Genomic DNA, 59,729 nt, shown 5'->3' on the forward strand with positions numbered 1-59,729 from the left:
AAAGATGGGGTCTTGCTCTTTCTCCCAGGCAGAAGTACAGTGGCACAATCATAGCTCACTGCAGCCTTGAACCCCTGGGCTCAGGCGATCCTCCTGCCTCAGCCTCCTGAGTAGCTGGGACTACAGGCATGTACCTCCACACTCAGCTAATTTGTTTATTTTTTGTAGAAATGGGGTCTTGCTATGTTGCCCAGGGTGGTCACAAACTCCTGGGCTCAAGCGATTCTCCCACCTTGGCCTCCCAAGGCATGAGCCACTGTGCCTAGCCTATTTATTATTCTTATACCTAAAACATATTGAGCACCTACTACACATCTACACTTGACATACACTTTAACACAGGAAACAATCTGGTGAGCTCATACTATTGCTAACATTTTGCAGATGAGGAAACTGAGCCTATGGAAGTACAATACATGCCCAAAGTCTCACAAGTAATACATGGCAGAGCTGGGGTTCAAAGCCGGATCTGTTTGCACTTTCTCCGCTGTATCGCACTGCCGACAAGGCATGCCACACTGGGCCTAGAGAGCTCTGGAGATGGGATAAGTCCACATGGGCGGGATGGTGTCCGTATGGCCCCAACACCAAGCCATCTTTAGACATGGCAATGTGCTGAATGCCTACTCGTAGTAGGTCCTGCAGTGGACGAGGAAGTCACGAAGACAGGCAAGAACCGGCGCCTGCCCTGAGCATCACCCTGTCTGTTGCAAGAGAAGGCTTGTGGACAAATCCCTGCAGTGCGCCCCACAGCAGCCCCTCACAGAGCTGTGTAAGAACCAAGTCTATGAGCACCATAATGAAGGAATGAGGGTCATGAAACTCAGATCTCAACGCTTCCCTCCCGAAAATCCTTCAATGGCTCCCCAGTGCCAATGAGCTAATGACAAACCACACAGGCAGGCTGACCTCTGAGCTTCGTCTCTCCAGCCTCCTGCCCCCTCACACCCATGCCACCCCCCAGAGGGCTCCGCAGCTCTAAGCCTCCAGGCCTTCACTCCTGCACCCTACAACATCCTCCACCCCTCTCCCCCTCTCCCTTCCCGTTTGTCCTGAGGATCACCTGCTCCCCTTTGAATCAGCTCTCCACTGTCCCCTCCTCTCTGAAGCCTTTCCTGCCTTCTCTGCCCCATGCAGTCTCATCCTTGGCAAGGTGGACCACTCCTTCTCACACCCTCCCCCCACAAACCTTTGCTTGTAGTTTAACTCTTACCACCCCAATTACCGGGATCTATTTACCTATTTATCTTTCTCACCCTCATGTCTCATTTAGTCCCTCATTTATCTTTGTATCCCTTGATACTGCCACACACGCCAGCACATTATAGGTTTCCAATAGAGGCTCGATGAATTAATGATAACAAACCGGCTAGGGACAGAGAGTGCAGAAAGGAAAAAAATACTGCATTTAGAACCAGTCCCAAACTGAATCTCAGGCAAGCATACTTAAGTTTTCTGGAGCTAAGTTGGTAATTTACTTCTCCAATCCTCAGTTTAAGTCGTCTATCAAATGGGAAGTCCACTGTGCACCTTGAATCACGATGTCCGACCCAAGACACCTGCAGGACTACCTGCCTCTTCCTTGAGGTGGTCGGGGATGACATTCAGGCCACATGTGAGGACCTCAACCCTGGCACTGCATCAGGAAGTCCCAGGCCTGATTGCCATGACTCCTTCTCAGCCATGAAGTCTGCACTCTGGACCATGCTACAGGAGGGAAGGGAGGACCCTTAAGTCTCTCCAGCTTCTTTAGCCCTCTAGTTCCAGCACTGAGTCTGTGAGATCCTGAACTCCCTCTAACATCTTCCTCCTCAATCCCCAAATCCTCTGGTTTCTGTCTCTCAGAGCATCTGAAGCCTCCCTGGGTTCTCTGGAGTCCCGTGAGCCACCAGGATCTTCTACATTTCTCTACTGGTCTCCCTTCCTGGCCACCTCCAAGCAATCCTGGAGCCCGACTCTCGGGTCACCAAGAACCCTCTCTGCCAGTCTCTCCAGACCCCCAGGATCCCTCTTTCCCTTCGCCATCCCTCTCCACCCCCTCCAGGCACTGCGGGCTCTGACCCTGGCACCATCTGGACACACAGCCGCCTGGCGCAGGGACTCCAGCTGCTGCAGGGCTCCTCCCCCTGCCCTCCTGTCGCTGCCTCAGCCAGTTCGTTGCAATCCACAATAACAGCAAATTCAGCCTCAGAAAACTTCTGACAGCAAATACCCATAGCAGGGGAGAGAAGGAGAGAGGCGGCAAGGGCAGGCTGATCTGACCCAGTGTGCTCATACAGAATGACCATCCTTCCTCCACGTCTTTGCCCGGGCTCTTCCCCATGCTCGCGATGCCCTCTCCACCCACGACTTCTCCTCGGGGTCCTGCTTAGCTTTCCAGGCCCAGACCAAAAGCCCCCAAACTGCACAATCCTGAGGCTCCTCCCCTCCTCGCTCTGTGGCCCTATCTGCTTTAGGACACGGCACCTTGAGGGGAGAGGATGACATCTGGGAGCCCTTCCCATGAATGGCCCAGCAGCAGGCAGGGCTGAGGGGAGACAAACTCAGCCAGAGGGGAGACCTGAGGTCTGGCCTTCAGCCGCAGTCAGCAAGGGTAAGAAAGGTGCTAAGCGCTCCCTTCCTGGTGCTGGGAGCTCGTCAGAAAGAGGAACAAAATACTGAGCTTCTCCTACACATCAGACCCTCTGATAGCTGGCATCCACTGACAATGGAATCCCACAACCACCCTTCCAGAAAGGTGTTCTTTCCTCATTTTCCAGACAGCAACTGAAGCTTTGAGAGATCAAGTAACGTGCCCAGGTTCCCCTAGGCACAGGGGTAGAGGGGAGATGAGGATGTAGATGAGGGTGACAGACAGTCTACAGCCCGAGAGGCTAGGGCTTGTCGAGCTGAATCCATCTGAGTCAACGTCAAGGCACACAGAGATTCCCGGCAGCCCTGTAACCTGGTCTGCATGGGGACAGCGCTGCAGGAGGAGGGCTCAGCCGTTCCTAGGAGACCTCTGCCTGCCAGGGCTGCTGGCCGGGGCCCAGGCTTCCAGACACAGTGAGTGATTCCATTTTAAAGGTGAAAAATGCTTCCACTGCAATTATCACAAAGTGTATCAAAGTGGCGGCATGGTTTCCAGAAGTGGGCTGTGCAAAGCTACGTTCCAGCCCCACAGAGCAGAGCGGAGCCCCAACATTTGGCTGGGTTGTGCTGAGACTGCCCCCCACCCCCCGGGGAGCTGTGCTTCCACGCCAGACCCTGGAGAAGATGGCAACCGGGTGTTTGAGTGCCAATAATCAGACTCGCTGCTCTGCTTGTTTGGCCCTTTTCAAATAGAAAAAGAGACAACCGATTTGAAGGGAGAGTGGGGGGTGGATACTTAAGACCGAGCTGTCCTAGTCCTTACAGTGTCCTACTCACAGCTGGGGGCAAGGAGACAGAGTCCATCCCCAGGGGCTTCCGTGTCCAAAATCCTGAGGTGGGGGTGACCTGGGTTCTGGAACTCTCTGCAGAACAGGGGCTGGGTGGGCAGACTTTGCAGCCCCTCCACACCCCTTCCCTCCGCCTTTTTATTTTTTCCCATCTTCAGCCCTGCTCTGCCCCACCTCAGGCCTGAAAGAGGGGACACAGAGACACAGGGAGCCTGGTCCCTGGACTGGGCTGCAGTGCCCTAGGTCATGGTACCCACTGTCCCCTATTTGGAACACTTTCTCCAGACCTTGAAAGGCTGGTTCCTTCTCACTCGGTCACTCCTCAGGAGAGGCCTTCCAAAAGCACCACGTCTCCAACTAACGCCCTGCACTGTCATCTTCATAACCCAGATGATGAGCTAAAATCACCTTCGTTATTTGTTCCTAAGTTTATTTCTCTCACCCCCACCAAAAAGCAAGGGCTGCGCACATCTTGTTTGCTGCTGCGTCCCGGTGCCTGGCACCGCCTGCCACATCGTGGGAAGGCTCGACTCCGTTGCATGAGCTACCAGGACGGCCCTCCGCTTCTTGTTGTTACTCTATGGATATAATAAATCCAATGATGACAATCCCCGACCTGAGTGCAGCAGCCTTTTACAGCTGACAGAGCATCGCCCTGAGTCCCTGCTCATTTTGTACATACCATGCCTGGGTCTGGGTTATTCCCATTTTACGTATGAGGAAACTGAGGCTTAGAGGGCCTACAGGACTTGCTGCAGTTCGCAGGTCCTTACTGGTGGTGAAGCAGAGGCTCAAACAGACCCCGAGTCCTAGCCTCCTTCCACAGCCGCACAGTCACCTATACCACGGAAGGGTGGACCACAGTCCCTTCTTCCCTCGCCATTCTCATCCATGCAGGCGCCTATGACAAACGCAGGTGCGTGTGTGAAGACAGCGGCTGCCGCAGCAGAGGCTGGCCTGTGACTGCGCATGAGGGGACACATGTAGAACTGCAGGAGAGTCGCCTGTGAAGAGCACCGGTGTGGGGAGTGGAGGAGGAGCCACCTCTGCCTGGAAGGGCTGTTGTCCTCCAAAACGTTCTTTTGTTCCTTTCTTTATTTTTTTTTTTCTCAAAATGTCAGTGCATACTTATTCAGCATCTCCTATCTACCAGCATTTTGCCAGGCACTGAGAATTCAGCATAAATAGGAGAAGGTTACCACCTTGGAGAGGAAAGGAATGAAGAAAATAAACTCAGAAATCTATCACTTCTGCCACTGATTCACTGTTTACTCAGTAAACCAGCTGATCCTGAGCCCACTGTAATATATTTAAAACCAAGCAAATGATCTAATTTATCAGTTTCAATACTAATATTACATTTGCAAATGGATGGCCTTATAATTTTCAAAGAATTGGATATATTATATGACACTACATATTATTTTACAGGAGAAGTTGTTTTCGTAATTTCATAAGAACAAGGAATAATTTTACTAGGCTTGGCTCATTATAAATTCATATACTAATTATATTAAAAAGCTGTGATTTAGAAACCCAACCAGACACATGCAGGCCCATGGAAAAAAGTAGCTGTTGAAATCAGAGCTAAGGGCTGACGATTTCGGGTTCATAATCTCTCACTTCTAGGTCACTTCTTTGTTACCTGCTAGTTTTCAATTAGAGGAAGAGGCACTAAAAGGTTAATATGCAATTGGTATTTCTTTTCACCCAGATGTGAACTCCAAAACAGGGAGCTGAGATTTCATTTACTTTTGCCTGCCCTAGTGCCTAACATGTTTGGGGTACTGCGGGCATAGAATCGATGTTGACTAAATAGATAAAGGAAGAGTAACTATAAATTAATCCTTTGGTTCTATAAATGCCTAGAGCTGTTCAGAGAAAAGACATCATGTGAAATCTAAAATATCACTGCTCCTTTCAGTAGTGTTGTGGGAGTGTGTCATGATCTCTCATGATGTCGGCAAAGCACATTCTGCTGGGTAGAAAACTACATGCGAAGATGACTATGATTCTGCAAATGAGTCCATGTTTGGGGCTAAAATTGTTACAAAGCATACATTACTGAAAGGGTAGAGTGTGGGCTGGTGGTTAGAAAAGTGTCTTGGATTCTGGTTTCTTAAAGCTTCAAACTGATCTAGTGTGGTGGTACGTGTCTATAGTCCCAGGTACTTGGGAGGCTGAGGCAGGAGGATTGCTTGAGCCCAGGAGTTTGAGGCCAACCTGGAAATATAGTGAAACTCTGTCTTTAAAAAAAAAAAAAAGTGGAAACTGATCTTCCAAGGGGAATTCCATAGAGGGCTCTTTTGCTGTAGTAATAGTTAAAGGCTTTGACAGTCCTGCTCCTTTTCCACTCCCCTCAGGTGTCTTTAACATGAATCACTCAGTGGGAAAGCAGTTAAACATCCCCCTCTGTGGGGGATGTGTCCTTAACCCTTTGGCAGCTGTATTGGCTAGTGTTTGAGAGCCCAAGATCTCAAGTCAAACCACCAGCTTCTAATCCCCATCTGTGTGACCCTGGGCAAGTTGCTTAACCTCCCTAAGTCCCACATTCCATATCTGTAAAGTGAGGAGAGCAATAATAACACCCACTTCCTGGGCCTGTTATAAGGGCATGTGAGTTCATACCTGTGAGGCACTTAGCACAGTGCTCGCTCATGGCAAACACTCAGGACATGGTGGCTACATCTCTCCCCCCGCCTCTACAGCCAAGAAGTCCCAAGTTGGAATCTCCAGGTTCAGATTAATGTTCTCATTGTATAACTGAAGCTAAGTCTCTTGACCTCGATCTCAGTTTTCTTGTCTGTAAAATGGTACCAGCTAATCCTCAAATCAGGCAAAGCCAGGCCTTGGCAGTTATTTGTCAAACAAGACCTGAATATACAAGGTAATGATGGGCTATTGTTAAAGTCTGGACACAAAGGACAGGATGGTAAAGGTTAAAACTCATCTATTTTGGCTGGGCGCAGTGGCTCACACCAGTAATCCTAGCACTCTGGGAGGCCAAGGTGGGAGGATCACTTGAGGTCAGGAGTTTAAGATCAGCCTGAGGAAGATCTGGCCTATTTCTATTTCTACTAAAAATAGAAGAAAATAAATCAACTGGGCATGGTGGCTCACACGCCTATAGTCCCAGCTACTCAGGAGGCTGAGGCAGGAGGATCACTTGAGCCCAGGAGTTTGAGGTTGCTGTGAGCTAGGCTGACGCCAGGGCACTCTACTCAGGGCAACTGAATGAGACTCTGTCTAAAAAAAAAAAAGAAAGAAAGAAAGAAAGAAAGAAAGACCTCATCTATTTAGTTCCCTGAAAGCAGATAGTAGGAACAAAAAAGTGCAGAAACATATCTGTATGATCCACTGTGTATTATTCTTGCTATATTGGACATAGGTCTCCTCAGATTCCCTTAATCACCAGCTTCTCTCCAAAAGGCCCAGCCTAGAGCTAGCTACAAAGAAAAAGATGTTGCCCCTTGCACCTCTTAACACTACGAAAGAGGCACAGCTTTCATTTGGCCTCTTTGGATTTCAGGGGCCAGGTATGCTGTGCTTGAGAATTTCGCTCAACCTAGTTACTGGGTGACCTAGAACGGGTCGGTTCAAATGAGTTCCAGAGTGAGAAAGGTCCCTGAAGCAGTCCAGGCTATGGGACAGCCGCTCTGCCTCTTGGGCTATGTGATCCAGCATGTCCAGTGGTGCTAGAAACACTGCCGGGGATAAGGGTGGGTGGAGTCTTTGGCAAGCTCCAGTGGAGAACTGCAGCACGTGCCCTCAGGTTCCGGAGCAAGGTCAGACCCTCTCTGACACAGAATTACACTCTGCAAAGCAGTTGCTGGTATGCTGTTGGGCCCTAACAGAGACTGAAGGCTTGACCAATGAGCACCAAGTGACCATTCAACCTGAGCTGCCCATCATAAGCTGAATGTTTTCTGATGCAATGAGTCATAAAGTTGGAGATGCAAAGCAGTAATGCATTATGTGATGGAAGTGATACATTTGGACCAGGCTTGAGCTGGTCCAGAACACATAAGTAAATTACATGAGCAGGTGGTGGCCCACACTCCCAAATCACTGCCCCTGTTGTACTATTTCTTCCTCAGCCCACATTTATGACCTCATGGCAGGGGTGGGGATGGTCCATATAACCCACTGACAGATGTGCTGGTACTAGTAGCAGTATGGCCCCACTCAGGGTGTCCCTGAAGGACAGCGGTAAAGGGCAATCCTACCAGGGATCACACATTCGGTCATCCACTCTGTAGATAGTCAGTGATGGTCCGAAGTAAGAACATACATGGACTACTGGGAAGCGGCAAATGCCCCGGCCAGTTGGTCAGGGCTCTGAAAGGAATCAAATAGAAAGATTGGAGAAAAGGAGGCCTGGAAAAGAGATAAGGGTATTGCAGGGACAGTATTAGGAGCATTTGCACGATCCTGAGAATGAGTGCCCAGTTTGTGCCCTCAGCACTCGCTGGCCTCACCCAATCCCAGCCCTAGGTGGACCTATGAAAGTGTGTGCTCAGCGTGTAGATCTTTGGGCCTCTTGAGAAAGAGAGAAAAACACTCTTGACTATCACCTTAGAGTGGGCCCTGTGACAACTGGACATGAAGCTCTCCTCTTGGGGAATAATTAAGGAATTAGGAACATCTTTGCACAGAGCAAGTTCAAGCCCAATGCTGTAGTATGGGAGCTGGATATGATGAGAGGACAGAGGGGTGGGCTGTGTTGGACACAAAACTTGTACACTCCTTAGATTTTTTTAATTGACTCCTTGTTTCCAAAGTGGCTAGATGCTTCCCAAACCTCTGCCACTTCTATCAGGGACCCTGTTTTGGTGGCCAGAGCTGACTGGAGTCCCAGGAATGCATCGTCTTCTCACCCCACATCTTGAGGCCACCTCTGAGTCACGCCTCCGTTTCTGATTAATATCAAACACCCCACATGGGCCGTGGGTCTGGTTTCCTGAGTGGGCACCAAGGTACAGGCGATCAGCCTCTACGTCAGTTCCCAAGGGATAAGCTTGACCAGTGGGAAGTGGGAAGCAAGAAGGAGCTGGGCAGATAGACACATTCCTTCTTTCTCCTTTCTTTCTCCTTTCTCCTTCTTTCTCCCTTCCATGGATGACTCCAAGGTGTGATTTCACCTCGCACCCTGTGTGAAGAAAGCCCGCTTTGCCAAGTGAGAATGCCTGTCAAGCATCTGGCTGTTGCTGTTTGCAGTGGGGTTTGCAGCGGTAGCCAATGCGTTAACATCGTTTTGCATCTTTTTTAGCTGCATTAACCCTTTCCTCACTCTCACCACTCTGAGCTTGGTTCCTCTTCTAGAAGCAACTTTCCCCAGCTCCTTCAACCTGACTCATTCTCTGCAACTCAGTTCAACCCCACGTCTTCTGACATCACAGCCCCCCAAACCCACCCCCCCACACACATACATACACCCCAAGCTAAACTGGGGGCCTCTGAGAGGAGCTCCCATAGCATCAGCCCACACCACCAACTCACTACAGCTTTAATAAGTATCTGTTAGCAAGTCCATGTCCCCCACCTGATATCTTGAGACAAGGTCCTTTTTCCTCTCTCAGTTCTCAGCAAAAAGAACAGTTCCCGGTACATAGTCACGAACCTTTGGCCTAAATCCCAGTGGAATTAGTGAAAGGAAATCTAGTTTCAAGTCCCAGCTCTGACACCAACTTCTGAGACACTGAAAGACCCTGGCCAAGGCACTTAATTCTATGAGCTTCAGTTTGTCTTTCTGGGAAATGAGGATAATGTTCCCTGTCCCCTTCTTAGTTTGTGAGGATCAAAGGAGAGAGAAATAGGATTGGTCCTCTGAAGTGGCAGTGGGAATAAGCACAACAGAGGTTTAAGACATCATCACTGATGTTATTAACAACTGCTAACTGTGTTGACAGTAATAACAACCTGCTTAGCTGGAGGAAATTCTTCTCTCTTCCCCCAGGATTGCCCCGTTTTGCCTTAGCCCACCTCCATTATCTGCTCAAGAATGGAAGCCATGGCCGGGAGCAGTGGCTCACGCTTGAAATTCTAGCACTCTGGGAGGCCGAGGTGGGTGGATTGTTTGAGCTCAGGAGTTTGAGATCAGCCTGAGCAAGAGCGAGACCCCATCTCTACTAAAAATAGAAAGAAATTATATGGACAACTAAAAATATATACAGAAAAAATTAGCCGGGCATGGTGGTGCATGCCTGTAGTCCCAGCTACTCGGGAGGCTGAGGCAGGAGAATCGCTTGAGCCCAGGAGTTTGAGGTTGCTGTGAGCTAGGCTGACACCACGGCACTCTAGCCCTGGGCAACAGAGCGGGACTCTGTCTCAAAAAAAAAAAAAAAAAGAATGGAAGCCAGGCCCCCTCCTCCCTAAGCCCTTATCTCACAGATTTCACATGACCTCAAAAAGTCCTTCCAGAAGTCTGACCCACATCCTTCCTGTTGCAGCCCCGCCCCCTCCCCTCCTCATGTCTCCTCAAAGTATAATCCTGAGTAATAATCTCCAAGAAGCCCCGAGCACCTAACAGGGCATACCCTTCTGAGGTTGACATTCCCATTCCCACCACTCAGAACAGGCCAAGAGACAAGGCACCTGTGGAAGATTTTTCAGGGAGAAAGCAGAAACCCAGAAAGAGAGAAAGGAAAATACTAGTCTAGGGTAAGGGAGCAGAGAAAGAATCAGAAGGGATGGAGGTCAGATAGCAGTAAGGACTTCCCAACACCTAAACACAGAGTGACACAAATATCCACCACTGCCATACCACCACTACCTTCAGCTGCACAGCTTCCGGGGGTGGGACAATTGCCTGACGGCTTTCCATGACGTAGGTCTTCTGCTGGGGCTAAGGCTGTGGGTAAGGTGACATTTCCTGCCTCCAGGGGCTGGGGCGAGAAGAGAGATGAGTTGCTGAGTGTGCACACCTTTCAAGAGCACACAGACACACCCTGCTCTGGGATCCCTTCATTGGCTGGCCCCATGGAGTTCCCCCTGACCCAGGTATGCCCCCAAGGTAAGTGTGAAACTTGAGAATGCTGGCGAGAGGGGACACCAAGACCCCCATGCCCCTGCTTGCTCTCCTGGATCTGAGCTCCCATTTCAGAGGTGAGGGCCCCACCCCAAGCCAGAGCAGGCAAGGCTGACTGGGAGGGTGCCCACAACCCCTGCTCCCTTTCTGGGGCTCCATGTCCACTCATCCCTGAGGACAGAAGTGACAGGGCTTGCTGAGTGTTTCTTAGAGAGGAGAGAGGAGGGAGCAAGAGGATGAAGGAGGCTGGGAGGCAGAGGCTCTTGGGCCAGAAGAGGGGCCTGCCCTGAAGAGACTGTGGGACTTCAGGGCCATGAAAAGGCCAGCCTAATTCCCAGGCTCTCCTTCCTGGCACCCGGTTTCCCTGACAACCCCCTCCGTGGGCATTAGCTCTCTGTGCCGCCTTGGCTCCTTACTCCTTATCCCTGAGAAATCCCCCTCTGCCGTCCCTCCTGCATTTCTCCTATTGTCAAGACCATCCCAGCCCTCCACGTCCATGGTCAGAGGCCTGTGGGACCCCTCTGAGCCTGCAGGGAGGGGTAGGAAGCAGAGAAGAGGCCGCCCCTCTCTGAGAAACCCCAGCTGCCCTCTCTGTGCTAACAGGGAGTCACAAAGCCCCTGCCCCGACCTTCAGCACCTTTCAGCCCATGGACTTGACCCGCAGGAGCTGCCAGGGCCTGGGCTTGCTCTCGGGGCCCAGACTGCAGACCCTGAGGGCCGAGGAGGCCCAGCCCAGCGGCACAGCGCCAGCGGGCCACTCTGCGGTGAGTCAGGGGCGGGGGAGGGGGGTATGCAGCTCCCTCATCTCTCCCACCCTCTCATGAGTGTGGACTTGTGGATGGATCGAGGTCACCAAGGGAGGAAGCAGGAATGCTGGGAGCTGCTCACAGGGCCCCGGCACAGAGGCAGGGAACAAAGATGGCGGGTGCCTTCTTCACACTCTGGGTTGCTCACTTGCCCTCTCTCGGCTCCTCTCCCGGGGAAGCTCAGGCTGAGCCCATAGGTGACCGGAAACAGGCAGAAACAGGCATCTGCCTCTGTGTGTCAGCGGGCTTCACTTGCCCAGTGCATTCCAGATCCCCGGCTCCGTCCCCCCCCACCTGCCCAGTCATCCGGGAACCTTCTACTGCAGGGTAAGGCCCCCTCATTCTGGCCTCTGGGGGGACTTCCTGCATCATCTCCCTTCATCCCCAGGCCAGGAAATGACTCTGTCCACCTGGAAGGCCTCGCTGCCTCTCTCAGCTCTATTCGAGCACAATTTAACAGCTCATCGCTACTGGGCTAAAGGTCCGCGGGACCCAGAGGGAAGAGGAAGGAGAGTCTTTGGAAACCAAAACAACTGGAACTAAGGAAGGGATTTAACTTAGACCTTAGGGAAAACTTTTTGGTTAGTTATACCCTAAAATAGGCAGGAGGAGCTTGGGTATGAGGATGAGAAAGTGGCAGCTGACTTGGAATCAGGAAAAGGGCCATTCATGGCTGCTTCCCGCTCCTGGAACTCTGCCCCTGGCCAGGTATCGCCCCAGGCGCCCGGGGCTGCCTGTCCCCCAGACGATGCTGAGGAGGATGCTGAGGAGGTGCCTGCGGAAGGAAGCCTGTCCCTACAGGCCGAGATCCGGGCTTGGTTCCAGAAGACCCAGGCCCACTCGCTCCTGCAGCACGGGGCAGCCCCTGCCTGGTTCCATGGCTTCATCACCCGGAGGTGAGTCACCCAGGAGGCCCAGAGGGGGGCAGGGGCAAGTGCTGGGTGCTGTGGCCAGTTAGAAGTAAACTAAGGCTATGACTCCAGGCTCCAGCTCCTGGAATTTCCCAGGCCTTTCGCTGAGGCAGCTCTCCTGGGGGAGATCATTGGAGAGACGCCAGCTCAAAATCCTCTGTGCCTCAGTTTACCCTCTCTTGGCTCCATTATCTTCCCTGTCTCTAAGGCCTCTCATCCTCATATTTTCCACCTCTCTCCTGCCATCGCTTACTCCATCTTTACCTCTGGCTATCTCCAGCCCTCTCCTCCTTCTTCCCGCCCTTGCAGATCCTCCCTCCGCCTCCATTTCTCAGCCTCACTTCTTGTTTCTCTTTGTTCACCTCCTCAGTTCAGCTCATGACTTCTGAAATCGAGAAGGCTAACTAACTACCATCCCTGTTGCTATGGTCGCAGCCCCTCCAGGCTGCCCTTGCAGGGTGAGGGCGGGGGGGGGGGGGGGGGGGGCGGGGGGGAATGCAGGGCTGGGGGTGGGTGCCCTGGCCCTGTCCACGCCCAGTCCGCGCAGCAGGGGAGAGCAGCACGCACATCTCTCTCCCCATCTTCACCCTATCCCTTCTCTGGCGGCTTCAGCATGCTGGCTTGGGGGTAGGTGTCCCTCATGAGAGCCAAGGAGACAGAAGCGAGGCGGGAAGAGTCAGAGCAGGGTTCCACCTCTTCTCTGTCACCCACAGGGAAGCCGAGAGGCTGCTGGAGCCCAAGCCTCAGGGATGCTACTTGGTGCGGTTCAGCGAGAGCGCGGTGACCTTCGTGCTGACGTACAGGTGAGGGGCCGCGCCCCACACCGAGCGACCTGGAGGCGGGGCTTCAGGCCAATTGGAGGGGTGGGACTTGGTGCTGGCCCCCAGGGGAGCGGGGCTCTTTGCTCAGGGGCTGCGGGTAGGGGTCACGTCCACGCTGGTGGCCCTGGCCCAGGAGAGGAAGAGGCTCTGACCCCAGTGGCGCCTTCCAGGAGCCGAACTTGCTGCCGCCACTTCCTGCTGGCCCAGCTCAGGGACGGGCGCCACGTGGTGCTGGGCGAGGACAGCGCCCACGCGCGGCTGCAGGACCTGCTGCTGCACTACACAGCACACCCGCTCATCCCCTATGGGGAGACGCTCACCGAGCCCCTCGCCCGCCAGGTACGCCCCCGACCCTGACCCAAGACCCCAGGGTCTCAGGCTAGTGCCCTTTTGCACCAGAGCCCAGGCGCAGGACTACACCACCAGGCACTTTCTCATCCCCACGGACAACCCAGCCACATCAACCTTGCCCACACATCTCTGTGGGAAGCCCTTGGAGAAACACAGGTCCTGGGGAGGAGTCCTTAAAAGACCAGCCCAGCTACACAGAGACAGAGGGCAGGGGGAGGCCAGCTGGGCACACAGTGGTTTGTTTTTTCAGTTGAGATATTTTACTGAGTACCTAGAGCGTGCCGGGTGCCGGCAGGCCCTGAGAATAGACCCATGGACAGGGGGGTCTCAAACTCACAAACTTAGCTTCCAGCTGCAAAGACAGATGAGGAATAGGAATCGAGTGTGGAGGGGGTGATGCAGGGGACATACAGGGTGCCATTTAGCCTGGCAGGGAGCAGCAGCATGGAAGGCCTTCCTGAACAAGTTCAAGCAGTTCTGAGGGACCGCTGTGTGCCAGGCATCTTTCGGGCGCTGGGAAAATGGCAGTGAACAAAACTGACCAAAATATTCCCGCCTTAATGGAGCTTACATTCTAGTAGGAGACAGACAATGGTTAAGTAGTACAAATAACAAGCAAACATTACATAGTACGTCCAGTAATGGAAAGTAAACGCAGAGAAGAAAAACAAAGCAGTGATAGGGACTGACAGGGTTGGGACAGTTTTACATAGGGATGTCAGGAAAGGCCACTCCAGTAAAGGGACATCTAAATAGAGGCCTGACTGGAGTAAGGGGGAGAGCCATGCAGATGACTGGAGGAAAAGCATCCTTGGCAGGAGCAGCAGGTGCAAAGGCCCTGAGGCAGGAGGCAGCGTGATGTGTTTGGAGAATAGTGAGAGCCACGAGGAAGCTAGCGTAGGCGGCCAGGACTGAGGGATGGAAGCAGGACATGAGATCAGCAAGGTGAGGGAAAGGGGTCCTGTAGACTCTCATGTGGATTTGGAATTTTATTCTGAGTGAGTTGAGGTGGCACTAGAGAGTTACATGCTGAGGAGTGACATGATCTGCCAAGTTGGGGAGGGGCAAGAGTGAGATTGTGACAGACGAAGGCTACTACAGTATTTCAGGTGAGATGACGGCAGCCTGGACCTGCCTAGCAGAGGTGGAGGTGTGGGGAGGGTGGAATGCTGGGGCTGGTTAGAAGGTGGAGTTGATAGCGTTTTCCCAAGATTGGATGAGGATGAAGAGATGGGGTTGTCACTGACTGAGATGAGGAAGGCTGTAGGAGGAACAAGTCTGGGCGGGGTAGGGAGATCAGGAGTTCAGTTTCTGACACGCACAGTTCAAGATGTCCATTTGACAGTCCGATGGAGATGTCAGGTAAGCAGTTGGAATACACAGGTCTGGGCTAGAGATAATATTTGAGAGTCATCAGCACGTAGATGGATGCTAAAGTCTTTAGAAGGGGTGAAATCTCACTCAGGGGTCAGTGTAGATGGAAAGGAAATGAAGCCCAAGTCTTCAGCATTTAGAGTTTGCAGAAATGAGGGGGAACCTACAAAGAAAATTGGAAAGAACAGTCAGAGAGGAGGAAAACCAGGAGAGGGTGATACTCTGGAAGCCAAGTGAAGTGAGTCAAGGAAGAGTGAATGGCAATCGGTCAGGAATCATCCATTGGACTTAACAGAAAAAGTCGTTGGTGGCCTAGACAAGAACAGCTTCACAGAGCTTTACTGGGGTCGAGTCAAAGAAGTGGGGGCAGTGCCTGTGGGGACCACCTCTTTTGTGAGGAACAGCCAAGGACCTGAAGATTCCCAGGCAGCAGGAGCAGCAGGTAAGGAAGTCTGGGGGCGAGGGGAGCCGGCTGGAACTAAGGAAGCTGAAGGCAGAGTTGTTGGAGTCCAAGATCTATGCCCAGGTCACACAGGGCCTTGTCAGTGAAGCTCCCGGGAGTTTGATTTATCCTGGGGCAACAGGGACCACTGAAGGATTGCTAGGGGAGTCTGTAAGATCACTGTGCCGAAGACTGGAGAATAGGTTGGAAGGGCAAGAGGATGCAGGCAGAGGAATTAGGAGTCCTGAACGAAGGTGCTGGCTATGCGCGCGGAGAAGCGTGCGCGGAAGTGAAAGATATTTAGGCAGTGGAAGGAGCAGGGCTTGTGTTCGATTTGATGTGGGGAGGAAGGTGGAGGTGTCAAGGCTGAGTCGGAAGGTGCCATTTGGCAGCAGGGTGGAGGTGCTACTTTTTATTCATGAAAGAAATGCCAAGGAGGGGGTTGGAACAGGGAAAAAGAATTCTGATGTGGATCCATGAAGCCTGCAATACACCTTCACTTGGAGACCTGCACTTGATGGACGGCAGGAGCATGAGAAAGCCCTACGGCCTTAGCCTACAGACTCAGCGGGCATGTGGAGGGCGTTCATGAGCCTAGGGCTAACGCTGGGCTGAAGGCGCACCTACTGTAGGACGGAACCTTCCCGCTGGGAGGCTCATCTCTCCCGAGGCAGTCTCTGCCCTTAAAAATTCTAGCTTGTATCTCCATATATTAACCTTCTACACCCATAGAAATAAACATGCACAGCTGTCATGGAGATTGGTCCCCAGGCCAAGAACTTTTAAACTAAAGATTCCTAAAGCCTTGTTGCATTTTTACAACCATAGGCACAAAGGGAGACTGGCCTGGCCTTGTGTTCCAGAAGAAATTAAGTTTAATGCTAGATATGCGTGTGACCAGAGCATACCCCACCTCCATCCATCCCCGGGTCTCCTTGCCATCTCCACCCCCTCTTCCTCACCCAGGGAACACAGTCCAGGCCAAATTCCTGTGCCTGTCCCCTCTCCCCCATCCTCCACTTGGACTAGATTATTCCATCCTCCTGGATCTCCTGCCTACCCCCCAACCCTCCCCTCCCCTGCACCAAATCCTTCAGACTTCCTCCTTTCCCAGCAGATTCCAGAGCCTACAGGACTTTCCTTGAGGGCTGAAGAACCAGATTCTGGAAGCAAAAACCAGGACCCAAACCCTCAGTACAGCCCAATCATCAGACAAGGGCGGGCCCCAGCCCCAGTGCAAAAAGAAGGGGCCTGGGAGCCAAAGGAGGTATCACTGGGCTGGAGAGGCTGAGGGAGGGGAAGGAGCCCAGGGACAAAAAGAGGGGAGAGGCCAGCAAGGGAGGTGAGGGGGCCAGAGGGAAGGTGGTGGGGCCCAGAGGGGAGGAGGCTCAGGCTGGTACTTAGGCTCGGGCTTTGGCCCTGCCTCAGTTGCTCTCACCTGACTCCTCCCTGGCTTTGCCTTCTCTCCTAGCCCTCCCAGCTGCCCAGGCCCAAGCCTCCCATCCCCGCCAAACCTCAGCTGCCCCCCGAAGTCTACACGAGCCCCTATCCGAGACCCCACCGGGCCCCACGCCCCAAGCCCACCAACCCTATCTACCATGAGCCTGATGAGCCCATAGCCTTCTACGCCATGGGCCGGGGCAGCCCTGGGGAACCCCCCAGCAACATCTATGCCGAGGTAGAAGGCGAAGACCCACCGTCCGTGCCGGTGCACCCTGTCCTATAGAAGTGCCGGTCCAGACCTGTCCCAGGAGGCCAGGTACGTGGGGGGGCAGGGAAAAGGTAGTCCAAGAAGATTTTCCTGCAAACTAGACTGGGGAGGGTGGAGAAGGTCAGGATGCCTGGGTCAGGATAGAGGTTGGAGGTCTGAGGTGGTTTGGGAAGGACCAGAATGGCCCAGGCTGCCAGCAACCCTTTTCCAGGCCCAGAGATTGCTCCCTTGCTTCTCCTAGGAGTCATTCAGACTTGCCTCACTTTTGTCAAGCCCCCACCCTCTCCTACTCCACAGAGAAAATAGAGGCCCCCAGGCAGGGTCCCCCTCAGCCTCTCCCCACCCGAGCCTGCATTCTCATCTGTGTCCATCTTGTCTGGCAGGCCCTCTTCAGACGCAGCTGGGGCCGGCCCCACCCCGTGCCTCCCTGCCTCTCTTCCTTGGCCTTCATGGCCCGGCCATCCTGGAGAAGAAGGGCACTTGGGGTCCTCTGTCATCTCAGATGAGCTCAGGGGAGGGGACATCTGCACTCCCGACCTCCCTCTACACACTCCTCCCCTGCCATCTCCCCACTCCCATCCCCTCACTGATTCCGTCCATCTCTCCTCCTATGATGTGTTAGATCCACTGGCCGCCCCTGCACTCTCCCTCAGCCTCCGCCCCCTCCTCAGGCCCTTCCCCAGCCTGCCGTCCGCTCCTTCCACTGCCCTGGCTCTCCCCCAGCCCTGGTGCCTGCTCACACCCACCCGCACCCCTGCCAGCTACGGCTGTCCTAGAGCCGATGTCACTGCTCATGTCTCCATCCAAGCTTCTTTCTGGGCTTCTGGTCAGCTCCCCGGTGTCCCACAGCCTCCAGAATTCAACACAGCCAACACCGGTCTCACCCTGGCCTCCCACACTGCTCCCTCGAGTGTTGCGTATCCTGACTGATCACTCTCCAGCCAGCCAGCTAGCCCAGCCAGAATCCCAGGGCTCCCTCAACATCTCCTCCCTCCTCACCCCACTCTCCTCAGAAGCCACTAATTCCTGCTCGGTCTCTCGTCCTAAATAGATTTTTCCTTTCCCCAGTTCCAGCCCCCATCATTTCTCATCAGGACTTTTCCAAGAGCTTCTCAACTGGTTTCCTAACCACCAGTCTTGCTACTTCTGATCCACTCTGCCCCAAGGAAGCCAGAATAGTCTCTCTGAAACAGCAGCCTGGCCCATGAGACCTTCCATACTCGGGTGGGGTGTCCCACCTCCTTAGCCTTAATACCACTGCTCCCACCCTCCTAGAATTATTCACATTTCTCCAAACTCACCAAGTGGTTTCAAGCCTCCTAGGGTTCGCACCCGCCAGTCCTTCTGCCTATAGCAACTTCCTGCAAGCTCATCCTCCCACTGCCCAGCAACCTTCTAATCATCAAGACCAGCTTGCCCTTCTCTGGAAAGTCTTCCCTGACCTGACCAGAGGCCACCCACCATGCTTTACATACACCTGCCACTGATCACCTGGGGCTACTCTTCTCTTCCCATCTTCCCATCTCCCTGATGCTCCCCCTTCCCCAGTAGAGTGTGAGTTCCCTGAAGGCAGGGCTGGGACTTATCCTCTGCTCCCAAAGCACCCAGCTTAGTGCCTGGCACAGAGCAGGTGCTCAGGAAATGTTTGTTGAATGAATGAATGAGAGGGCTTTAGACCCCCTACCTGGAGGCCAAAGTCTATGAAGACCAGATGTCTTGGTCTTGAGACTTCAGGTAGGCCTAAGAGGCAGAAGGTAGAAGGTGTGACCTAGGATTATCCTTCTCTCTGCAGAATCCAGGTGGGCCACAGCTGCATTCTGAGAACTCTGTGGCTGGACAAGGCCCTCCCCTGCCCCACAAGCCCCCATCGCCCTGGAGACACACCCTTCCCCACAATCTTTCTAGATAGATGCTTCTGGACAAAGGACAGGCGTGGCTCCCCCTTGGGCCTCCTCAGTAGGTGGTGAGTCTGAGCAGGGGGAGAATAACTTAGAACATCAGGTCCAAAGACCATCACACACACCTGGGCACCCTTCTCAGGAAATATGGGTGGAACAAACAATAGGTGATCAAAGCTGGAAAGGATCAGCCATCATCTATTGCAAGGATGGCAAAGTTGTCATCTTGGATGCCAACTCCAATCCATTGGTCGTGGCTGCCTAGATCACTGCATTGGAAAGGATGTTAAGGTCATATCTGAACTCAGCAGAAAAGAGCACTGTGATTGATTAGTGATGTCTGCCTTGGGTGAGGGAGGGAGAATGAGCAGCATTTCATTTGCCCTTACAGATCAAGTCCAAGTCCCTCACTGTGCAGATAAGGAAACAAAGCCAGAGAGCGATAGTGACTTGACCAAGGTCAAGGACTAGAACCTAGGCTTCCTGATTCCCATTTAGTGCTCTGTCCCTTACCCCACATCCACAAACTCTCCTCCACTGGAAATATCAAAGATTTCCCCAGACAGGAAATCTGGCTGCTTTCCAGAGTGCTGCCACACAGGGGCCTAGGTGCTGGATCCCAGCTTAACCCTGTCCCCCTGACAGGCCTGGCCCCAAAGAAGCCTGGAGGTCAGAGGAGCAAATGTGGAGTCCGTTTTTTCTTAAGGACATGCCCACTGGCTCCCTCCTGTGAGTCCCCAAGAACCCAGGGGCTCGGTGCTTGGCTATCCTCTAAGACGGCAAGCAAGCACGCTAGGAGGGCCCTGCTGGCTCCCACTGCCCTGGTTTCTCCTCCTGGAGTCTAATTTCCTTGGCCCTGTGAGCCTTTGAGTCTGGGCCCTGGTCCAAGGCTGCTGTTATCCGAGGAGTGGTTTGGTGAGAACAGATGTTAGAACTTGTTTGTTGATTCTTGTCTGGCTAATAAATCATCACCAACCGCCTCCCCCTACAGGGATCCAAGTCCTCTGGCTCCTTCTGTCTCTGTCTCTGACTTTCTCTCTCCCTCATATCGTGGAAGGCAAGTGGTTGAACTGCCATTGCAGTAGGGATAGAGGGGTCTGGGGCTTGAGAGACACCTGGGCAAGGGTCACAGATCTATTGGCTGAGGACTAGGACACGCCAAGGCAGGGGACACAGACCTCTCTCTGCAAAGTATTCCTTCTCCAGCTGGGGCGGAGGCAGCCAGGGGCAGAGGGGTGGCTGCATCACCTGAGGGGTGCCAGTAAGGAAAGAGGGACAGGGAGGGGTGCAGTCGAGGGGTATGCCCTTCACCTTCTCTGCAACCCCTCTGCCAAGCATGGCCCTGGGGGGAGGAAGGTGTGTTATAAGCCTGTGTGTGTGAGTCCTTGGACAGGGATCCCCCCTGAAATGGCTCCAGGATTCTCTCGTGTCTTCCTAGCCTCTTGGGTTTAGGCCCCTTGCCTCAATCAGGACCCCATTCCCTCTCCTGTCCCTCTTGTGATGCTTCCCCGCTTCTCTGCCCAGACCCGCTTCAGGGCCAGCCTCCTGCCCCTGTGCAAAGCTTCACATTCTGGGCCTCCGGCCACCTGGAGGAATACGTCCTGGGTCTTACTTCTGTCTCAGACTGGGGGCTTTCTGAGGCAGGGCTGTGTCTGCCCCTGGAGCATTCTCAGGGATCAGAGACTGCCCCCGACCCCCCAATCCAGAAGCCACCCAGGCCTGGGTACTCCTGCAGTCCCATCTGTGTAGCCTGTTCTTACGTACCCATTCCTACGAGAGCTTAGTTAAGGCAATTGGTGCCTATCAGGGTCCCTCTTCCTGCCAAGTGGCCCTGTACCAGGCTGAGGCACAGAGATCCTCCAGACCCTTCCTTCAAGCCATGGTCCCTACGCCTGGGTGCTGCCACCACACCACACCACCCCCAGCCTGGCACAGGCGCCAGCGCCAGTGACTAGCCAATTCCCCTCCTTTCCACTCCAGTGCTAATCAGCTTAAGGAGAAATATGGTTGCTGAGTCAACAGAGTTGGGGTTCCACTTCCTTTTGTTTAGACCTCAGGTCTAAATGCCCTCCTAGCAAGAGAAGAGGTGGGGAGGGAGGCAGAGGGGGAGGGAGAGAGGAGCAGATGGCTTTGCTGAAATCAGGGAGGAGGCTGAAAGTGCAAGAAAGGTCTCAGATTAGACTTGGGGAGTCACCTCGTGGCAGATTCCTTGCGGCAGAGGGAGGAGGCAGAAGAGTGGCTTACTATACAACAAGGGATGGAAATCAGAAAGTCAGAAAACAGGATTTCCTCGGATTTCGGGGTGTAACAGAATGGGCAGGTGTGGGGAGGGGGCCAGAAATGCCTAGGGACCCACTTGGTGTTTCTGGAGAAGCAAAGCCTACTAGGCAAGGGCAGAGCGGGACCCAGGGACCTCTCCCTCCTTTAGCTCCACACAGTTGGGGTGGTGGGAGAATCCAGATGATGCCCTGGGTTCCTGTCGTGGCACTGTGCTAACTAGCTGTGCAGCCTTTGGCAGGGAACCCTTTTTCTGTGCACTGCTCCCCACATTCCTTATGAAACGCAGACACTGCCCCCTTCATTTGCACACAAGGTCGCTGGCACAGGTGAGACCATGAAAGTGAAGGGCTTTGAAAACCAGGACTGTTGGGGCTAGAAGGCACTTCAGAGACCCTTGTGACTCAACTAAAGAGGAAACTGAGGTGAGAGGGAGCAGGAGGCAGTCAGGCCCAGGGTCTGAATCTTGTCATCCCAACTCAGTGTTCCTCCCAATACCATGGGCCCTCCCAGACCAAAGGATAAGGTCCCAGTCCTGCTGAGGGCAGGACCCAGGGGTGGAAGCTCCCTTCCCCTCACAACTGGGGGTCCCATGCCCCATCCTGAGCTGAGGCCTGGGGCTGCGGTGAGACCTCAGGAAGGAGTTGAGTAACTTGTACAGAAGGGGACTGGGCAATTATGCTGAGCAGGTCGTTCCTCCTCCCAGCCGGGGACGCCACTCACACAGGGAGGGGGGGCATTCTTCAGCTGACCCCGTCTGCCCATGGTCATTCCTTCTCTCCCCCTGCCTCCTCCAGCAGGGCCCCCTCCGGCTCAGCCCCAGCCCCAGGTCTCCGTCAGAGCACATGGAAGTTCTTGCCGTGAGCGGAGCAAATTGCTCCTACTGCAGCGTCCAGCTCTGTGCTGTGTCATCAAGGGCCCTGGGTTCCTGTTGTGACACTGTGCTAACTAGCTGTGCAACCTTTGGCAGGGAACCCTTTTTCTGTGCCACTGCTCCCCACATTCCTTATGAAACGGAGATACCGCCCCCCTCATTTGCACATAGGGTCTCTGGCACAGCCCCAGCCCCTTCTTCAGTGCAGCTGACCCTGATGGCTCCTTCCTGCTTCAGTGTCCCCTAAGCTGCCCCTTTCACCCTATCTGCTGGCTCAGCTAATGCAATAGACGGTCTCAGTAAGGTGACCTGTGACTCTGGCTCAGGGGCAGGGGGATTGAAACTACTAATAACTCCCAAACTTCAGCTGTCCTGATCCCACAGCACATCACACCTGATAAACCCACTCAGAGACGGTTGGGGGCCGGTCATCACTGAGGTCCCACCCTTACCTACCGCTACTAGTCCTCACCTGAAAGCTGAACCTAGAGGGAGAGAAGGTAAAAAAAAAGACAGGAGCACGCAGCCCAGAGCATCCCAGCATCCTTGCCACTTCCCCCAGGCCCCACAGGACTTACCACTGGGGTCTCTTGGACAGCAAGCTGAATACCTCAGCTGGGGTAGAGACCTGACTGGGCCCCTCCTAAGGGGTCTGTGGCACTGGTAGCACTGAAACACCCTCGTTACGACAACTTGTCATCTCCGTGCAAGTCTGGTGCTTATAGCCCTCAGCTCCACTGTCCTGGTCAGAGCAACACTGCACCCCAGAGCTTTCCCGTCCCGCCAACAGCTGCCCGGGATATCTGGATCCATTTCTGACCAAGGCCTTCACACCTTCCTCTTCCTGCCCATTGGCTGTTGCTGCCATGCCAGTGTTAACCAATATCATTCCTTCAATCTCCCTCATCCCTGTCTTCACCCTCCTATTTATTTATCAGAATTTGAGGCCACTGCCTCCAAGAAGCCCTCCCAAATGCAGCCTGTCCATTTCCTAACTTGTTAGTATTTCTCAGTGACCAGGAAATTCCAACCGCCAAATAAAATGCCATCTTTGGCAAGACTAAAAAGTGGCTTTAAAAAAAAAAAAGTGTGGCCTAGGCCGGGCGCAGTGGCTCTCGCCTGTAAACCTAGCACTCTGAGAGGCCGAGGCGGGAGGGAGGATAGCTCGAGGTCAGGAGTTCGAGACCAGCCTGAGCAAGAGCGAGACCCCTGTCTCTACTAAAAATAGAAAGAAATTATTTGGACAGCTAAAAATAAATATAGAAAAAAATTAGCCGGGCATGATGGCACATGCCTGTAGTCCCAGCCACTCAGGAGGCTGAGGCAGTAGGATTGCTTAAGCCCAGGAGTTTGAGGTTGCTGTGAGTTAGGCTGACGCCACAGCACTCTAGCCCGGGCAAAAGAGTGAGACTCTGTCTCAAAAAAAAAAAAACCAAACAAACAAAAAAGGGGGCCTAAAACTACTTGAGGAGAACTGAAAGGGGAGGCAGGAAGACCCTTAGGGATATCTAGTCCAGTTCTGTCCATTCCCAGAAGACACTGGGTCTCGCCCCACCACCTCCTGCCTCCTACCCCAGAGTTCTTCCGGCTACATCATGATGCTGCTCCTAAAACAAGAAAACTGAACTACTGAATCCAGGAGTGTGGCCATTCAGGTGGGCAGGGCTGCACTTATTGCACAGATGGATATAAGCATTTGACTCATGGGGATCTCAGACCTTTGGGCCCAGCTGAGCCTGCCTCACCACTTAAGACACCTAGAGGGGCGAATCACAGCACTGGCCCCCAGTGCCTCTGGACAGTGGGAGTGTGGCCAGGGATGCTCCTTGCTGAAGGACTGGCTGGATGCACAGATTTGGCCAACTACAGCCTTAGTGTCCCCGTGGGATACAGGAGCCCTGTCTGGCTCCAACCCGAAGTAGGTCAGATTTCAGATAAGCGGGTGGTTTTCCTGTAAGTGATGAAACCCTCCTCTGTACTTAATGAGAAACAGACTCCTCAACTTACCCCAGCACACAAAACCAGAAGCGTGGTGAGATTCCTCATTTCTGTCTCTTCCTTCTCATCCCCAAGACCCCATTACATACCTCTTCAAACTGCCCCTCTAGCCTTAGCCTTGTCTCCTGGTCACCATGACTGCTAAACACAAATTCTTCTCAGTGTTTCCCTGCAACAATGGACTCAAGCATCTATGTCTGGTCAACAGCTCCTCCACCTGGCATCCAAGGCTCTCTTGTAGGAGTTTCTGCAACACTACTTCCCTGAAGGAAACCACAGCATCCAAGCCCTACTGGAGTCCTCGTACCCTTCACAATATTTCTCAGTGGTAGTTTGCACTACGACTTACACACTATATTTATGACTATGCCTGCTTGAACTTTGCCCTGAGAGAAAGGAATCATGCCATCTGTCTTGTCACTTCTGGGCATCACAGTGCCCTATAGCTAACTGGAGTTTACAGACCCTGCCACCTCCTTTCCCAACAAAGGCTAGGGATCTGGAAGTCTCCAGGGATATCCATCTGGCCCCCAAGCTCTATGTGAAGTTTCTAAAACAAGCCAGGACAACAACCACCAGTGTCAATTTGAATCATCTTTAGGGACAGGCATTTCATCAGTTTACCTCCTGCTGGATGGAATTTTACATCTAACAACTCTTTCATGCCACAGAAAGAACCTCCTGACTTCCTCAGTCTCCAGAGATATCCGAGATTAGCAGTACTTTCCATATTTGCGATCACAGGCCCCTTTGAAAATCCTCCTGCCCCACACAAAATTGTGCATACAATTTCTAGGGTCTTCAGTGGCCATGAACTCAGCTAGATGGTGCGTGGAGGGGAAAAAAAGCAAAGCAATCATCAGCACAGCTCAAGAAAGTTTGGAAGGTGCTTCACATAGGTAAACACTGAGATCCAGGAAAGGGCAGGCAGTGTCTGTCGGACTGAATGTTTTATTTCAACAGACATCCCTGGTTTAAAAAAAAGGGGGAGGTGGGGGTCAACAATTCATCACATCCGACAGGGAGCAAAACTCCCATCCAAGAACTCAGAGCCTCTTCTGAGGCATCACTCGAGTCTTTGCTAGCTCCAAGACAGAAAGGAGCTGAATTTTCTAACTTTTGTTAAGAAAAATCTATCAAATGTGTTCATTCTCGCAGAGGCGAGGGCTGGGTCCTCAGGGAAAGAGATCCTGGGCTTAGAGCAGCTGGGGTCCCAGAGGTGAGGCTGGGGGCCAAGCCAGCTGGGCTGGCAGGAGATCCTGGGAGCAGTCGGTTCCAGAGCCCTAGAATCCATACTTGGCTTGGGTCTGCCGGCGGCTGAGCTTGTTTTCTGACCAGGTGTTCTTCAGTTCCAGCTCCCGCTCCTTAGCCTGTGGCAAGGAAGAAGGGGTTGGGCAAAGTCAAAATGGAATTCTGAGAGACATTTTCCTCTTGCTGGTGTGAGCATCCCAATTTAAAATCTTTCTCCCATCAAAACAATTATGAGGAAATAGCAAATCCCTTGAAAGACTGCTCCAAGTAGAAGGAGAAAGGAAGAAGCAAAGAAAGCAAAGAAAAGAAAGAAAGCAAAGAAAAGTCATCTCTTTCGGGAGCTATCGAGATTTAAGTAGAGGCTGGGCACAGTGGCTCACACATGTAATCCTAACACTCTGGAAGGCTGAGATGGGAGGATCGCTTGAGCTCAGGAGTTCAAGACCAGCCTGACCAAAAGCAAGACCCCATTTCTACTAAAAATAGAAAAATTAGCTGGGGTGTCATGGTGCAAGCCTGTAGTACCAGCTACTTGGGAGGCTAAGGCAATAGGATCGCTTGAGCCCAAGAAGTTTGAGGTTGCTGTGAGCTAGGCTGATGACATGGCACTCTAGCCCGGGCAACAGAGTGAGACTCTGTCTCAAAAAAAAAATTAAGTAGAATAAATAATCAAGAATCCTGGTGCTGCTTCTGGTAGAATTAATGCTGAAATGCTCAAGTGGGAAATAGACAAATGAGAACTAGAATTTGGCTTCTGAAAGGAAGGCAAATCAGCTGCCTTAGATACTCGACCAGCAGAGTTACAGGGGACAGCCTCGAAGACTTGGTCAGGTCAAAACAGAACATCAACCAATAACAACTTAGTCTGGAGATGCAGTTTTGCTGCTGTGTTAAATATAGTGTCTGTGGTACCCCGAAATTCATACCATGTTAAAGTAACAATTTAAGCTGTGAAAAACAGAGGTACTAGAATAATGACTTCTCTTTTCTGATCTCGACAACTGGATCGATATTAAATCCTGGGAATGTACAAACACCATCCTAGAAAGGGGACTCCCCAACCCCCCCCATCCCAAAGTTATCTGATGCCTGCTCATTTCCATTGGAATTGAGGGGAGAAAGTAAGAATCTGGGTTCGAAAAAGACCCTACCCTCAAATTCTTCCACTACAAATCACAAGATAGGGAAAGAATACAAAGGAGTACCTGAAAAGGAAGGTAAAAAGATGACAAACACGACGAAAGCAAGGTTTGCCACTGAAATCGCCAACCAGAATGTACACTCACTCCCTAGGAAAAGGGCCAGGAAGGGGTCTTATTCATGTCTGTATCTTTGACAGCACTTAGTATAGTAGGTCTCAAAAAGATGACTTACAGGCTGTACCTGGTGCTTTTTATAGTCAAAAGAAATGCAAACAAATGTAAAAATACAGTATTAAACCATAACTGTATAAAATTTACTACTGTAATAATTTCATAGCCACCTCCTGTTGCTATTACAGTGAGCTCAAGCATTGCAGGTATCAGCTTATAACGCCATGTCGCACTAAACATCTCTGCCTGAGCAGTTGTCTCTCCAGTAAATTGCATATTGTAGCAAAATGTGATTTCTCTCAGTTCTTGCATATTTTTCATCATGTTTACTGCAATACCATAAGCTTTGAATGACACCTCGGGATCCATACGAAGTGCCACCAGTGATGCTGGAAATGCTCCCAAGAAGCAGAGAAAAGTCATGACATTACAAGAAAAAGTCGAATTGCTTGATATGTACCACAGATTGAGGTAGGCAGCTGTGGCTGCCCACCATTTCAAGATAAATGAATCCAGTACAAGGACCATTGTAAAAAAAGAAAAGGAAATTCATAAAACTGTCACTGCAGCTATGCCAGCAGGCATGAAAACCTTGTACGTTTTGCAAAATACAAAACATGTGTTAATCAACTGTTTATGTTATCAGTAAGGCTTCCAGTCAACAGCAGCTAAGTTTTGGGGGAGTCAAAAGTTATGCACAGATTTTTGACTTTTCAGGGGGTTGGGACCCCCCCTAACCTCCCATGTTGTTCAAGGGTCAACTGTATTTGAAAGCTGCCCAGTCATATCAAATAAATACCAAGACGTATTCTAACAGACATTTTTGGATGATCTGTACTTCTGAATTATTTGTGTGCTCCCTGCCACAGAAGAGGAGAATATAAAACCAAGCTCCTCATCAGGTGGATGTTTTGCTAAGTTGGTGAATCAACTTCTTAAAAAATTTTTTTAATTACTAGGTAAATTTGCCATTTAAAAGAACTCTATGATAAACCATTTAATTATGTTTTGGATATCTGAATTTTCACTTACAGAATTTATTCCAAGCACCTGCACCTGAGTCTTATCTGCAGCCAGGCTGAAATAGAGCAGGATCATTCTGAAGGGGATATCCCCACCTAGTGGCCACATGGAGAACAGGGGTGGACACCTGCTGGAAGACCGTCCCTGGCACCTGGGCTTCCAGCCTACATCTCAGCCTTTAAATTCCCAGGCTTACAGGGATCTTGCCTGCAGCAGGGCCCTCTGCCCTCTCACCTGATGAATCAGATATGTGATCTGGTGTTTCCGCCGCTGCTGGCCTGTAGGCTGCTCACCTTTCTTCTGCAAGACAGAAAACACAGTCATTAACCCCAAGAAGAAAGCAGAAGTTTCTCAGTTGCCCAGACAGTACAAGGTTAGGATTGAGAAACCAACTACACAGCCCAAATCTTGGGGGAGAAAATTCAGCCTGGAGCTGTTTTTCGGTCTATTTACTTACAAAACAGTTATTCAAACCATTATATAAAAAAACCAGTTCAGAAATACTTTCCTAAAATAGCTTGCTAACATCCCCATTAGACTGGAAATATTTTGAGGTCAGGACTGTCGTCTGTTTCTTTGGTAATCTCACCCCACCCCCAGCACCCAGCATGGGGCTCTATCCATGATGGATACTCGAGACCAGTTTTACTTGCCTGCAGTCAGTCTGAAACAGCTTACACACCAGGGCACAAGTGATCTTCTGTCCTCCCTCCATGCCTCCCACAATCCCTGTGCCCATCTCCCCTTAAACCCTCTTCATCTCTGTCCCCTTCTCCCCAGTCAGGCCAGATGTCTAGCCTGTCTCCGACCTACTGCTTACCAAGCTCTCTCCCATCAATCATCTCTGGCTGAAACCCTGCCTCCCCATTCTAGTAAGTGCCAGCAGCTTCCCTGGAATCAGAAATTTCACAATTACTCCACCTCTCTCCAAGCTTCCAGCCTCTGCCCATAACTGCATCAAACCCCTAACCAAGCTTTGATGCAAATGATTTACTGTCAAAGTCTATATTGGTCTGGGCTTTCATTCTGTGGTTTTTCTGTCCTCTGCCAGAGTTGTCTCAGACTAGAAGCTTCCTAATCAGCTCCACCCAACTCCCAAAACTCCTCTCTAGAGTCTCCTCAGCACTTATGTAATCAATTTGCACCGTAATCATTTACACTCAAGTGTCCTTAAATCTCTTCTTCCCAACTATGATGCTGTCAACTACTCAAGGACAAGGACTGTATTTTTTTCTCCTTTTAAAAAAATCTAGCTCAATACAATGAGATGGTAGGAAGAAAACTTGGAGGGGAAAGTAACAAATTCTAACAGCTTGCTGCTATTTAATGTCATTTAATGTGACAGTTAAAGATGATATACATAAAACATCCAGCTCTGTTCCTGGCCCATGGTGAGCATTAACAACAGTAGCTATTACTATGTGACCATGCTTCTCAACCCACAGCTAGTAGAGCATGCTCTCCTAAGTGGTTTTTCCAGTAAACAGTGATGGATCTATGCTGATCTAACCACAATCCTTTGCTCTGTCCTGTATGACCGCCAGCATTCAGTTATAACAAACGGCTGGGGCTCAGATGGCCATCTGTGGCTATAGAACAAAGCAAAGCAAATGGGGGGGAGGAGAAGGGAACAAAATCCTCGACCTTGGCCTTGCTGGTGCTGGGCTCAAATCCAGGGCTTCCCCACATTTTCCCCCCTGTGGCAGGCTCATAAATGTCCACATTTGCTGTTCTCAGCTACTAGGTGAAAAGATGTTCATCATACTGACTGAAGAAAACTAGCACAGAGAAGGTAGGAGTGTGGTGTGGGAAATGTGATGAATAAAAGCATCTGAAGAGACTACAGATGGCTACAATAAATAATGAAAAGAAAGGAGAGAGCAGAAATTGCATGATCAGAATCTAGGAACCCCAAGATTTCTGAAGCTCTGTTGTGCCCACACCTCAAAGATGTTCTGAGCCAGGTCCTAGCTTAACAGGATGGAGAGAGGGATATGATTACAGGGAGAGGGCAGAACAACTGTGGACTCTGCCCAGCCAGGGAAGAAACCATAACACATGAGAGATCTTCCCAACTGCAGGCCGGGTAACTGCTCCAACCATTAAACCTCAGCAATCAGACTCCACCATCCAACTGGAGAGCAGTTAAAGTGCTGCAAAGTTCTGGAGGGCAGGACTTGTATCTGTGATGCTTGGTGCATACTACTGCAGTACCACGGGCAATATGTGTCCCACTTACTTTGCTGAACGACTTCATGGTTTTCTCTTCTGTCAATGACTTCGTCATCCACTGCTGGGCCCCACTGAGCTGGTCATCACCTTTGATCTCCACAAAGTTGATTTCCTCCCTCCCTCGGTTTCTCTTGCCCTGCAGCCGCTTAAACTGGAAAAGAAAAAAAAAATGCAGGAGTCAGGAATCTGGGTGAGGGGACCAGGAGATGTTGCTAAGGATCTAAAGTTACAGGCAATGATTTTGTGACTCACCAATCCCACTGCACCCTCTATTCCCCTCTGTGCAATATGTCCTTTCACCCTGCCGTCTACCAAGCCCCCTTGATGCCAGATGAAAGGCTGCTTCTACTCAGATCTCCTGGACCCAGGGAAAGGGGAGCCAAGAGATATCCCCAAGCTTCATGAGTACAGAAAAACAGTGGTATGAATTTGTATTCAAATTACATATAAAGCTTATCTGCCTAAAAGGAACGGCATACAATTTTCAAATTATTAATAAGAATCAGGGTTAAAAAAAATCTAGGATTTCTCCTCTAAAAATCAGTTCTTTCTTTATCTCTGAATCAGCAGGCCCCATACCAGAGTGGATGTTAGAGCGGGAGAATGTGGAACTGGGTAGAGAGGGAGCCTCACACACACAAAAAAAGGCCCAGCAAACTTTCTAGGAGGCTGCTACTCTTCCCTCCTAAAACAAAAACAAAACAAAACAAAAATGCCACAGATCACACCACAAGTCATCCAGAGATGTACCTGGAAGGGAGTGTGGGTGAAGGGGAATAGAATTTAAAAACACTCAGAAACTTCAGCGAGACCCAGGTCCTGGTCTGAACATTAGTGAGGCCTCTTAGGCTCACTCTACCTGCAAAAAACTATTAGAACTTTTGCCACTGAGTTCTCAGCTGTGTCCTGGGCTTAAGAACAAAAGGGCTCAACTACCGAACTTGCCAAAAAGGATACACACAGGGGACTGGATGAACACAGTATCAATCACAGGCAGAAGTATGCAAAGGGATGGATACCCTCCTGGGAAAAGGTGAGTAGGGAAGGATTACTTTTTAGAAGAACCTCCACGGAAAGGTAGCACCTCCTATTTCTCCAACTCCCTCCTAATAGGCTGTGGCTCTCCTACAGATTGAATAGTACTTTATATCCTGAATGTGGGCCTGATACCCACAGGGCACTTCCCTTGTGCTGAGGTTCAGGAGAAGCTCCACAGTAGGGGGGATACAGTTATGTGAAACATAGGGGTTATTTAACACAGCTGCTGGGTGCCTCCCAAAATCCATTCTCCCCTTTAGTGTGAATGAGTCCAAAATTTTAGCGAGGCATATTACCACACAACTAAAAGACTACATTTCCTAGACCTCCTTGCAAATAGATATGACCATGTAAGCAGATTCTAGTGAGATAAAAGGGGTCATGCTCTTAAGAACTTCTAGGAAGTCTCCTAAAAAGGAGGGAAGGGGTAACATGCCTCTTATCTCCTTCTCCACCCTGCGGTATCTCCAATGCAGATGTGATGGCTGTAGCTTTAGCTGCTATCATGGACCACAAGAATCAAGGCCACAGTCTAGAGATGGCAAAGCAATGATCAGAAGGGGACTGGGTCCCAGATAACTTTGTGAAGCTCCCACGCCACCCCTGGCCTGTCTACCTCTATCCTGTTTTAATGAGCAAAAAATTAATTTCCCTTACATAAGCCATGATTATTTAGAGTTTCTCAGTTACATGTTGCCAAACTAATCCTAACTGATACTGTTTTTTGCTTTTCGTTTTTGATTTTTTCATTTCCTTTAGTTGCAGATTGAAAACCTAGTGTCCAAGGGTCAAAGATGGCCATTTATGCTTTGTTAACTTACTGCTTCGTCATCAATGAAGGAGGCATCTGGGGCAATTTCCTGGGGGGGGACCAAGGCCGGGTCCTGTGCAGGATAGTAGCCACCGCTGTAATAATCCTGCAGCCAAAGAGGAAAGAAAAACCACACCAATTGAGGGCACAGTGGAGAGAGGAGACCAAGGTCTGCCCAGAAACAGAGAAAACTCTCAGCAAAGAGGTAGTAGTGAGAGACGCCACACTACAGCCCCCTCAAATGGACCAGTTAAATGCATAGATCCTAAGGACCTACCCTATAACTCAAGAACAGTTCTGGCAGCTTTCCTGATCTACACTATCCAGACAGATGGATATATTTTAGGGAAGGGTGACAAGGAATCAACAAAGTGTCTCCTACTTCAGTCTATACCCTGTTCCCTTGGTTGCTCCCAAGAGCAATTCCCATCCCTTACACCTCTAAATGCATCCTCAGCCCTGCTCTTCCTGCTCTTAAGACCCCAATAAGCTACAATGTGAGCAGGGACAAGAAGGTATGAGCCATGCCATTTCTACTCCTCATCCTATTTGGACACAAGGAGACCGTCTATAAGGGGTAGGGAGGTTGCAGAACAGTGACATAAAATAACCCACGGTTTGGTTTATTATAAAATTTACAATGCTGGTAACAAACCAGGTTTGTGTTACCAGATTTTTAGTTCAGAAATTTGATGATTCCCCTTAGAGGTGAAGTGCCCAGATATTATTGTGGACCCTAGAGGAAGGGGGTGAAGGCAAGGGCAAGGTCCCTGCTGTGGCCAAGTCAGGCAGCCATAGGGCAAGAAACTGTTTCCCTCTTGCCTATACTTGTTCCTAATTCTTCCACTTTTGCCCCAAACTCCAAAAAATGCCCCTCTAAGAACATTCATTTTATAATGAGCTAAATGGAAAATAGGTTTAATATTCACCACATAAAAATAATATATAAAAATCCAGGGCAATTAGAGTATGGATTTTCTATAATGGTATTCACAAGATACATTTAAATTTCAGGGTCCCCTCATGTTTTTTTGTTTGTTTGTTTGTTTTTTGAGACAGAGTCTCACTCTGTTGCCCGGGCTAGAGTGCCATGGCATCAGCCTAGCTCACAGCAACCTCAAACTCCTGGGCTCAAGCAATCCTTCTGCCTCAGCCTCCCAAGTAGCTGGGACTACAGGCAGGCGCCACCATGCCCGGCTAATTTTTGTATATATATTTTTGGCTGTCCTTATAATTTCTTTCTATTTTTAGTAGAGACAGGGTCTCGCTCTTGCTCAGGCTGGTCTCGAACTCCTGAGCTCAAACAATCTGCCCACCTCAGCCTCCCAGAGTGCTAGGATTACAGGCGTGAGCCACCGGCCACCCCTCATGTATTTAAAGTGCTTTAATTTGCATAGACTGCCTCAATGGTATTTATAACTGCATATAGAATTCTAATTTCCTATTCATTTGATGGATGTAAACCAGTGGTTTCATGGATTTAAATAGCATCACTTTTTTTGCTAAAGAGGTCAAATCACTTATTATCTTCCCCTTTCCTTCTAAAAACAACCTTGAGGGGAAATATATGTCTCTGATCAGCCTACAGGATACAACAAAGTTTAACAGCAAAGACTTAAGAAACAAAATTGTTTTCAGAGTCTTTGGTCAGAACAAGGTCCCCTCAAAGCCTTCCCTCCCTATCCAAGCCCAGCATCAAAATAAGATTAACATCGACCATTCAGAATCACAGTGGCTGAAGGAGACTTAAGTCTTCCAATTATCCCAGGCTGGCAGTAAAACTCTGCAGCTGCCCAGTCAGGGGGCCAGCCAGCTGCCTCTATTCAACCCTACCACTGGTGCCAGGTCCAACTCCTAGGAGCCTTCTCCATCTAGGGAAGCTCTGACTGCTGAGAAATTCTTTCTTTTTTTTTCTTTTACAAGATTTCATCATGAGTAAATTCTTTCTTAAACCTACTTACAAACTGGCATCTGACACTTTCACTCTCTAGGGCCACAATGAACAAACCTAAATATCTCTTCCAAATAACATTTGAATGAAATGTCAATAACCATTTATTGGGCATTTACTACATTCCAGACACCACCATGCTAAGCTAATGTAATTCTCCTTGCAACATTTCTCATTTTATAGCTGAAGGAATCTGAGACATAGAGAGGCAGTTAAGTAATCTGCCCAAACTCACACAACTTGGGATTCAAATCCCAAACCGCCCTCAGGACCCACTTTCTGTCACTGCCCAAACTATGGTCTTCTCTCTAAGAACTTGCCCTTTCAACTTCTCCTGACCCAGTCGAGGCCTTTCACTGTTCTCCTTATTCCCCCTTTGCATTCAACTCTCTAATTCCCTCCATTCCTCCTCAGCCCCACCTCTCCATTCTAGTTTTCTCATCACTCCCCACGTCCAGAAACTCTTCTTAGACTAACTGCTATCTAGAAACCTATGCCATAGTTCCTTTATTCTCATCATCTATATTTCAGGAGCCTGTCTTATATCTTTAAAATTAGAGACCACTCCTCTCCCACCTTCTCCCTATACCTCTCACCAGCTCCCACAATAAGATTTTGTTTTCAACAAAGGGGAAGTACTCCAGGATATCAGTCTAGGCAAAGATTTTATGGCTAAGACCTCAAAAACACAGGCAACAAAAACAAAAATAGACAAATGGGATGATATTAAACTAAAAAGCTTCTGCACAGCAAAGAAAACAATCAACAGAGTGAAGAGACAACCTGTAGAATGGGAAAAAATATGTGCAAACTATTCATCCAACAAGGGACTAATATCCAGAATATACAAGGAACTCAAATATCTCAACCGCAAAAAAACTAAATAATCCCATTAAAAAGTGGGTAAAGGACTAGACATTTCTCAAAAGAAGACATACAAATGGCCATCAAGCATATGAAAAAATGCTCATCATTAATCATCAGAGAAATGCAAATCAAAACCACGATGAGATATCATCTTACCCCAGTTAGAATGGCTATTATAAAAAAGACAAAAATAACAAATGCTGGCCAGGATGTGGAGAAAAGGGAACTGTTATACACGGTTGGTGGGAATTTAAATTAGTACAGCCATTAGGGAAAATAGTATGGAGGTTTCTCAAAAATCTAAAAATAGAACTACCATATGACCCAGCAATTCCACTACTGGGTATTTACCCACAAGAAAGGAAATCAGTTTATCAAAGGGATACCTGCACCCCTATTTTTACGGCAGCATTATTTATTTATAACAGCCAAAATATGGAATCAACCCAAGTGCCCATGAGATGAATGGATAAAGGATATGTGGGGGGGGGTGTGTGTGTGTGTGTGTGTGTGTGTAAAATGGAATACTATTCAGCCATTAAAAAAAATCAAATCCTATCATTTGTAGCAACAGGGATTCAACTGGAGGTCATTCTGTTAAGTGAAATAAGCCAGGCACAGAAAGACAAAAATCACATGTTCTCTGGCCAGGCACGGTGGCTCATGCCTGTAATCCTAGCACTCTGGGAGGCCGAGGCAGGTGGATCGTTTGAGCTCAGGAGTTCCAGACTTCATTTGAGCTCAAGAATTCGAGACCAGCCTGAGCAACAGTGAGACCCCGTCTCTACTAAAAAAATAGAAAGAAATTAGCTGGACAGCTAAAAATACATAGAAAAAATTAGTCGGGCATACTGGCGCATACCTGTAGTCCCAGCTACTCGGGAGGCTGAGGCAGGAGGATTGCTTGAGCTCAGGAGTTTGAGGTTGCTGTAAGCTAAGCTAACACCACGGCACTAGCCCAGACAACAGAGTGAGACTCTGTCTCACCAAAAAAAAAAAAAAAAAATCACTTGTGATTCTCACTCATATGTAGGAGTTATAAAAGTTGATCTCATGGAGGTAGAGAGTATAATGAGAGTTACCAGGGGCTGAGAAAGGTGTGTGGGGGTCGGGGGGGGGTTGAAGAGAGGTTGGTTAATGGTTACAAACAAGCATATAAAAGGACCAAGTTCTAGTGTTCAACAGCATAGTAGGGTGACTATAGTTAACACCACATTGTATATTTCAAAATAGCTAGAAGATTTGAAATGTTCCCAACACAAACATTCTGTGCATATATCAAAATATCACATGTACCTCATAAATATGTACAAATATTATGTATCGATAAATAAATAAAAAGATTTAGTTTTCAGAATAAAGGTGTCAGTTATGTCGTTCACCCTGTCAGACTTCAAGACTTGGGCAAGTTAGATCAACATGGTTCAGAATAAAGGTAGTATGTTTTAACGCTAATAGGTATAAGAAAATCAAGACACTAGAAGGTTAATTCAGCCAAGTGACACTACAGAGGCCTTATTACTGGCACAAAGCTCTCCCTCACCACCATTCTCCAACATTCCCTGGCCTGCCCTTCATGCCTCCTACTCACCTGATAATAAGCACCAGCACTGGCATCGCCATATGTGGAAAACTGATTGTAGCTGTAGTCGTCCCCAGGCTTAGGCATCCAAGGGGCCCCACTTGAGCCTGCTGCCATCTTGAATTCAAGGGGGGCATTGGCTGCATCATCCTGGAAAGCCGGCTCTGGTTCCGTGCCTGGAGGCAGCTCTTCAGGGACAGTGGGGATGGGGTAAGGGTATGGCTCAACTCCAGGTGGCTCAGCCTTTTCAGGGAGGGAAAAAAAGTTCTCGGGGGCTACTTCCTCATCACTGTCATCCTCCTCCTGTGTGATTTGCTTTGTCACCTGCAGAGCAGCACTCTTGGCAGCAGCCTTGATGGCAGAGGGCGACGGAGTTGTGGTTGTGGTGCCCACAACAGGGGCGAGAGAAGTCTTGGTCTTAGAAGCCAGTCTGGAGGGCTTAGTATCAGAGGAGCCATCCGAGGGTTTGCGGGAAAAGGCATGGGGCAGGAGCAACCTGTTAGTCTCTTTCACAGTCAGGTTTTTAGGTTGGGGAAGCAAGGCAGACAGACCAGTCCCCTCACCGGATCCCTGGTGAGCCCAGGTTTAGAGTAGGAGGGAAGAAAGAGGATAAGTGAGATTTTATGTTATGTACTAGCAACACCAAAAACAACAATTACAGATATGTGCTCTAGCCCAAAATACGACCAGCCCTTGTTTCCTTCTTACCTCCATCTACTCAGGACATCCAATCTGGGCTTAATTCCTCCTACCTCAGGGCCCTCTGCTGGCTGCTTCTCCCAAGGTAAAATGTCATTTCTCTTCTCCCTGACTCCATCCCAACTCAGCTCCAATGCCCTCTTTGCCAGAGAGCCTTCCCCAATTCTGTGTCTTCAGCAAATACAATACTCTTAATCTCACATCATCGTTTCTCCCAAAAAGCCCAGGTATCTCTCCAGCTCACCACTTAACCTCTCTCCATATCCAGAAGGGACCTCTTAACATGGGAACCCTCCCCTTCCTTTAGATTGCTACCCAAAGTCAAGAAAGAAAGAGTCTCTGTCCAAAAGAGCCATTCATGCATATTTCCAAAAGTCTCCTCCCCTCACTGAGGCAGAAGGTTGACCCCAGCCAGACCCCTCAGCAGCTGCCAATGATGCCTAGGAAAGAAAGGAGGCTGAGCATGTTCAAAAAGGAGGCAGTGAGTGTGGAGACTAGGAGGGGTCCAAGACAGCTTTTTCCAATTCTTTAAATTACTCTCCTTGTCACCACTCCCAAAGCAAAGGAGGTAGGATTTCCTTTTTCTTTTCCCAGATGCAAACTGAAGCCTGAGCTTGGGTTGAGCAGCCCCCTTTAAACTGGAGTGCTGGCCGGGCATGTTGGCTCACGCCTGTAATCCTAGCATTCTGGGAGGCCAAGGTGGGAGGATCACTTGAGGTCAGGAGTTCGAGAACAGCCTGAGCAAGAGCGAGACCCCAACTCCACTAAAAATAGAAAAAAATTAGCCAGGCAACTAAAAATAGAAACAAAAAAAAATTAGCCAGGTGTGGTGGCACACACCTGTAGTCCCAGCTACTTGGGAGGCTGAGGCAGGATCGCTTGAGCCCAGGAGTTTGAAGTTGCCATGAGCTATGATGATGCCACTCCACTCTACCCCAGGAAATAGAGTGAGATCCTGTCTCAAAGAAAAAAAAAATCTGACAAAAGTGCCCTCCCCTGCTCACATAAAGCCCTACAGATGTAGTATATTAGCTTGTTAATGCCAGAGGCAAGCACTGAACTTATCAATTTGTAAGCTAATTGGCCCAGCGCAACCATAGTTCCTAATGCTCATAACAATCTCTGAGATTCTGCTGTCTGTATGCTAAATGGCCAGCTTGGCTGAGGACTGAGGGAGGTGCCAATTGGAAAAGGGAGATGAAATAAGGTCACTGTGTCACTGTCCTAGAGTACCAGCGTACTCTAGCCCTCTCAGCCAAAAAATGCCCAGAATGAATAAAAATAAGACTTCTGAGTCAAGCTGGCCAGGCAGAATTGTTCATCTGGAGAGTGGGCTCTTCTCCGTTGTCTGTGTTTACAGATTTGGGTCAGTCCAGCCTGGCAGCTCCCAGAGGCTCAGGCTCATAGGAACCAGATTGAGGAGCTGGGTTGAGCATACCCTCAGGCTCCCTCTGAAGTGTCTGACTTCTCAGATGACACCTGGGATCACGGCTACATCCCTTTGCAGTGCTGGGTTCCCACTCTGCCTTAATAGCTCAGAAGTCCTCTATCTACTCATCTTTTCCTACCACCTGGAAGACTGCTCTTTACTTGTGGGATACCTTCTGAGCCAGTCCACCTCCTCCAGGAAGCCATCCTGGTAACAGGACTGGCCTTGCTCTGTCTCAGCATGCCAGCTTCTTCTATGACTCCTTCCTCCTCGATACTCACTATAAATACAGACACACCAGTACCCTGACCAGTTATCTTTCTAACTTCCACATGACCATGTCCTTCTAAGAACTATCAGAAGTGCAAATGATACTTTAACACAGTCAGGGGAAGGGGCATCGTCAGCATCATACACCTGAATCATGAGACTACTTTATAAAGGCAGGACTGCTTTTGCTTTTCCCTGAAGCATATCATCAACGTGAGGGCAGAAAGTATATAAATCACCAAGCGTGCAAAGAACAGGAAGAAACTCCTGGGGGTCAGAATAATGGTACTAAGACAAGGGGAAACAGAAGCGAACAGCAGGGAGATCATCTACTAGCACTGTCTTGTTGAGGACTTATGGTCTTGTTTACGGAGAAGGAGCCAAGTGCAGCCATTAAGAACTTGGACTCAATAGTCAGACTGTCTGAATCTGAATCCCAGCTCTGCCCACACTAGTTGTCTGACCTTGGGCAAGTTCCTCAGTTTCCTCATATGTAAAATAAGGATGTAATAATACTACGACTTAGGCACTATCATGAGGATGAAATCAGTTAAATGCTAGTAAAGCACTTAGAACAGTGCCTCATACACAGTAAGTGCTATTTAAGTGTTTATTTTCCAGGTTAAAAATGAGACAGGGAAAAGATGGACAATTTTAAAATATAGATGGTCCCTAACATCATTTTAACCAATCCATTTATTCTACCCTCCCTAAATAATCCTTTTACACGAAATGTAATGAGCTAAATTGAGTTACAATTCATCTCCCTACCACTGCCCGTCCTCTAAGAAAGGTAACACCATCATGCTAAAGCCAGGAACAGTGAAAAGAGGGTAGAGATGCACGAGGTCTGAAGTTATAAAGGAAAACAAAACCAAAGCTAGATAGTTCTCAAATACTTGTGTTTGTTCTAAACCCGATTTGAAAACTGCTAGGCATTGTAAGTCCTGTCTTTTAGGAAACAACATGGGAAGAGAAGAAATGGCTTACATTATGTCACAAAGCTTACCTGAAGGACAGTTTTCTTCTTTGTGGGTTCATCTTCCTCAGAATCTGACTAAGAGAAAAAGAAATGGAATAAGGCCTCACTGTTTTGGAACAGTGGTGGAAACACGTTAAATGGAAGAAACACATCTGGGACAGCAGAGGAAAGCACACATAAAGAGTTGGAAAATAGAGGCCATCTTGTTTGTGCCCCACCTCTGTACAGAGATGCACCCACCCTAGGCGCAGTCAAACAGCAGAGCTTCCTTCCTGATTTCAAACACTTCAGAGAGCTGGGTATGCCTTGACCTCCCTTGGTCACTCATTGCCCTACCCACCCAGCCTGCTGCATAGCCGTCACAGAATCAATTTACTTTCTTAATAAATTAACACTATTTAACAATTAATACTATTTCTTCCTATTTAGTCCTTGATGGAAAGAAAAAGCTATACTCATTCTTCTTCCCATAAATCTGTCCACTAGAAGATGAATGGAATTTGGCCCACAATCTCACCCAATCTCGGCTTCACTTTTAAAACCACTTATATAGACTACATAACCACAGGGCTGGGGAACTCCACTGGGACTAAGTGATGTGTTAACTACTCTTCAATGAGGCATTAAAGGTCAAAGCCATTGGAGAAATCCATTCCATCTCCAAGTATGATCTATACTCTGCCAGACAGAATTGTTCATGTTCAGGAAGAAGGCAGGCAAATGATGACTGTGAGGATTTGGGGCAAAACTGGATGGAGGTCATCTGTGTTATCCTTCTGATTCATCAGGATTGTTTCTAAGACAGCTCTCACAGTAAAAATATCCAAATTTTCAGCTCAATACCTTCAAGTCTAGGAAAGATCCAAGGCATACGAATGGCAAGCTTTAACATTTTATTTTTAAAAATTACTCCCCAAACCAAGAACCTTAAAGCTTTCCATTTGTTCCCAGGGCCTTCGTTTGGACATCTGTAAAAAAGGTGATTAACCAGGAATCTAAGATTCCATTCATCTCCAACATTCTATAAAAACTCAAATCCTCTGCCTGGCTTTCCCAACTGACTGCTACATCTCACAAGTTCCTTTTTGAATTTGTCTGTTACAAAAATCTTTCGATCATAATTACCTTCTATATTCAAGACACGGTGCTAAGTTCTGTAGACAGTGTGTCCCAACTGGCATCCCAGGCAGGGCTTGGGGCAGCTAGAGTCCTGAACCGCTCGCTAGTCTCTATGGGTACAACCTAGACCATTAACCCCAATGTACTTCAAAGATTTTGTGTGCACCATGACATGAAAAAAGAACATGCTCTCCAAGAACTTACACCCCAGTAAGAAGAATGAGAAGTACCTAAATAATTGTAATAAAAGGCAATAAAAGGCCGGGCGCGGTGGCTCACGCCTGTAATCCTAGCACTCTGGGAGGCCGAGGCGGGTGGATCGCTCAAGGTCAGGAGTTCGAGACCAGCCTGAGCAAGAGCGAGACCCCGTCTCTACTAAAAATAGAAAGAAATTATATGGACAACTAAAATATATATAGAGAAAAAATTAGCCGGGCATGGTGGCGCATGCCTGTAGTCCCAGCTACTCGGGAGGCTGAGGCAGTAGGATCGCTTGAACCCAGGAGTTTGAGGTTGCTGTGAGCTAGGCTGACGCCACGGCACTCACTCTAGCCCGGGCAACAAAGTGAGACTCTGTCTCAAAAAAAAAAAAAAAAAAAAAGGCAATAAAAGATTAGAGCATTGACTGTGGTTCAAACATCCCCTCAATTAGTTCAGCCTTTATGGAAAACTATATGGAGGTTCCTTTAAAAACTAAAAATAGAATTACCATATGATCCAGCAATCCTACTTCTAGGTATTTACCCAAAAGATTTGAAATCAGTTTGTCAAAGAGATCTCTGCACTCCCACGTTCACTGTAGCACTATTCACGATAACCAAATTATTAAATCAACCTTAGTGTCTATCAGTGAACAAATGGATAAAGAAAACGTGGTGTGTATATATATATACATATATATATATATACAGTAGAATACTATTCAGCCTTTAAAACTAAGGTTCTTCAGGTACTACAGGATAATAGAAAAGGTAAAAATTAAAATTAAAATAAAAAGAAGGAAATTCTGTCATTTTCAGCAACATGGATGGAACTGGAGAACGTTATGGTAAATGAAATAAGCCAGACACAGAGAGATAAATACCACATGTTCTCATCACTTATATGTGGAATCTAAAACAACCAAATTCAAAGAAGCAGAGAGAAGAATGGTGGTTACAGAGGCCAGGGAAAGGTGGGGGAAATGGGGCGATAATGGTCAAAGGGTATAAAATCTCAGGAGCAATAAATTTGTTGGTTTTTTATTTTTATTGAGATCTATTACACAACATGGTGAATACAATTAATAATAGTATATGGTACATTTCAAAATTGCTAAGAGAGGCCTGGTGTGGGCAATCCTAGCACTCTGGGCAGTGAAGAGGGAGGATCGTTTGAGGCCAGGAGTTTGAAACCAGCCTGAGCAAGAGCGACCCCCGTCTCTACAAAAAACAGAAAAATTAGCCAGGAGTGGTGGCTTACACCTGTAGTCCCAGCTACTTGGAAGTGTGAGGCAGGAGAATCGTTTGAGCCCAAGAGTCTGAGGTTGCAGTGAGCTATGATGACAGCAGTACACTGTAGCCCAGGCAACAGAGCAAAACACTGTCTCCAAAAAAAAAAAAAGCTAACAGAGTAAATTTCCAATGTTCTCACCACAAAAAATAATAAGCATTTGAGCCAACAGATAGTTAATTAGCTTGATTTAATTATTCTACATTGTACTCATAAATCATAACATCACTTTGTACCCCATAAATACATATAATTATAAATTGTCAATTTAAGGGGGGGTAAGGTGGGGGAGGAAAAAATTTTTAAAAAGTAGTCAATTTAAGCCAAGTACAGGGGCTCGTGTCTATAATCCCAGCTACTCAAAAGGCTGAGGTAGGAGGATCGCTTGAGCCTGGGAGTTCAAGATGAACCTGAACAACACAATGAAACCTCAGCTCAAAAAAAAAATTATCAATTCAAAATAAAATTTTTAAAAAATCTCATTAAAGAATCTGCTGCTCCTGCATTTGTGCTTTCTTTCATGTAAGTCCTTCCCCTTCTTAATCCCACCCCCTGTACCTGTATCCCTGCCACCTGTCTATCAAACTGCACTCTGTACTTCCTGGCTCAAAGCTCCTGAGAAGTCTCTCTGATGCATGGCACCTTGCTCTTTATCACTCAGTGTCCCTGCATCACTCATCTGTTTACGGTGGCATCGTATTAACTCTGGTCCATTTGTGATGCTCTGTAAACATTACATTTTTCATTTGTGTATTCTCACCTTTACTCTGACAGTGACAGCAAAGGCCATATCTTATAGTTGAATATTGCCTCCCAGTACTCAGTACACAATGATTTTAATTACTAACTGCTGTCAAAAAAAAAAAAAAACCCATAAGGGAAATCTGTCTTGGTACCTGAATGTGAGGGATAAGGAAAAGAGTGGCAAACAAAGGGACAAACATCTACTGAGTACCTCCTACGTGTCAGGCAATTTACTCATAATTTTTCATTTAATCCTTACAATAACACTTCAAGATAAGCATTAGTATCTCAATTTTAAGGGTAAGGAAAATGAGGCTCAGAGAGGTTAAATAATGGCTAGGACGTGTTGGAACCAGGACCTGAACCAGTTCTAGCTTTCATGCTTTTGTAGCAACACCACGCTAAGCTATGTTTGACCAGGCCTGAGACCCACGCTGACTAGATCCCACATGATACGGTTGAGAGTGAGAAAATCAGAAACATGGGTTAAGTCTCAGCTCTGCCACTTACTGGGTGGGGAATCCAGCTATTTAACCTCCCCAAGCTTCCACTTTCCTAAGAGGTAGCTGCAAATAATACTTATTCACTTCACAGCTGCAGGAGACCCAGTAAAAATGGGTCTCCTGTCAGTGAAAATGATACAAAAAAAATTCTAAACAGAGTTCAAAGATTATTATTCTTTCTGGTTTGCCAAGATGTCAAACTCAACCAAGAAAAAGAGCACCCAACCCCTAAGCATTTTCTACCTCTTATCTCTGTTCCAAACTCCCATTGCCTCTTTCAAGCTCCTGACCATCTCCTCTGTCTTTTAACTGTGAAGATTCATCATCTCCTTTCAGGCAGACCACACACAACCATCTCACTATGGGGTACAATGTTATCATGGAGTCCTCAGGCACATTTAAACTTTAACATCTTAGGCAATGGGTCCAATGGCAACAATCTGAAAATAAACAAATTTTATCCAAGTTTAAGATGATTCTATTTGTAAAACTGTATAAACATAGTCTTATTTTTCAGCTCCTGTGACAAACAAAAAGTGGCTAATATGAGAGTGGTAAGCAAACTGTCCTACGGCTAATAAAATTGAAGGGCAGATCAGCTGTAGGAAGAAAATTCAATTTCTCTTTAAATGTCACAGATTGTTTCCATTATACTCTGACAATCAGAGTTTATGGTTTAAAAACACACACACAGAAAAAACCTGTAGGAACACTTTAGAACACCTTATTATTTCTGGATTTAAAGGACTGCTGGCCCCACGCCGTGGCTCACGCCTGTAATCCTAGCACTCTGGGAGCCCGAGGCGGGTGGATCGCTCGAGGTCAGGAGTTCAAGATCAGCCTGAGCATAGAGTGAGACCCCCCATCTCTACTAAAAATAGAAAGAAATTATCTGGACAGCTAAAAATATATATAGGAAAAAATTAGCCGGGCATGGTGGCGCATGCTTGTAGTCCCGATCGCTTAAGCCCAGGAGGAGTTTGAGGTTGCTGTGAGCTAGGCTGACGCCACGGCACTCTAGCCTGGGCAACAGAGCGAGACTCTGTCTCAAAAAAAAAAAAAAAAAAGGACTCCTATGGCTACTCACAATCATCCTTCTCTTTGAACATCCTGTGCTAAACTTCTACGGAATCCCATTACAAATTATCTCATGACATGCCCTAAATGAAAGACTTCCTGGAATAGAACACTAAAATAAGAACCTCAAAAATGTGCTGAGCCCCTAAACGCTGTTAAGGCATGGTTACTCATCTTTGAGGGAGAGGTCGAAGTATTTACTTCCCAAAACAGGGCTCAGAGACATTCAATAACCTACACCAGAGAGGACGCCTGGGCAGATTGAGAGAGAAACAGAACGAGGACCTACTGCTTGCCCCTTGCACTAACTTTAGTGAATTACATTCTAGAAGAGGTTAGAAGCATGGCACTCACTGGTGCACTATAGAAAGACGTTTAGATGCCACTCAAAGCACTTCTGGGCATGTGGAGGCCTGAATGAAAACTCACAAGAAACACAGGAAAGTACAGGAAGGAATTATCTGAATACTTCACAAAAGAAAATAAATTTCAGTTTAAAGTACCAGGAGGCAGAGAGATAGATGAATAATCCAAATACTAAAAGACGTGGTATATTCTCCAATCGTCCTGGGGGGAATACAGCTGTCGTAGAGCATGTGAAAGTAAATCAAGTTAGCTCCTATCAAGAACTGGGCTAGAGGAAATAGGCTTAGCCCAAGCACACAGGATTCAATTTAGACACTAAGAAGAACTTCCTTGATGGTGAGAGGTACAGGAACATTTTATTTTTTATCATGGTAAAATACATATAAAATTTACCATTTTAACTGTTTTTAAGTATACAATTCAGTGACATTAAGTACATTCACAATGTTGTGAAACCATCGCCACTATTTCCAAACTTTTTCATCATTCCAAACAGAAACTCTGTACCCATTAAACAGTATCTCTTCATCCCCACTCCCCCAGCCCCTGGTACCCTCTATTCTACATTTTCTCTATGATTTTGAGTATTCTAGGTACCTCATAAGTGGAATCACACAATGTTTGTCCTTTTCTGACTGGCTTATTTTACTTAGCATAACGTCTTCAAGGTCCATCCATGTTGTAGCACATATCAGAATTTCATTCCTTTTTAAGGCTGATGTGTGCACAGATCAGATTTTGTTTACCGTTCATCTGCTGATGGACACTTGAGTTGTTGCCATCTTTGGCTACTGAGAGTACTGCTACTGTGAACACTGGTGTACATGTATCTGTTTGAGTCTCTGCTTTCAATTCTTTTCACCTAGGAGTGAAATTGGCGGATCATATACTAATTCTACGTTTGTTTAACTTTTTGAGGAACTGCCAAACTGTCTTCCTCAGGAATATATTAAATGGAGGTTGTGGGGTCAACTCCTAGAGAGTACTAAAGATCAGCGAATGGTGATCTGAGTGGGTCTGTGCCATTAGACCAAGAGAAGGGCGATGCTAGAAACACGGAAGCACCCAGGGCTGAGAGAAAGTGTGCTGGGACACAACAGGTACATGTGGGTTTTGGAGGCACAAACTGGTTGTGTCTCGTAAGAAAGTATTGTATTTCTTGGCCTCAAAAGAACCTGGGCCTCAATGGCCACCACTGTCCTCTCTGTTCCAGCTGCCAAGAGTGACAAGACACACATACCCCGAGACTGCTGAGCAAGTACGGAAACAGACATTTTCCATTAAGCCAGGTCCAGTGGGATCTGCTAATCTACCAGAGCCTCATTCCCCATGGCAGCTTCCCTCTTATCTTCCCAGGCTCTGGTTCTGAGAGACTCCCTCTCCAAAAAGCAATCACTAGCAGCCAGGGCCAGGAGCCAAGGAAGAAATAAGGGCCCAAGAACAGACACCCCCGCCCTGGGCTCCAAACTATAATCAATCACTGCTACTATGATCCCGATTAGCCAAATTCATCAACTTTTTTTACTCTGTGGTCTCTAGTATCTTCTGCTAGGATACCGTTTTCCCTCCCATTTTTGCATTCCTCATTTGTATTGCATTCTGGTTATCTGGATGCCCAGGGCTCTTCCGTCTATCTTTCAGTAGGCACTGTGACAGAACAAAACCTAGGTTCAAATACGACCTCTGCTACTCCCAAACTATGAGATTTCAGGGAAATCACCTCTGTTCTCTAAACTCCTGTTTCCTTCTCTGTGCATTTATCCCTTGTTTACAAAGAAGGAAACAGACATTAAGCAACTGCCCTACAAGTATTAGCACACTCCCCCTTCCCTTCAACTAGGACTAAAACTTAGCTAAATCCACAGCAGATAACTCTTAATTATTTGGTTACTAGAGATGACAAAAACTGGTGAAATCTCAGTCTCAGAATTTCAAATTTTCCACCATCTGGATAAATAATCTGAAAGTAGTGGTAATACTAATCCAAGTAACCCTAAAATTTCTAGGTGCTTTGGTATACACATTATATGACAGAAAACTCTTACAGCAGACATTCTTCTAATTTTGGTTTTTCATATCCTAATTTCAGAAGTCTGCATCCCCTGAGCCTATCAAATCAACCAATGTAGCTTGGGTCACAGCAAGAAGGGTAAGAAGGGGAAAAGGAGGGGATGATTATCCATTCTGTGGATCATTTCTAATTCCTCACATAAATCACAAACTGACTAAATTTAATTTTGGAATGCACCTGGAGGGAGGATTTGATATTATCCTGACTGTAGATGATTGGATGATCTGACTCAAATCAAACCAATCAAATGTTCTCTACTGGAAAGCCAACACTGGGACTAAGATTGTAGTTCAATCTGAGCTCATCTCTAAAAGGGAGGAAATAAAAACCAAGGTGTGGGTGGCCATCTTTCCCTACAACCAAATGTGCAAAGAGCAGCTGTGTGGGTCTCCAACCAATCTCCAGTTCCTAATGCCAGGCCCTTTCTGAGGTACCGCAGTATATATTTATGATGCATTACCACTTAAGCTAGCTTAAATTGGTGTCTGACACTTGTAACCAACGAAATCTAACTAATCCCCAATCTGCTCTGCACACCACTACCCTCCCAAGTGCCTGGGGCAAAAGGCACAGGGTCAACCTTGAATCCTCTCCTTCACTGGTGACATCTAATCAATCCTCTAGTCTTATCACTTCTACCTACTAATTACACCTCCATCCTCCAGTTCTCTCCATCCCCTGCTATTCCCTCATCCAGGCCATCAGTCTCTCTCGTACTGTCTCTAGCCAGTCTTGCTCCCTCCAAATCTCTCACCACTCTGAGAATTTTTGCCCAGCCTTTAAGAGCTCTTTACTACCCCAGAATGAAGTAGAAAGACCTTAGCATGGCATCCAAGGCCGATTATCACCTGGCCTCAGCCTCACCCTGGCCTCATCGTTCACCACTAACAATGTGCTCCAGCCACCGTGCCTTACTTGAGGTTCCCCCAAAGCACTTTCCCTCTTGCTCACCTCGGGGCTTGTATACATTCCTCTGCCTGATATGCTCCTCCCCACTCTACCCTCCTTTATCTGACTACCTCCTACTCATCTGTTTTCTGTTTAGACATCTCCCTGTCCTAGAAGCCTCCCAAGACTGGGCTGGTATCTGCTAGGTGTGCTCCCATGGCACTAACTCTATCACGGTTTTCCTCTGACCTGACCTAAAATCTATTTCTTCTCTGTGACCCCTGGTAGACCATAAGCTCCTCTTGGGCAGGGTCTATCATGTTCACTACTGTACTCTTAGCTTCAGGCAAAAGCAGCAGCTCAATATTGTTTTATAAATGAATGAATAAAAAAGAGTTTGGAGTTAATTATTTATACTTCAGCACCAAACTCTAAAGGGAAATTATTTAAGAACTAATCCGTTCCTTCAAACATGTACTAAGTGCAAGACGTGGAGCTTAGAACCAGCAAGGCTTAGAACTACACAGGGGCACAGACCTGAAAGGTGAAGGTCACCCTCACCTGACCATCTTGAACATTCTCAGGCTACCTTTCTCTAGGAATTATGTGTTCAGAGAACAAAAATATCAACTTGAACAGAACAAAAATGGGAAACCAAACCAGTTAAGAGCTAGAATTTTACTTTATTAGCCATGTCAGTGTTCACCTCAGAAATTTAGTGAGTTATACTTACTAAAAAGGGATAGAGTTAGGAATCTTCAGAGTTTTCTGCCAGGGTCAGTCATCCTAAATATAAGATTACCAGCCTCTACCTCGACGTTTTCTGATGCTACCTCCGCAGAGCTAGTAATGAGCCTTTCTACTGTCTCAGTCAGGGAACTTCCCTTGTCCCAAGTTAAACCAAGGCCAAGAGTTTCCGTGGAGCAATAAAAGGCTTTATTCTCAAACCTGAACTTAGTCGTGACAGACTCAGGTGTGAAAGAAGGGAGAAATGATAAGGAAGAAAATTTGGAACAAGATAGTGAGGGAAATTCTGGAACCTCTTTCCATAAAGAATCCACATTCATTTTACTCAATCCATAGTTCATTCACTCTGAAAATACTTATGGAGTACTCAGCATGTGCCAGGCACTGTATTAGCCACTAGGGATATGGGGGAGCAGGGTGGGGAACCACCAAAACCCTGCCTTCATGGAGTTTGTGTACTAGAGGAAAGAGAGAGGCAAATACAATATATAGTACGTTAGTAAGTGCTATGGAGAAAAATAAAACCAAGAAGGGGAATGGGGAGTAGTAAGCAATTGGAGGTTGCAATTTAAATAGGTAAGCTAGGAAAGCCCTCACTGAGAACAAGCTCTTTAGGCCAAGACTTGAATGAAGTGAGGGAGAGAACATTAGGATATCTGGGGAAAGAAACTTAAGAATCACCAACTGCAAAAGGCCTCAGTAAGGGCAATAAACTTCTCTAAGGTTCTCAAAGGTGAGCCCCAGGGACTGACCAATTAACTTCTCAGAGGTGAGAAAGGAAAGAGCTCCCAGGTAATGCTAAAAACACTTCCTGCCCCAGGCTTAATGCCACCTTTATACCCAAAACCCTCACTCCAGAAGAGGCTTTGTGTCATTTTTCTGCTCCAACACATAGAAACAGCATAAGTTTGGCTGCCTCTTCTAGAAATACCCAAGCATCATAATTCACCTAGGTTTGACAATACCTAGGTGGTGAAACTGAGGCATAGGTCTGAGGTTCAGGCAGACTAGCTCTTAATCTTCACTCTGCCCTTTACCGGGGAAGATCTTACATGCTATACACCTGTTTCTCATCTGTAAAAAGTAGTATGCTGGCCCGGCGCAATGGTTCAAACCTGTAATCCTAACACTCTGCGAGGCCCAGGTAGGAGAATCACTAGAGGCCAGGAGTTTGAGACCAGCTTGAGCAAGCATGAGACCTGTCTCTACCAAAAATAGAAAAATTAGCCAGGTGTGGTGGCATGCACCTCTAGTCCCAGCTACCTGGGTGGCTGAGGCAGGAGGATTACTTAAATCCAGGAGTTTGAGGTTGCAGTGAGCTATGATGACACCACTGCACTCTACCCAGGGCAACAGAGTGAGACTCTCTCTAAAAGAAAAAAAAGAAAAAAAGGTAGTATGTTATGTCCCAGAGTTCTGTAATAATTGAAGGAAAGGACCAATGCCTGGCAAATGATACGCACTCAACAAATATTCAATTTCTTCTCGAACTCCCCTCAAAAACAGAATCCAGGATTCCTATCCTTTTTCTCCCGGCCTGATGGTTTTATGTTCAGAAGCAAAGAAAAAGATTGGTCCCGGATGTTCAGCAAGGGCTCAGAAGTCCTGTCTCCTGCCATTTCTTCAGCTGCCAGATTTCATCCTGTTCTCAGTATGGGAAGAGGGAAAAAAAACAGCCTGAGGTGAAGATGCAAAGAGGGAGCAGAACCAAGCAAGTGTCCCTAGGCCTGGACCTGGGCCTGGCAATGCCAGGTAGGTGATGATATGTGGCCCTTCTGCAGGCAAGCCCAGCTTCGAGAAACCCACATGGACAAACACCCTAACTCCCCAAAGCTGACAAACTTCAGCTCAATTAATCACACTGTAAGAGGATTCCAGTGATTTTAGGGGATGCATTTATAGGAAAGAACTCCGTAATCTCCACAAGTCCCTCCTACTGAGCTCAAACCCGATGGACAGCTTGGGGGTGCCCTCCCCGGATACTCACATCTCCCTTATGCAGCTCCGGCGCCGCGATCTTCACAGGCTCTTTCCTCTTCTTTGGCTTGGGAAGCCCCAGGGGGGGCCCGGCACCGCCAATTGGAGGGGGCAGACTGAGGCCAGGGCCTCGGGGCGAGGGCAGCCCCAAACCCAGCCCCTCCCCAACTCCCGCCGCTTCAGCTGGGCTCACGCCCGGAGGTGGGGGGAAGCCTCCCAGGCCGAAGGGCAAGGGGGGGGGAGGCTGAAGCCTGGGGTCTCCGGTGGGTGGGGGCAGCAACAGCGGCGGGGGAAAGGCTGGGGCCAGCATCTGAGGGGGCGGAGGCAGCAAGGCCGGACCCTTGGGCGCAGGGAGAGAAGCGAACAAGCCCCCTAAAGTGGGCCCAGATGTAGGTGCCGCCGCCTTCTCTTCCTCTGGCTCGGGCTCAGCCTCATCCGGCTCACTCTCATCGCTGCTGGCGTAAGCAACCAGCGACATGGCGCCTCCCGCCTTTGGAGCGCCCTTGCCGGCAGACGAGGCCTACTTGAGACCGGGGATGCCCGGAGGCCTAGTAGGCCCCGCCACTGGGCGGGGCGGGCACCGAAAAGTACGCCTGTTCTGTACTCTAGGACTAACCCCGGCAGAAACCCATGGCTGCGGTTGATTTCCACCGAATAAGGATTCCCTCTTCACTTAAGCTCCTAGTCCCGGGCAACTACACACAGCTAATGGCCGCCGAGTCACTCCGCCTCCTCCTCGCCTCACCAATATAGAAACTACAACTCCCAGAGAAGACTTTGGTCACAGCCCCATTCTTCGCCGCAGGGATCTCAGCGCAAGGCACGGCGGGAGTTGGAGTTCGAGGAAGGATTAAGGGGCGCGCAGAAAGACAGGAGGGAAACCCGCCTCTGACGCAGGGGCTCCTGGGATGGGTAGTTTTTTTGCTCGCCTGACAATTCCAAGGAGACTACAAGCCCCATCGGTCACGGAGACGGGTAGGAGAGCATTTCGGTACTTGAAGTTCCCTAGGGTAGCCCCTTGGGCGCTAAGGTTTCTGGGAGATGTGGTGCTCTTAGAAACTGCATGTGATGTCGGGAGTGAGAAGGAGTCTGGGAAGGTGGAGGATGGAGGTGGGAAATAGCTTAAAGGGAAAGTGAGCTGTAAATGACTAGATGAAGCTCCAGAGTCGGCTGAGACTGGGAATTAGAATAAAACACCCCAAAAAGAGCAAGGGCCCGAGGGACCTGTACGAAATTGGGCTGCAAGCCAGAAAGAAGCGAGACCACAGGCCTAATACTAAGCATCTGAGAACTGAAATAAATGTGACGTAAGAGGGAAGAAGCGCTCTCTCTTGCCATGATCAGGGTGCACAGCCAGGAGTACACCTAACCCTGGGGCCTGGGGCCTCGTCTCCCTCTGCAGCGACCAGTGAGACAGAAAGATGGGCAAGGCCCTTCCAGCCAGGGCCAGGTACTTGGAGTTAATCCCTTCTCAGCTCAATGGGGTAAAGGGGCTGGCTATGGCTCAGGCCCTTTCACAGTTCTAAGGAGTCACCGGAGTCCATTCCTACCTGCCTGTGCCCCTCACCTATCCATCTGCAAGTGTCTTTTGCATCCCTTTATGTCTGTAAGTGCTGTTTCTTATACCTTTGTGTGTGACCTTGTTACATCTGTCTCTAAGTGCCTTTCTTATCTATCCATGTTTATTGGTGTCCCTTTCCAGCTCATTTGTGTCTGCCCGTATTGATGTGCTCTGCATCTGTCTTTCCTGTTCACCTGTGATTTTGTGTCCTTTTCTTTTCCTTTCTTTCGTTTTTTGTTTTTTGTTTTTTCTTTTTTGGGGTTTTTTTGCTTATAATCACAGCCTGAGTGGGTCTTTGAGTAGGGCTGCACAATCTGAGAGAGAGAGAGAGAGATGGATTGACTAATTTAACCATCTATTCATCCACACCAACCCATCCCCCTGTCAACAATTGACTAATTTAACCATCTATTCATCCACACCAACCCATCCCCCTGTCAACATTTATTGACGACATACTATGTGCCAGACACTGTTCTAGTGTCTGTCCTCTTCTTGTTTGTCCATCTTTGCCCCACCTGAGACCCTGTGACTGAGTGCCCTCTACTTGTCAGCCCTGGTTGTGTGTGTCCTTTACATGCTAATCCAACCTCCCTTCTACCAGAGAACAGAAAATTGTATTCAGCTAAGCCTGCAAAAAAAGCTGTTGAGGTTTGGGGAGGAATATGAAGAGGAAGATGGAAAAAATAATGAAGTGGGGAACAATGATGATGACAACAATGAAGAGGGACAGTGAAAGCCCCAAACTTGAATTCTCCATCAGACAAGTCTGACATGGGGCTCCTCCTCCCCACCCTCTCCATGTGTCTAAATCCCACCTGGCCTTCAGAGGCAAACTCATATGCCTCCTTCTTCATGAAGCCTTCTTAGACCTATTTCCTCCCTGCTCTGGATGCCCACAGCATTTTTTCTGTGCACCTGTGCTCAAACTTTAATGTGCATAAGCATCACTAGGAGAACTTCTGAAAAATACAAATCCTAAATTCCAGCCTAAGATATTTCTTTCAGTAGGTGTGGGGTGGGGCCCAGAAGACTAGATCTTTAAGAAACTCCTGGGTTGATTGCAAAGCAGGCACATTGAGGGCCACATTGAGAAACTAGACCATCAAGTCTTACCTCACAGCTGGTATGCCTTGTACAATGCTGACTTCTAAAACCTGCTTTCGAATCTAGGTTCCCCAACCTACTCTCTGGTGACTTTGGACAGTCACTTCCCTTCTCTGAGTCTCACTTTCCTCCTTTGAAAAATAAATAGAGTATTAGGGAGCCCTGTCCTACTTCTGTGAGAAACATCTGACATTAACACAGTGAAATGATTTAGAACTAAGAGAAATGACTGTCCTTGTTATTTGCCAACACATCTTGCGGCACTGCAGAGAAGCCCCTAAAGGAAAAGGACCTGCCTTTGTTTACCAGTTATTGTCTAAGCTAGTTCTTCTTACTGTGAAGATCCTGATTCATCTTATTAGGTATATACCCTGCCCTCAAAAGGCTGTTTTCAAGTGAGAAATTGATAATAGAAACTTCAGGACAGGGAAGGTAAAGGGATTTATTTCTCATTATGCACCTGTTTTTATACCTTTAGAAATTTGTGACCAGTACATGTATTATCTTTTCAAAACTAATAACAATAATAAATTCTTCCAGTAAAAGACAGTGAAATAAATAGGCATATGTTTCCTTCCTAAAAAACTACTAAAACTTCAATAAAGGAATTTTTTTAAAAAGGCATTAAAGATAATTTTGAAAAGACTTAAACCCACAAAGATGGGGAGTTCAGAGGAAGAGACAACACAATAACAACATTTTGGAAGGCGGAAAGCACATGCACCAGAGGTACCTGACTTGGCACATCAAGAGAGCTGGGAACCAAGCTGGCCTCAGGCAGGGTTGAGAATCAATCTGATCTATACTGTAGAAGCTTCAGACGGCTCAGGAGTGATGGCATCAGGTGAAGGAGAGGGGAGGGGAACAAAAATGAAGGCTGTTTAAAAGCTGTTTAAGAAAAAGAAAGGTCCTTATATCCCCTACCCCATTTCATGCTAGTGGAAGACTGCCTCTCTCCAACCCCAGAAAAAATAAACAAGGGGTTTTTTTCTCAAGAAGGAATAAAACAATGGGTTTCTGCTGTAGGGAAAACCAGGCACAGTCAAGGGTATGGGTACTATACAGAAATCAGGAGAATTACAGCAATATGCAATACTGAGACCCCCGCCCCCAACCCCCATGTTTCCCAAAAGACAGGCTACCAAGTCTTTATCCTCCAGAGAGGGTACTGGAAAAAGTCTCCATGGAAAGTCTGTTCAGCCCAAAAGGAAAGACCTGTGGGGTCTGATACCAGGGATTCCCGCTACAAATTTCCCAACCAGATAACCGTGATGTAAACTTTTCAGTTGACAAGCCCCAACCACATGCCCAGAGGTACAGAGTGGCTTTTTTAGCCCCCTACTCTTAAACATGAGCAGGCACCAAGGGTTGCATACTGAAGAAAGCCTCTGAGTGATAAAGATAAAACAAGTAAATAAAAATAGAGAAAGTGAAGGAAGAAGAAAATTTGTAATATCCGCTAATAATTTTCTCAAATAAAAAGAAAATACTCTATATATGAAACAGGAAAAGGATGCCATAAAAGAAAATAACATGCAAGCCAGGTGTGGTGGTGCACACTTGTAGTCCCAGCTACTCTGAAGGCTGAGGAGGATCACTTGGAGTTCAAACCCAGCCTGGGTAACATTCTATGGGTTTTTCTAAAACCCCATCTCTAAAACAAAAAAAAAATAGTAAATAAAAAATTTTAAAAAGGAAGTAACATGCAGAGAACAAAACAGAGCTCTTGGGAAATAAAAATGTAAGAACATAAATAAAATTCTCACTAGAAGGGTTGGAAGACAAAAGTTAAGAAAATCATGTACACTGTGATAGCTCTTCTCAAAAAAAAAAGAAAAGAAAAGAAAATCAGAGAAGCAGCCCAGAAAATCGAATATCTGAATAATAAGAGTTCCAGAAAAAGAGAACAGAAAAAATAGAGGGGAGGGAATCATCAACAAAATAATTACAGAAAACTTCCCAGAATTGACAGAAAAGAGTTTTCAGATTGAAAAGGCCCACCCACTCCCCAGTAAAATGGATAAAAGTGGACCCACACCCTCATGAAATTTCAGAACAGTAGAGACAGAGAAGATTATACAAGCTCCCAAAGAGAAGAAACAGATCTCTCAAAATGGGTCAGGACAGACTGGCTTCAAACTTGGTAACGGCCATACTGGAAGCTAGATGACAAAAGGCTTCAAAGATCTGAAGGAAAAATATTTCCAGCCCAGAATTCAGCACTGAGCCAAACTATCAGTCAAGTGCAAGAGTAGAATAAAGACATTTTCAGACACGTAAGTTCTCAAAAACTTTCTGCTCTAAGCACCTTTTCTCAGGAAGTTACTAAAGGGTATGCTACATAAAAAAATAAATAAATAAATAAAAAGGGGGATTAAACCATGAAAGAGAAACAGTCTCCAATACAAGAGAAGGGTGAAGGGAATCCCCAGGATGGTGCAAAGGGGAAATTCCAGGACAGATGTGCTCCAGATGCAGAAGGCTCCAGCCAGGCTGGATCAGGACAGAAGGCTTCAGGAGAGATACCAGCAAGAATTTGAAATCAAGAGTATATCTGAGGCCGGGCGCGGTGGCTCACGCCTGTAATCCTAGCACTCTGGGAGGCCGAGGTGGGCGGATTGTTTGAGCTCAGGAGTTCGAGACCAGCCTGAGCAAGAGCGAGACCCCACCTCTACTAAAAATAGAAAGAAATTATATGGACAGCTAAATATATATATAGAAAAAATTAGCCGGGCATGGTGGCGCATGCCTGTAGTCCCAGCTACTCGGGAGGCTGAGACAGGAGGATCGCTTGAGCTCAGGAGTTTGAGGTTGCTGTGAGCTAGGCTGACGCCACGGCACTCACTCTAGCCTGGGCAACAGAGTGAGACTCTGTCTCAAAAAAAAAAAAAAAAAAAAAAAAAAAAAAAAAAAAAAGAGTATATCTGTTTATCTCAGTATTTTGAGAAGTTAATGAAATGGTAGAGAATTCATGACCAAATGAGTGAATAAGAGCCTAGAAAATTAGCAAACAAAACCCCCAAACAGTTAACAACTTAAGGAAAATAAAATGTGCATAAAAGGAAAAATAATCATGGTTTACTACATGGCTCAGATGTGACTGATACGTGAACACTGAATATCAGTACAACAAAAAATGTGGTATAACTGTCATGTTTGGGAGATAGGAAGAATCTATGAGGCTGGGTCAGAGGAAAGAGCTAAATTCTTATGTTCCATAGGTTTTTGGTGACAGATAATGCCTAGAACTGAGTAAATCAAGAAGTCATAAAAGCATGTTGTTTAGAGATATGGAGGTAAATAACCAATAATTAGTTAAAATAGTTTGAATGTTGACTGTTGTCTCTGGAGAGGGGGAATAGAGGAAAGTGGTAGCTGAGATCACTGTTTTTCATTAAAACTGTACGACTCTGCTTCCTTAAACCATGTGCATATGTGACTTTAAAAAACAAAACAAAACAAAAAACTCAAGTAGAGTTACACAACCATTGGTTCTTAATCTAATTTCATCATTGGTCCATACATGATCCTATTTGATTTATCTATTAAAAAGATATATATTTAAAATATATATATTATATATATAAAATCACCACCTAAACTGTTCACACTAATTTATGGCTTCTTATGTTCCCCTTTCCCATCAGTACCCCCCCAGCCCCCCACCCCCGCCACCACTAGGTACCCACTGTCCTAAAAGACCTGTTTCCAGGCTGGGCGCGGTGGCTCACACCTGTAGTCCTAGCACTCTGGGAGGCCGAGGCAGGAGGATGGCTCAAGATCTGGAGTTTGAGAACAGCCTGAGCAAGAGTGAGACCCCATCTCTACTAAAAAATAGAAAGAAATTAACCGGACAACTAAAAATATATAGAAAAAGTTAGCCGGGCATGGTGGCTCATGCCTGTAGTCCCAGCTACTCGGGAGGCTGAGGCAAGAGGATCGCTTGAGCCCAGGAGTTTGAGGTTGCTGTGAGCTAGGCTGACGCCACGGCACTCTAGCCCTGGCAACAGAGCGGGACTCTGTCTCAAAAAAAAAAAAAAAAACCTGTTTCCATATATACACATATATTTTTTTAAACACATCTGTAGGTACTCCTGAAAATACACTGTTTAATTTTAGCTGTTTTTAACTTTATCAAAGGGATATCAAGTTGTAGGTAATAACTTCCTTTTTTTAACTCTATATTCCCTAGATTCATCCACACTGAACATATCTCTTGTTTTTTTCTGTTTTAAGAATATTCCTTGGCTCACGCCTGTAATCCTAGCACTCTGGGAGGCCGAGGTGGGTGGATCGCTCGAGGTCAGGAGTTCGAGACCAGCCTGAGCAAGAGCGAGACCTCGTCTCTACTAAAAATAGAAAGAAATTATCTGGCCAACTAAAATATATATAGAAAAAATTAGCCGGGCATGGTGGCTCATGCCTGTAGTCCCAGCTACTCGGGTGGCTGAGGCAGGAGGATCGCTTAAGCCCAGGAGTTTGAGGTTGCTGTGAGCTAGGCTGACGCCACGGCACTCACTCTAGCCTGGGCAACAAAGCAAGACTCTGTCTCAAAAAAAAAAAAAAAAAAGAATATTCCTTTGTATGAATACATAGTTTAACTCCCCTCTCTCCTGTTGATGGGCATTTGAGTTCTTTCTAGGTTTTTGCTGTTAGGAATTAAGCTGTGATGTTCTTTCTTCTCCATGTCTCCCAGTGCACACATACAGCAGCTTCTCCTGAGCATACGCTTAACAGTGGGAATAATGGGTCCTAGAGTATGTGAAAGTTAGACCTTACAACTTGCTGCCAAACTGATTTCTAAAGCAACATGTAAGTGCCTCTGTTAGTCCACAACTTCTCCAACATCTGATACTAGCAGACTTCCTAATTTTTGCGCATTGAATGAGTGTATGTGGTTCCTTACTGGGACCTTGATTTGATTTTGCTGATCACTAATGATAGTTCCTATGCCTTCGTATGTGTCTTGGCCATATGTTTTTTTTTCCCTTGTATAATACTATTGTTCGTGTATTTTGCTCATTTTTCAATTGGGTTGTTTGTCCTTTTTTTATTGATTTGTAAGTGCTCTTTATTGTCTTGATGTGATCTTATTTTGGTTTGCATGTATACTTGAATTTTTTAAAATACCAAAAAAGAAAGGAGAAAAGGCAGGGAAAGATGAAATCTGGAGAAAAATAGATGCTTCCAAATGGAAACACTGATGTCAGAGCAGGATCAGGGTGTGTCAGGGTGACTGACAGGACCCAGGGCTGGAGACCAGACCACTCATAGATGAGCCTCTTTATAATCCTGGCCAGCCACCTGTCTTTTTCATCTTTAGAGCTGCTCCCATTCCCCAATACTCACCCAAGGCCTGGCACAGCATCTAACAATGCCCAAGGAATATATGTAGGAATGAATAAATGAATAATCAGGTGAATGAATGAAGCCCTGAGCCCATAGGCAATGTGGTGGCAGAAAGGGACTTTCAGTACCGTCACTGCCATCTGTCCTCTACAGAACCACAATAAACCTCCTCCAGCAAGGCCAGACCTGCTGCCCAACATAGGGGAGGCTCTGTCTCCCTGAGAGGGAGGGCAGAGAGCCAACAAGGGCTCAATCTTATCAGTGCAGAAAAATGGACTTGGTCCCTGCTCACTGGTGCACCTCCCAGGGTCCTCTCCTCCCCAAGCCTCTGTCCCCAGTATCTCAGCAGCAATAGCCTTGGTGGGAGAATGCTGAAGAGTGTGGGTAGACATGGTCAGAGCCATGGAAAATCTGTCCACCTGACTCTGGCCCCAAACCTCATTACTTTAATCCCCAGGAACCAAAGAATAAATAGACAAACTTGGGGTTTGTGGCTGTACAGAATGGTGGGCTTCTCATCCAACCTATGGCACCCCTGTCTGTAGGCAGCAAAGTTACTTCCAGCACTTGTCAGCAAACTCCTGCAAACAATGTTCCTATGAATGGCCTTATAACTTTTTCATTTTACAAAGTGGAGAAAAAAATGGTGAGAGATCCTCACTTCTGAATGAGATGAAATGTGTACCGTATTATTTACTGCTACATTGTGTTATCAAAAGAAAGAAAACAACCTAAATGCCCATCAGCAGGGGGACTGATTAAATAACTTATGAAACTTCCAGTCCTAGGATGCCAGTAAAATAATAAGTATTTATGACACAGATATATTGTGAACTATTTATTACCATTAAAAGGAATGGGGTGGATTTCATGTACTAATATGAAGGAATCTCAAGAGTGAAAAAGAGTAAAAGTACAGCATATATGGTATGTTGCAGTCTCTGTAGAGGAAATAGGTATCTCTGCATTTGCTTGAAAATTATACAGAGAAAGTATTACTGGAAGAATACACACAAAATTGGTAATATTTCTGCCTTTAAGAAGAAAATTGGAGGCTGGGTGCAGTGGCTCACACCTGTAATCCTAGAACTCTGGGAGGCCAAGGCAGGTTGATTGCTTGAGCTCAGGAGTTCAAGACCAGCCTGAGCAAGAGCGAGACCCCGTCTCTACTGAAAAAAAAAAAAAAAATAGAAAAATTAGTCGGTGCACACCTGTAGTCCCAGCTACTCAGGAGGCTGAGGCAGGAGGATCACTTGAGTCCAGGAATGTGAGGTTGCTGTGAGCTAGGCTGATGCCATGGCACTCCAGCCCGGGCAACAGAGTGAGACTCTGTCTCAAAAAAAAAAAAAAAAGAAGAAGAAGAAAATAGGGT

The 59,729-nt window shown here is 47.6% G+C and overlaps 2 protein-coding genes across 3 annotated transcripts; one reads left to right on the forward strand and one right to left on the reverse strand.

Moving 5' to 3' along the window:
- Positions 1–10,397: 10,397 nt before the first annotated feature.
- On the forward strand, positions 10,398–18,822 carry SH2D2A (SH2 domain containing 2A). The gene is given in 8 exon segments (XM_069478559.1): positions 10,398–10,431; positions 11,050–11,131; positions 11,954–12,148; positions 12,877–12,966; positions 13,155–13,323; positions 16,269–16,418; positions 16,623–16,910; positions 18,655–18,822. Coding segments are annotated over 8 exon segments (1,176 nt in total).
- A 5,933-nt stretch (positions 18,823–24,755) lies between these two features.
- Positions 24,756–51,054, reverse strand: PRCC (proline rich mitotic checkpoint control factor). 2 transcript variants are annotated; one of them, XM_069478560.1, is made up of 7 exons: positions 50,351–51,054; positions 39,385–39,432; positions 35,987–36,547; positions 31,588–31,683; positions 29,736–29,879; positions 27,731–27,796; positions 24,756–25,279 (listed from the first exon to the last, which is right to left on the reverse strand). In XM_069478560.1, the coding sequence occupies exons 1-7, from the start codon at positions 50,816–50,818 to the stop codon at positions 25,193–25,195; spliced, it is 1,470 nt and encodes a 489-aa protein (XP_069334661.1). In that variant the 5' UTR covers positions 50,819–51,054; the 3' UTR covers positions 24,756–25,192. The 2 variants fall into 2 exon arrangements, with proteins under 2 accessions (XP_069334661.1, XP_069334662.1); XM_069478561.1 differs by lacking the exons at positions 24,756–25,279; positions 27,731–27,796; positions 29,736–29,879 and adding an exon at positions 30,667–30,751 and having other exon boundaries at positions 50,351–51,049.
- Positions 51,055–59,729: the final 8,675 nt, after the last annotated feature.

This window comes from Eulemur rufifrons, chromosome 8 (assembly GCF_041146395.1).
Source record: "Eulemur rufifrons isolate Redbay chromosome 8, OSU_ERuf_1, whole genome shotgun sequence".
Lineage (NCBI taxonomy): Eukaryota > Metazoa > Chordata > Mammalia > Primates > Lemuridae > Eulemur > Eulemur rufifrons.

Excerpts from the sequence above, each read along its gene's own strand:
- PRCC (XM_069478560.1), bottom strand. The coding sequence starts at position 50,818 with ATGTCGCTGGTTGCTTACGCCAGCAGCGATGAGAGTGAGCCGGATGAG. Across the intron at positions 39,433-50,350 it reads CGGAGCTGCATAAGGGAGAT|TCAGATTCTGAGGAAGATGA; the intron begins GTGAGTATCCGG and ends TTTTTCTCTTAG. Across the intron at positions 36,548-39,384 it reads AGAAGAAAACTGTCCTTCAG|GGATCCGGTGAGGGGACTGG; the intron begins GTAAGCTTTGTG and ends TGGGCTCACCAG.